The 68,011-nt window shown below is 42.8% G+C and overlaps 1 protein-coding gene across 1 annotated transcript; it reads right to left on the bottom strand.

Annotated features, from left to right (window-relative positions):
• Window positions 1-7,975: 7,975 nt before the first annotated feature.
• sema3d (sema domain, immunoglobulin domain (Ig), short basic domain, secreted, (semaphorin) 3D) lies at window positions 7,976-37,232 on the bottom strand. The gene is made up of 18 exons (XM_053426497.1): window positions 36,914-37,232; window positions 29,701-29,960; window positions 25,732-25,892; window positions 23,372-23,434; window positions 23,151-23,270; window positions 22,948-23,041; window positions 22,197-22,325; window positions 20,293-20,429; window positions 18,035-18,149; window positions 17,734-17,803; window positions 17,243-17,387; window positions 16,613-16,835; window positions 16,191-16,279; window positions 15,995-16,036; window positions 15,314-15,471; window positions 14,068-14,132; window positions 13,796-13,935; window positions 7,976-8,939 (listed from the first exon to the last, which is right to left on the bottom strand). The coding sequence occupies exons 2-18, from the start codon at window positions 29,906-29,908 to the stop codon at window positions 8,505-8,507; spliced, it is 2,394 nt and encodes a 797-aa protein (XP_053282472.1). The 5' UTR covers window positions 29,909-29,960; window positions 36,914-37,232; the 3' UTR covers window positions 7,976-8,504.
• Window positions 37,233-68,011: the final 30,779 nt, after the last annotated feature.

Below are 68,011 nucleotides of genomic sequence, written 5' to 3'. Positions count from 1 at the left end.
TGGTAGGATGGGATGTAGTGTTATGACTGAAGAAGGAGGAGATGCCACAGCGGGCCATCAGGCTGGAGATGGATACTAATCCCATTCAAGTGTATAGTAACCTCTCTCTGCTGCTCTTCCGTCTGCTTCCTCACCCGCTCATCTGATAGCCCGATCGCTTGCCAAGTATCTAATTCCAGTGTCTAAGCTGAATATGATGAAAACCTTTCACTCTTTATCTGCTTGCTCTGTTAGTGGCCCTTGCCTTTGACAGCGGCCCCCAAAAATGACTTTAACACTGAAAATCACTGTTAATGTAGCTGGTGAAGGGGCTGAGAGATGAGTAGATGGATTAATGCCATGCTGGGTTCATCTCCTGACTCCCACAGGTCCATTAGTGTTAAATTAAAAGTAAAAATGAAAATCAGATCATGATAACAGGATGCTGCTCACTTTAGACATCACAGTCTATAAATAGACTGAAACACTATGAGCACCAGCCTGTGCCTCCTTCGCTTACACCTGATATCCATCGCATAAATCAGGGGAATATTTTCCAAATGACATTAGCCAATATAGTCCATGTGTCCACAGAGCAAGGCAAGGATAAAGTAAAGATATGTGACCAATTGGAAAAACCGATTGGAAGGCTAAAGGTCAATGAGGTGTGGCATCAAACTGTACTGAAAGACGTATCCATTTCATGGATATATGCACCGTGTGCAACCCCCGGGCTGTGGGGACGCTGGCAGCAATATGAGACGCACACAGGCACGCAAATACACACATACATGCATGCACACATAGGAATGTGGTTCTGTTCTGGTGCCGCATATACACACAGACACCCAGCTTTACCAACACAATGCCATCACTAATGCAATAATATAAATGCTGATGCACACGTTCAACTTGATATGCCTATTCATTTAGTGTATTAAATTAACTGTAAATATGAAAGTGGCAGCTGCAGATCTACAGGAGGTCTGTATAGTACATTTCTTATTCATATATTGTTGGACAAATTTAAAAATATTACTTAACACAGTAATTATTTACCCAGATCAAAGTTAACACGTAATAGTTATTCCAGTGATAACTTTATTAAAACTTTAAAACTTTAAGTGGCTCCAACAATTGTTTTTATTATGTATCTAAAATGTGAGACCACATCAGACTCTTTCAAAGTTTCTCAGACATCTCCCGACTGGATCCTTTGATATCGTATAACTTAATTTCTGCAAAGTGTTGTATAGAAATTGTATAGTTGCGTAATAAGCTGCAGATGATAACTGAGCTGTCATCAGGTAAATCACAACAGTCTACAAAAGCTATTATTACTGCAAGTGCTGCGTCATTACTGTAATTAAAGGGTGCGTCTATTGTGGTTGTGTGACTGTGTGATGCAGGAGAAGATATGGTGTTAATTTGTTGAGGTAAATATAATCCTGCATGTGTGCTTGTGGCTGTATAGATAAAGTTTAGTTAGCCTAATCAGTCAAGATAATTAGCTGCCTTTGAAATCAAGTTATAAATCTGTGAATAGAAAATTATAACCTTTCATCCTCACTATTATAACCTTTCATCCTCACTTTTACTTTGCATATCCCAACATAGTAAGGTTCTGTTTTTTGCTTTATTTGTTTGTATTGTTTTATCATTTGTTATTGCATTTTCAGGCCCCAAGCACTGACAGGCACTGACAGACAGTGAGGCCCTATTGAAATTGTAAGGATTATTATTATAGTTATATATTATAAATTATTCTTAACCAAATTTGCAGAAAATTTGTTGTATTTCTTTTCTATTTCCTTTTCTCTTAAATGTAATTTAAACATATTCTTATGTTACTTCAAATGTGTTCTCTTATATTAATATTTTTTTTTAGTAGTAATAGTATCACTGCTTTTATTATTATTATTATGCAGAGCATGTGAGTTACCAAAAGATAACATGTGGAGGTGAACATAACATAGCTGTGTGGGCTAATCACGACACAAAGGTAAACTGTGTGCTGCAGTTGACCGATCTGGATGATTGTATCACCTCCTCTCAGGTTGTGGAACTTGTAATAAAATAATATTTTATGAGATCAGATGTTTTTTATGTTGAGAAAGATGTTTTCTTACTTCTTTTTATTTTATTTTACATTTCTAAACAATACATATTTTACACAAAAATTAAACATATATTGTGTCAGAGTAAGATATATATCAGGAGAAAATTTCACGTGGAAGCATAAATCATTTTGGATTGTAATATTACTATTACATGGTTCATCTGTATGAAATAGTTCAAGTTTAACAGGGGTTTTGTGACTTAGCTTTACCAACATGTACACATATGTGTGAAACTGAAAAGCGATACTTAATAAATAGACAAAGCACCAACTCTGTGGAACGATTCCTCCGTATCCAGCGGATGATTCTCATCCACCTCAAGATCCAGAACTTTCCAACATCAACCAAACCTTCGCTTATTTTCAGACTCGCACATGAAATGACCGTTCGCTTTCATTTAATCCTCCTGTATTTGTACACCTTGAACCCGGTGGGTCAAAGTGAGGCCAACGCTGCATCAAGATACGCTTAAACATTATGCAGGAATGTGTTGTATGTATATACATGTAAATACGGGGAAATTGCCAAGAATCGAGATCAGTATATAACGGAGCTGAATGCATTACCACTGACAGCATCCCTGAGAGTCCAGCAAACCCAAGGCGGTTTGAATGGGATGTTTTGAAAAAAATAACACATGTATGTTAATCTATAAAATTGAGCTTGAAATTTGATTGCTTTCCTCACACGAGGCCTGGCAAATAACTGAAATTCATCGCCGTCCCACAATGTTCTGGAAGATTTCCATGTTTACTCAGCTCATTAACCTTCATGGCTGAAGGTACTCCCTTGTGGGTTTGGATTTCCACCCTGCGGGGCAGACAGGGGACAGGCCCAGGGGTTGTTGTTACAATTCATGAACTGCACGTTATCCACTGTGTCTCTTTCTTCTTTTTCTGTTTCACTATTTCTCTCCTCTAGCTTTGCCTTTTCGACCCTCCTCCCCCCAAAAATCTAAGCATTTATGACACTCCCAGGCCAAGATGCATGGAGTCAAGATAAATAAGAGAGGTGGTGGAGAGGAAAAGGCCAAAGGGCTCGTTGAGGAAAGGTCAAAGTTCATCTGTGGAACATTAGTGGTCAAGCAGACCTTCCATAAACTACCAGGGAGTCGAAGATGAAAAGGTGTGAGAGGGAAACTTGCTCCTTCTTGCATGACAGTGCACTGCACCTTCACCCATTAGTCAAACCTTCGTTATGCCTCATATCTCCCCATCGCAGTACATCGTTGTGGAGGGGCAGCAGCTCCTGCAGCACAAAGCCCAGTGCAGGGGGGGGGGGATCACTGCACATTAAGATTTGTAGATTAACTATTAAAGACTGTTTGTTCAGCGTTGAATAAAGCTGAGCATGAGCAGAAACAAATAAGGCAACCATGTTCTCAGATCCTGTAATGTGAGACTTGACTCTCCTCATAGGAGCCCATTTTAATGAACTCTTTTGAAAAAGCATAATATTTATTTATTTATTCTCTGACATATACAGTACCACAACCTCTGGATCTTCATACTGCAATCACAAAGCTATTATGATTAATTAACAGGACGGGAAACTTGATCACTGCATGTGGAATCATTTTCATTTTTAATTTATTTTCAAAATATGGGGCCAAATTATCAATACTTGTCAATAAAAGGAAACCACATTATTTTCACTCTTAAGTCACAACGCTGTGTTAAAGAGTATCCGTCTGAAACTAGTTGATTCCATCAAAGATAATAGAATGATTTAATAAGTGATACCTGATCCCTCAGATAATTAGGACAGGTCTCCCAGGGACAAACATCCCGGCTGTAACCGACTCGCTGACATCAGCAGCAGTTGTGGCCTCGTGGTGGTTAAACAATCACAAAGTTTTCTTGTGTCTCAGAAGGTTTTGTGTGTAGCGTTTCCCTGCCTGCCATGCTAAATAAAATACTTTCCCATGTCCCAGCAGGGAGAAACTGGATTCTATGACCACAGGCCAGACAACAACATTAAACTGCACCACAGACGTTTATTTGCATATCTTCTATACATCTGAATTTACTCAGGACGTTTGTAAGTACAGCCAGGACGCCTGTTGCACAGATTTTCAAACGTGCCAGAACTATTGATTAAATCTTAAAGGTTTACATCAGGAGGGGGTCCTCTCTACGGAGGCTGCCATCTTGTTTACAGCAGCCCTGACTGGACAAACTAAACACCTTTTGAGTTTTTATGACAACTGAAGGCTACCACAGATTCTCTGTCATGTTTGGAAGGGGAGGAGGTGTGGGGTATTCAGCTGCAACAAGCAACTCTACCAGTAGATGTCGCTAAATCGAACGCACTGAACCTTTAAGGAGTATTTCTGTGACTCTGACACTTTGATACCAGACACGTATGAGACTGAGAGGAAACCAACTCTGTTACAGATCTGTCTTGCATCCACATTGCCGCTGAAATGTTTAAGTTTGAAAAGTCCAGAGCTGCATTTTAGTCTGGTAAGGAAACAATGACATAGACGTTCACAGCCACTTGCTGATTGGGTCTTTTTCAGTCACGACGAAGCCTTCCCTGATTTGCAGACTCCTATCACATGACTGGCATTTTAGTATTGGATTTTTTTGAAAACACAATTTTCAAACATAAACATAGCGATATGGATGTCGTCCAAGCCTTTTATCACCTCTTGTGACACTAACAGAAAGAACATAGGCGAGATGAAAACCTCTATCAAAGCAAAAAAGCGTATGGACACAATGCCGAATGACACCAGGTATCCAATCAGCAGGATGATAAGAACCTGCCTCTTCATTCAGACTCCATCCCATTGTCCTCAGAGGTCAGGGTGAACCTTTCTATGTAAACCACATCCCAATCTTTCCCTGTAATAAACTGAGCTGTGTAAGCGCCGAAACAAAGCCGTAACCATAAGTAAACAATGTTTCTGTGTAGCCTGCAGCTAACAGTGACGTATCTGACAAGTCGTGAGTGATAACGTCAGGTCCTTCCTCAACTAACGAGAGATAACGAACTTCCATAAATCGGGCCGAGGCAGAGCGCAGGTAGTCATTACTCCGAGGGCACAACTGTTTCTGGCTCATACACACATACCTCTATCCCTTCCAATACCCCGAGGCGGCCATCAATACCACCCAGCATGACAGCTCCCATACAACACTCGGCCGTGTCCCCACCCAGGCCCAGAAGTTCACTGTCAACACCTGACAAACACACACATCTGCACAGCTGTAAATACCCTGTAATATACAGGCAGACACGCCTCCGTGGTCTGACATCTCATTCTCTCCCTGTACTCTTTCTGTCACCGTGGTTGATATCTTGATTCTAACGTGCCGCTCGTTCTTGGACTGTTTATAAGAAAAACACCTTTGCTTTGAAATTCTTGCACCTGGCAACACCAGCAGACACTGATAGAGCTACATGCTCCGGCATGAAGAGAATGGACGCAGACAGAATGACGGATTCAGGTCAACAGATATAGCACCGTATGGACATTTGTACGTTTCTAACCAACACTGGGTGAGAAACAGAAATATACTTTTCTCTCTGATTCAGTGAAGTAGAAACAAATTCTTCTGTTGTATCCAAAGAGGAAACATCTCAGAAAAACAAAGCAATGATTTGAACGATGTTGTTGTTTAAAAGTTGATGGTTAACTAATAATCTATAACCCTCATCATAATGTTCAATCTGTGAAGAAAATAACCATAATCTCTTGGTTTATGGGACATAAGTATATATATGGTACTATTTATTCATTGCTCTTCTTTTTTATATCTACATTAAAGTCCCGGTTGAAACAGCCAGTTCTTTTTTTATTGGTGCTTCATTCATACAAATAACAACTAAACTCTTTGACTTTATAATAAATTGTTACTGTAATTAACTGATAGATTTCTTTTGTTCAATAAAATAAAATAAACCATAAAATCCAACCTCTGCCAAACAGTGGTTGAACTCCAGTCCCGTGCACTGTACCTGATGGTGGTACGAGTGGTCCATGTGGGGTCACTGGACACAGGGGAAGCCCTTTCTACAAATGTCTGGCTGATGTGCTTCAGTGTGAGAGCGAGGCCACAACAGGAGTCCTCACTCATTACACCGATCACGTCAAGTTAAGCACTTATTCCCCCCCCCCCCCCCCCCCCCCCCCCCCCCCCCCCCCCCCCCCCCCCCCCACCCCCCCCCCCCCCCCCCCCCCCCCCCCCCCGCTGCTTCTGTCTGCCTGTCTATCGCAGCAGGTCATCTTCACTCATAGGTTCCTCTTCACCCTGAAGGAGAAGGTCAAGTTAACTGTGTTCACAGGCAGTGTGCTGAGAAACAGCCTGACGCACAACTCTGTGCACGCTGTGCGGAGCTTCCTACGAGGAGAGATAACATCAGACAAGAGATCTTTTATGTGGGAAAGGGCAGTTACATCAGAGCAGACCTGTTAACATGAGATCGCCAGAGGCAAAATCACTTGTAATATTCTAACGTCACTGACTTGCTGTTGGCATGGCTCAAATTCAAACAAACAACACTGGAAAGTCAATTGGTCCATGTCTTCCTCTCATAGATTCTTTGCTTTATTGTGCTAACAACACAGTGCTACAATGGGATATACATATATATATATATGTATATATACATATATATATATATGTATATATACATATACATGGATCTCTGCAGGATACACGACAGAGCCGTCTCTGTAATTGTCAACTTTGTGATGTTTTGGCTCTCGATCTCCCTCCAGTTCACTTTTCCCTCACCTTTGTTTTCAGAATCATTATATAGGAATGAGAGGAATAAGCGACCACTCAGGAAGCAGCAGAGAAGTTTATAAAAAAGCAGCTTTGCCTCTAAAAAATATATGAATAATGAAAACAATGTACAAAAGTGTGTTTACGTGCTTGTTTCTTTATTTTTATCACTGAACTCTGTTTTAAAGCCGGCTCTCGTCCCTTCTCCCAGTCCCTCCACTGTTTCCATTTTTGGGGAGATGTTTGTTCTTAGTAGCCGACGGATAAATAAACTATAGACGAGGAGGAAGTGTTTGAAATATTTATTGTCTTTGTTACAAGAAATCACTGAGGAGAAAGAGACATACTGGGAGACTTGACTGTTGTGCGTGTGTACAGTCAGGAAAGTAAAACATGATAAATTCGAACTTCCTCTACCAATCATTTCACCTAAGAAACTATTACACTAATCACGTGTGTTGACACAGACACATGAGACAATAATGGAATCAGAAATATAGAAAGTTATGTAAAGTTTTGAATATCTCATACATCAGCTTGGTGTACAAGTGTCACCTGCAGTATTTGAGCAGCTCGACCAAAATCGAATTAAAGAGGATAGTAACTGTTAAGTCGGTTAAAACAGAAGAACTCCCATGACTTTGATAACATCAGGCACAGAACGATCCCTGTCAGCATCAGATCCCAGCACTGTATGATACCATCTACATGACTGTATAAGTCTAACTATGCAGTATTTTTCAGCTCATGCACATTAGCTTGTATAATGCCTCCCTTTCATGCCACTGATGTCTATGCCTTTATACCTTTCCCAGCTCATTCTAGGAAACCTGTAACTCACGTAGCTGGCTCACATGCTGTCCTATGGCTTCCCCCCGAAAGACGTCCTTCCTCTCTCTTTCCCCCCTGTCTCTCTTTCAGACACTGGCTTCCATTAAGGGAGAGCAGCTGCCCCTGCATCATCAGGACATCTGCACACAGTGTCCTGGTGCCGCTGCATCAGGAGAGGCTCAGCTGAACCGACCCGGAGCCATTCTCAACCTGTCTGCCACACGAGACTGCACCTATAATAGATTCCCTGCACACAGATTTTTGTCTGTTCGCAGAATTGAAGCGAGCAAGAATTCAGAAAAACACAGCCCCCAAACAACAAGTTTATTTAAATACCTGGAAAAAAGAGAACATCTACTGAACCTACAGCACTTATGTTAGAAGTTTGTACAAAAATATGTTATTTGTTTCAGTCAAAACACAAAACAGGATTATTATTAACGTTATACAGACTACACTGAAATGAGCACGCCGTATCTCCTGTACATGCTATACAAATATTTACAGTCATTCAACATGAATGCATTGTCATCGCCATTAACAAACTCTTATTTCTTTTACACTACTAGAGACTTTCCTCTGAAACAACTGAAATGTTCCTACATAGTGAACACCTGAAGAAATGACATACTCTCACAATAACACTACGTTAAATTGCTAGTTAAAATTAATATATTCACTCGGAACTATTTCAGCATTAGTGTTCCGTGCCTCTGAGTAACTCTGGGTTTCGTTTTGGCTTTCCAACAGATTTGTCAATGCAACTTTGCAGTTCTGTCACGTCTGGGGAGCATTACACAACTGATCCTGATTTGTATATGTTTTACCTCATCCCTCATTATTCTGCTGTCCTCACCCTCCGACCTCCTCCACCCCCTTCCTCCCTCTCCCTGTTGTGTCGCCTGTTCCTGCTCTTCTTCATTTCCTGGATGTGCTTCCACTTGGCGGCTCCCGGGCCTCGTCCCCGCGCCCTCGACGGCCTCTTCTCCAGCCACAGCGAGTCGCAGTACTCCTCCAGAGAGCCGAAGGGAGAGCTCATCACCCGCAGGTAGTCTTTGTACCGCTGACGGGGTTCCACCACGGCGTCCTCGCTGGGCTTGGTCTTCCCGTCCAGGTGGCCGTGTGTAATGAGCTGCAGTGTGAGACGGAGGAGTGTGTGGGTGAAGTGCGTGTGCTCCTGAGCGACGCACACGTACACGCCGGCATCAGAGGCGTGGAGGGAGCGAATCAGAAGGCCTCGATCGGTGTGAACGACACGATCATTCAACCTGACCTGGAGAATAGAGAGAGAGCATAGAGTCAGGTCACTTTCCCACGGCTGTCTGCAGGTTTGGCTCACCAGCTAGTGCACAACACAAAAAGGATTTACTACAAACAAGACATGTCTCTGCATCCACATGTTACAAACACTCGCTCGATACCTCCCACCCTGTTTACACACACACACACATCTTCATGCCTGATTTGTGCCCGAGCTGCCATTAACCTGGTAATGACCCTGAAACAGGAAGCACATTGACGTGGGTGTGGTGAGTGTCACCCACAGCTTGTTGGTGAGAGGTCATCATGTGGTGTGGAGAGATCTTTAGATGCATGATGAGTGTCAGCAAAGACAAAGAAGGGTTTTCAGATAATGGTTTGTGTGTGTGTGTGTGTGTGTGTGTTTGTGTGTGTATGTGCGTGTGTGAGGATGAGTTTGAGCTTCAGACCATCGGAGTGAGGATACTTCTATCACTATTTACAATGAATGGAAATCGATGCTATCTCCAAAGAAGAAATCTCTCTGTGCGTGTGTCTTTGTGCACGATGTGCTTATTGTAAAGGTGCAATTTGGCGAGCCATGTGTGTGTTCTGTGGCTTTGTTTTTCCATTTTCTTTTACACAAAAGCATCTGTATATTTGTCTATTTGTGCACGTGTGTGTGTGTGTGTGTGTGTGTGTGTGTGTGTGTGTGTGTGTGTGTGTGCTTTCCAGGTCTGACAGTGATGATGTGTTGTTCAGGCAGAGGACAGGCCTCTTTGCACCGTGACCCTGTCTCACCTTAGACTTAATAATTTGTCTTCTATCACATTCTTGTTAGAAGGACATTGGGAAATATAAAGAAAATGTCAAATCAAATATTTGCGAAGTATCTTTGGAGAAAAAATCTTCTTTTAGTTAGTATCAATGTTTTTGTTTGTGTTCATTGTGTGATGTCATCCCAAAGAGAGGCATCTGTGACTAAACAGCAATGTCAAACATCTTAAATCACCCAGATGGTCTGTCTGTCTGAGTGTCTGTGTGGGCGTGTGTGTCTGTGAACCTGGGCATCTGATGAAGCCATCAATCCCGAACCCTAATCTTGAATAACAGCAATGCAGTGGGCTCTGACTTGCTTTGATGCATTGTTGTACGTATATGAGTGAGCATGCACCTGGAGTAATGTGATCTTAAATGGTTTCTTGAAAAGAATCACAACTGTGAGTAGGCGCTTTCTGTGCCTATGTCACCCCAAGCTTTCCCGGAAGGCCTCGCTTTGTTCTAATGAACCCCTGGCATCATCCATGCTTTTCTTATTACTAATTGTCTAATGGGCCAGGATTCCAGGCTCCAGGAGGTGAAGTCACACACAGGAACAAACAACACACACACACAGACACACACACACACACACACACACACACGCATCTCTTCCAGTTCCAGCTCACATCTTTATTAGCTGATTTTTACAAGGGGATAAGAGGGGGGGAATGTGCTTATGTGGAGATTCGTATTGGAGTAGGCTGCAGGTGCTGTGAGCAGCTGGTCGCCGAGGACTCCTCTTTCAAGACCCATCGGGAGGCGGCGTGCGGCGAGCGAGGGGAGAAACATGGAAGGGAAGAGACTGTGGGAAGTCACGGAGGCGGCGTAGAAAAGTATGAGCAAACAAAGCGGACAGAGTGAGGAGTGTGAGGCCAGGAAGTGAGGAGAGATTAAGGTGGCGCTGGTGAGGAGAGGGGTGAAGGACAGGAGAGGAGATGGGATGACAGACAGGGGGAAGCGGGGGGGAGAAGCACGGGGGAGTGAGAGGCTGAAATGAGCCAGACACTTCCGACATCACCCGCTCCGATATCACCCGCCCAGCTGCGAGAGCAGGTAGATAACACGTGGAATCCCCAAAACCAGTGAAATGAACAGAGGGACCAGTTCATACGATGCAAGTAGTTGGGCGGAAGTGTTTTTTGTGCTGGACGCAGCTGCCGGTAAACACAGCATTAACAGTGGGTGGTGAGGAGAGGGGAGAACAACACACAAAGCCAGAACTGTAACTGAAAAGAAATAAAAGTGACAGTGAAGTCATGTTGGACTTTAGAGGCGAGGAAATTATCAAACAGCCTCGATTACAAGGCAGCGATTGGAGCATTCTTAAAGTAACAAGGACGCAAACACAACTTCCATCCGCCAAAATACACAAAGAAGGAGATGTAGCTCCACACGGCTAAGAGGCAAAAGGAGAACAATTTGACCTACACTACTTCTAGGATCACAAAAGAATCTCAAAATATTACCTGAGTTTAAAAATGACTTAATGGTGTCCTGATATGTTAATTGAATGTTAATTTATGAAAAATTACTGGGAACAATTAATCTTTTATCCACGTACAATAACTTAAAAAATCCCTTTTTGCGGTGCAGCTACTCTTTGTCTTGGGTATTGAAACATCCTTGATGTTCGCTGGCTGCCGAGCTGAATAATTGTGTTCATTTATTTAATTCTTTATGCGTTCATACATTATCATTCAATGCAAAGTCTGTTGTACTATCAAGCTGCATTCTCTCATTCTCTCATTTGAATATATTCACCATGAATCATAATGAGCCATCAGGGTTTTTTCAGGCTTCAGTCATGACATAAGGTCGTTAGATTACACATCATCCTTCGGTCTGACAAACTTTTACAATTTTTACACTTTGCTATAAAGCGTCACCTTTGTCTGAATGAATTCATCAGAAAGAAGATGACTGAAAACACTTATTAGCTTGATGCTGCCAGTAAGTCCGGGTGGGAGCTCTCTCCACTTTTTTCATTGGCAGACAATGAGTCATCTAAAAAAATGACTCCTGGACCTGTTGCTCTTATTAAAATCACTGAACTTTAACCGTTAACATTAATCCTTTATATTGTTTATATTTTTTTATTTTTTTATTAAAGTTTCCCTGCCTATCAGGTGGCGATCCTGTGGGAGGAAGACCTCCTGCAGTCACTCCCTCATCACTTTGTCTAGAGTACAATAGGTCACATTGCATCGCGTGCCTACACACACAAACACAGAAAACACCCCATTGTCTTCATTACCTCGGAACACATGGCCGTCCCTAGGGAGCGCTCTGTTATGATTTCCGCTGTAGGGGATCATAAAGAAACGCACATATACACACACACACACACACACACACACACACACACACACACACACACACACACACACACACACACACATACATCCCCACACCAAACTAAAAAACACGGGGCTTTCTGCTGCGCGGGCCCATAAAGGACCACATGGGTCTTTAGTGGCCGCTGCACCTGTCAATGTGTTTACATTCACCCCTGAGAGCGAGGACAGGCGGCCATTTGTGGGAGTAAATAAGTGCAGTGGGAAGTAGAGAGAGAGAAGGAGGAGTGGTGATCGGGACGCTCACAATGGCGGCAGGAAGCTTTGAGTGTTTGGACAGCGCGGGGAAGGGCACCTGGGCGCTGAGTAAGCAGGTCTCGGTTGTCTTCTCCAGGAGACAAGTGTCATCATCAACGAGTTTCTCTCCACACCTTCAATATAAACACATTAGCTCTTTGCACACTTCTCTCTGCACGCCATCCTCTCTCCCAGGAGCCGCTACTTTCATCCTTTGCAAAACACAATTACTCAAACAAATACTAAGCTTGTACCCGGATGAGATTTGGATTCACTCCCTAGTTGTTCACTAACTCAGGTGTTAGTATCGATAACTTTGTTTTACACGGACAGAAATGATCCAAAAACCTGAATCTGAATCAGACATTACTCCGACTACGTGATGTTTCCAGGTGATGGCGATAGAAGAGACCATGCATTTTACGGGTTTATTCTTACTATGATCAGTGTTAACATTATGTCCACTGCATCATTTGTCCAACGCTACACTCAAACCCAGCGCACGTGTCATCATGCACGAAACTGCTCAGTCCGAGAGAAACTTATCAATTTAATATTTAATGTCCATTCCTGTTTTTCCCCATTGCAGGGACGTGCAGTGTAAAATGTCAAGTGGCCCTAAAATGTGACTGAACCCAATACCTAAAGTTTGTGTAAACATGTGGATTTTCTACCAAATCACCAACTAGTCATTCTTTGACTTTTTAAATTGTTCACTTTATACTCAGCATATTACACAAGCTCTGTGTGTGTAATTAGTTGTTTTCTGTTTTTCACCGCTTAATTTCTCTTACTTTGAATAAATAAGTGGTTTCCGACAAAGACAAGCAGTTGCATTCCAGCACGAATGCTTAGGCCACTCAGTAAGAAACGAGTAAGAAATGAAAAACAGTTTGAATGCAGGGTTATCTTCTTTTTTTTCATTTTTCTATTTGTCACTGGAGACAGATGACGCCCCATCGCCATCTCCTCGGATAGGTCTGGTTTAAGTCATCCCTCACCCTCCTCAGAAACCGAGAATGTGAAGAAAATTTCTAAAAGCCCTCGATGCTCATAAACAACTATAATGACTTTATTCCAGGAATCAGCCAGGCCCTGAGTTGCTCCCTTATTAGCAGTAATTCCACAACGTATGTGACGTTGGGGTATTCAACACTGCATCTGAGCTGTGAGTGGTATCGCCATGATCCATGTGCATTGCTTTTTATCTTCCCCCTAGGTAAGCAGGATCGGTGGCGAAGTGATTTGCGACACAAACAGTGGTGAACGGGTTCGACACTCAGGAGTCACTAAGGGAGCTTTGAAGGGCTTGCGTAAGAATCTCCCCTGCTTTCTGACCTGGTATCACAAAAATGTGACCCCTCAGGTACAATAAAGTGAAGCAAAGCAAAAACAAGAATCAGGAGGGTGACACTGATTTGTGTCGGTGTTTGGGTGACGCGTGTGTACATGCGCGGCCGTGCGTGAACTCACTGACCTCCTCCCTGCGTTCAGATCCAGGTCTCTGGACGTACCACCGGATCTGGGCCTGCTGGGATTTGGGGATACACTCCAGGAATGTGGAGTTGCTTTGCACCCCGAAGAGAAGCTTCTCCTGCACTTGTCCTCCACCAAGACCTAAAGAAAACACCAGTGTTAATGATCCAAGAGTCGTGTGTGCGGTTCTAGTAAAAGGGAGAAGTCATGAAGGTTTCCAAGAAGCGCTTAGGAGCAGTATAGCATGACATTTTAGGAGAACAGTCCACATACTGTCTTCTGTGTCCCAGCACTGACTGGCAGGGTCGCCATGTTTGATGTCCTGTCTCCTGGCTCGCCTGCAGAACAGATACATGAAAAAGAGTTTTTTAAATATGGCTGTATTTTAATCGATAAGCTCAAAGTGGCCAAACACAAAAAACTGGACACATCAGCTTTGTACTGTATAATACTTTCCTCGCAGTATGATAGTTTAAACAAATTAAAAAATCCAAATTTAGATATTAAATGAGTAAAGTAGTTAACAAAGATTTAGGATTACCTCTCTTACGTTTGCATGTAATAGAATCAAACAAGTGAGCAGTTGAAGAATTTGTCTCACTTTTACCTCTGGCAATTTTTTTCACAACCGCTTAAAATGTTATTTATTTGGTGGCCGAGGGAGCTGAACACACTGCAACTTAGGAAAACACAAGCTAAAAGACAAAATACTGGCAAATTAATCAAAGTGACAGCACATGCGCTGCAAATAACAACAACTCAACCTAAAAAACAAAGCCTTTGCAGCTCGTTTGTCTGGATTTAAGATGACCTCCGATTACTGGTGACAATCAGAGTTTTATTTTCAAGGATTTATGTGCAAGGCCTAAAGAGCACGATGCCTTTAGGGTGAGTTCAGATCTACTCCTGCTAGTTTACTGCAGAAAAAGGCAACATCTGGTAAAAAAAAGTGCAGGAGAGGTGAAGAGAAACAAAATATAAAACACCAACAAACTGCAGAAACTGTGAACTCCCTCTGACAGGCCCATAATAAAGAGAGAGCCACGGGAAAACACACACACACAGAGAAGTGGAGCAACAAAGGGTCAGTTGAAAGCACTTTTGTCCAAGTTTATTGTTACAAATAATACGAGAGCATATCAAGATATTTCTATATTGATATGATATTTCTGGTTTATATATATATTTTTTTATTTCTCAAGCAATGTGCTTTGATGTCCTTCGATCTGACTGATGCTATTTGAGTAAAATGTGTGACTTCTCTATATTGGGTGGGCATGGTATTAATATTGAACATTTAAAAAGTTTAATTTATTAACTCAATGATGCATGGTTTTAAATTATTATTAATATTGTATTGGCTAGTATGTCTGACTTAGCCTTTCTGGTTAAAGCATTAAGTATGTGGTAAGCATGTCCATCAAAAGGATTGTTCTATATGGGACCCTAAGAATATCTATATACAGATTGTATATTCTTATATGAAATGAAGGAATATAGTGTTGTGTGTATACAGCACCTCTTAGATGCAGGGATGTATCGAGAGCATGTGCGTCCGTCCCAGGCGCAGTAGGGATCTCGAGCGAGGCAGCATTCAGCGCAGGCTTGACCGTACAGGTGACATCTACTGAGAGAAACCTGAGCGAGCCCCTCGCTGGAGCCCACGTAGAGCTGTTGCTGTAGTAAAGAAAAACACATTGCACTCCTCTTTAGGGACGGTAACGATAGAAGACAGGCAAACATAGAAAAACAAATTCGGCAGCTTTGTTATTAATTTATTTACTTATTTATATGCAAAAGTAATCGAAGAAAGATCAAGCGACGGCTGAAAGTGATCTTGTTTTGCAATTGTGACTCTAGAATCTAGAACCACTGAAAACCCTAACCGGCACACACACAGACACACACACACACACACAGGTCAAACACTGCTGGAGATTAATGGAGGATGTGATTGGGCTTGAAGCGTCTACTGACACCACTGACCCTCAGATAATGAGGGGGGGGGGGGGGGCTAGCAAGAAACAGTGAAGTCTTAAGAGAGAGAGAATGCTAAAGGTGATACAGGACCAATTTGGGGATTAAAAACTGTACGTCATTGGGGCACATCATGCATGTGCACATAAGGGCATAGAGCAGAGGGGACATGCAGAGATAGTAAAGAGCATTGGAGGAACATGGATGAAAAAGGAGGCCGGACCTGTTTAGAAGAGATCTTCATACTCAGGATGGGAGTGGGAACCTGCAAAAAAGTTTAACAAATACACTTTAAAATCACTTTAAAACCTCAATAAGCATACACTGCTGCAGGACTGTACAGGGGAAAAAAATCAATCAGAGAAATCCTTGGAGAGTTTGTGGATTTGTATATGTTACGATGCGTTAGTTCAGCAAACCTGGAAAACTTGAAGTTCTTCAAGCACGACTTCCTCTGTTGACCAGTTGTCTTGAGTGATGCTCACCACCTTCAGAACTGAGCCGGCATCTACGACGCAGAGAGTGAGCCAAGATGTGAATCATGTAAATCAGTGATTAATCACTTTTAATCACTTCCTCTATAAGGCAGCAGGAAAAAATACAAAGTTTTTAAATTTAAGCTTGTTATAGAGAACATGATGAAAAGGTAAAGTGAGTCAGTGCAAAGATTTGACATAAGACACTGGATCCAAGAGCAACTTTACATTTATTCAATAAGAGCAACAGCGAAACCTGCTTCAGGCTGAGGACCAGATTGGCAAGATTGTTATCTAGTGCCCTCTGGTGGTGAGATATATAAATGCAAGAGACAACCTGGAGTTGATTTGTGTGTGTGACTAACCTGTTCCCAGGAACATGACCTCATAATGTCCATCCTCTGCTGAAACTCTGTCCACCACAACCTTGGTCAGGGTGTAGTCCACTCGGACACGTGTGAACACGGGCCGTCCGGTCAGAGGGTGGACGGCCTTGTACATCAGAGGGTGGAACCGGATGAAACTGACAACCTCATCTGGGAAGTCTTTAGTGGTCTTGATCCTTGGATCATATGTTTTGCTCGGACACTGAAGGCAAAAAAAAAAAAAGATTAATCAAAAAAAAAAAATGGCACATGGTTTTTTTTTCAGTTGAGAGGTTCTCTTTACTGATATACAGTAACTTGTCTCCCTCTGGTGGTTGCATAAAATATTGCAGGATGCAAAGATGATATGGAACATCTGTGACACTCCTGCTCCCTCCACTCTTCCAGATACCCGCCCTCACCACCAAGCCCCCCATCCCACACCACCCAGCCCCCTGCCCATTCCCCTTTTAAGCCTCAATGACGCAAGATACGATCATCATTAAGAACTAATTTTTATCATTTTTAGTATTCAGGATTTGAATATATGCGTGAACAGAAATGTACAACTAGTAATGATAAAACATGAGATTCCCGTTTGTCTCTGTGGTCGTGAGTTCGGCAACGCACCGTTCCAGGACGTGGATACGGAATCCTCCCTTCATATTCTATCCATCGGTGGTCGGGCCCCTCCTTGTGGGCGTAAGGTCCATTGAACGCGGCCCTTATGTCCGCCATGCTGTACACACACACTGCTGAGCCACGGAAAATGGAGCTGAGAAAAAAGGGGATAACAAGAGACTTTTTTTTAGAGGGAGAGTTCATAGGTGGATAAAAGTTGCTTTCAGTCACGCACCGAGGGCCAGACCTTTTCCTTAGACATGTGACCGATGCAAAATTGACAAAAACAAACAAAAAATCAAATGGCAGAAGAAGCCGATGAAGATTGTCGACTTGGAAAGACGAGACTCAAGAGCTCTTCACGATAAAGACAAACGCTGGTGTCAATGTGTAGCAACAAAAACAGCTGAATGCCCATCACTCGCCGGAATGTTCCTCACATGTTCCTCCTGTTGTGGACGTGAGTTCATGTCTAAAGAACTGATCAATACTGAACCTACCTGGAGGTGGTGAAGACGGCATACACTATGGGGTTTTTGTCATCTCTGGTCGGGAGCAGAAAGATGTCCTCTAGAAGAAAGAGAGAGGGAAGCAACACAGACTTTATTACTGTTTACTGCACCGAAACGATTTAGCTGCATCTCCATCTCTATTTTTATTCACATGCTCTAACCTGGCCTCTGAAAGGCTCCGCTGCTGGTACATTTAGAATTCCGACATTCACAGTGAACACAGTTCCTTCAGGATAAACCCCAGCTTATTGGGTTAGTTTCCACTTTTTCCATCTCCTGTGTCACTTACGGAGCTCATCGAAGTGTGTGTCCACTCCGTCAGGTCCGGGGATTGAACACACGAGCCTGGCTTTGAGGAAGGTGGTCCATTTATTGGTAAGACTCCTCAGCCCACCCACGTCATTCTGAAACGCAACCATACACCGAGAGTAAGCAAACCGTAGTCAGCGCGGTGCAGCTGTCCAACATGGCCGAAAGACATACCGCAATCAGAAACACACACTGTACTTAACCACAATCAATGAGTGGAATCTATCTATCGGGCTCACACACACGGAGGCTACACACAGAATATCAGCTCGACTCTGATTTCCTGCGCTAATCAGGAAAATAAACATGCTAACATGAGCGTTAGCTTGGATCTGCTCAATCGACCCACACAAAGGAGACCTTCTTGTTAGTGTAATGACAGTCAGGAGTAATTACAAAGAGAAAAGGAAACAAAACGAAAAAGAAGAGAAACAGATCAAAGTGCTTTTCATTTATAGAAAGTAAATCAAGAGGCAGCTGATTAACGATGCAGATTTGAACTTAGCATATGAACTGCGGTTATACGTAGCCATGTCTGACTGAGCTACGATGAGAGCGTTCAAGATCACCTCTTTGCGATGCGTCGGAAACCTAACAGAACCTCCCTATTAAACTTGGTCGGAGCGCTGACTAAGTGCTATAGAAAAGACCGCTATGTTAAAACACACTCAAAAACACTTTTGTTTAGGAGACAAAAAAAAAAAAAAAAAGAAGAAACGTAAGCACTTAATGAGGATTTCACAATGGGGATAATCTTCAAAGAGGATTGGAGTGAAGTGCTCTCATTGCTTTTACATGCAGGGGGAAAAAAACGCACTTAAAGATAATGAAAGAGAGGGACGAGAGAAGACAGAGAGAGAGAGAGAGCGGGATCCCGAGAGGGAAAGCAACAGCGAGAGAGGGCTGTAATCCAGAGGAATCTCCTTCCAGTCTGCCTTACAGCTTACTCTCAAGTCATAAATGCTCTGAGAGCTTTTCTCCGAGAATGTGGCAATAGAGCTCTGAATACAAACAGCAAACTGCTGCGTGGGCTGGACCCGTTTTTAATGACTGCTGGCATCACTGCTGCACAAAATGAGTTTCCCAATCATGAATCCAGTCGGGCCCCGGTCCTCTGTCAGCTGTGCAGTGTCCATCCAAGCTTACAGTTGTTTTGACATGCTGTCAAATACAAGTTAATGGGCACTGGAACATGATACGCCTCTCAAATGTCCCGCGGCATTCTGACAACTGAACACAAAGAAAGATTGTGTTGCTACGTGAGTTCGGTTTAGATATGAATTTGAGGTTTGCATGCAAATTAGATTATCTGCAGATAAATAATGCATCTCGGCCTTTTTTTAAAATACGTATTTAGATTGCCCTTATAAAGGTAGTGGTGGTAAGTCGTTTCTGAAATACATTTGATCATATTTGCTGATACAGGTTTTGATGTTCATTCCGTTTGAAATGATTGGATAGTGTACCTGAGTACAAGCCGGGGAGGTGGAGAGACACATACCTCTGAAGCAGAGACGATAGTCAAAGGTTAGCGAGCAAGTCACGGAAATAACGCCCCCTAGCTGTCAACAGGCAGTGCACGTTCACGTGTTATGTGGATTGTAGCTTTGACGAAAAGGCCAATGGGAGGAGGTGGGATGTATCAATTGTATTTTTTCCAAGTGGAGCCTGTGCTTGCTAGCTTATCCAGGATGACCTACTATTTAGCTCTAATAGGAATACATGCAAATAGTTTTTGGTAGAAAATGAAATATTAAAAAAAATATATTTTAAAATCTCGGGGACGATCTACGTAGCATCATTTTGACGGACGTGTCAGCAGAGCACAGAGGGGTTAACGACATGATTTTCTGCCCCTGACATCAGAGCCCAACGACTCTTCAGACGACTACAAAGGAAGAATTTCTCAGCACGACCTGCTCCTAGGGGACATAAACATGTCTCTTTGTACCAGCTGACACAAAGATCCTTATCCAGTCAGATTAATAGCAGTAAAGACAACCAAAAACACTGTGAGACATCCTGCTTTTTTTATGTGTCCCACTTCGTTGTACCAACTCTTCCAAACACCATTTCTCTTGTTGCAAGATGCACATCTAGTTTCTCATTTGGGAATTTTCCATCTCCCTCCCCTCTCCTCCGCTGCCTTTCCACCCATATGTCACGTCCTCACCTCACCTCACCTCCTCGCCTCCGAATACCTCCCCCTCTCCTCACCTCTCCTGTGCCATATCTCACCTTGCACACACGAGCCACTCGGGTCAGGATGCTCTTGTCGTTGCCCTCCCACGACACCTCGCGGAAGAAAAAATATATCTTGTCATCGTCGGGGTTGTAGGTGTCTGCGATGGGATGAGCAGCTACAAACCTGGCCTCTATAGACACGGAGGGGAAACGAGAGAGAGGGGAGAGTGTTGAATACGTCAGGTAATGGCTTTGCCACGCTACACCGTCATGACAGTGACATTAACGCTACACTTAGAGCATGTTTATTAACGGTCTCGCTCTAACTTCTGCAGAAAGATCTGATTTACTTTGGTTTCTGTTTACTGAGCCGAGGCCGGAGCCGTACATTAATCCAGGTTCAGACATCTTCTCTAATCACACGTCCACAATGGTTTAAACAGTTTTCAGATCCTTATGGAAGTAAGGTAACAATGTAAATATTTAAAGAAAAATCTCCTGCATCCATGAGCTTATTTAAAGAAGTATTAATTGATTATTTGGTAGTGTCAATGTTAGGGGAAGCAGAATAAACTGTAAACACAACATTGACACATTTTCACCTTAATTGTACAGTTGTACAGAAACACTTTGCCTGGACATAGTGCAACATTAACATCCATTTGGAGTTGTGTTAGTGGGAACGTCTTGAATGTAAGAGTTAGTCTCCTTTCTGCTCTATTTTGGTCTCCAACTACTGCTTAAAGACAAATATTGCTCTTTAACCATAAGATGCTCCGAAATGTTCACCAGCTAGTTGCTCATTTCATCTGTCGGTGGCTTTGTGTTGCTAAGGTTTTGAATACTGTACAGTATATATAAAAAAACTAAATATAACACTAACGTATTATATATTATGTGTAATTTGTATTACAATTTCAAATTACAATAAATAATTCAATATAGTGCAGTATATAGAACAATAGTTGGAATGTTATATAGCAGAGGTATAAGATTTAGTGTTATCAAACTTTTAAAGGTGTCTGGACTAATCGCAACATAAAAAACATGTCAAGAAAGCTCAGCGATTAACAATGTATGATTCTGTACTGAAATAAAGTGTCGTAACCAGGGTATTAAAGCTATAAACGAGGTAGGAAATAGTAGAGTGTGTGCGGAGAGGAGACATCATTGTCCTGATTCAGGGGGAACTAGTCCAAAGTGTTGCAGCAACATTACATCAACATTAGCTCAGCCCCTGGAAGCGGAGCCAGCCACCAGAGGGTGATTTCCCCACTGGAGCAGCTTAATGTCCGACTGCTAACACACTCCACAGAAGGGCATTGTTAGTCCAGCCACACTGGAAAGATGTTCCACAGACTCACAAGTGCGGAAACAATGTAAGAAAATGATGTGCTCCCTCTCTCTCTGCGTGTGAGAGAGAGAGAGAGAGAGAGAGGAGAGAGTGAGAGAGAGAGAGAGAGAGAGAGAGAGAGAGAGAGAGAGAGAGAGAGAGAGAGAGGCGTAATTACTCCAAACATCTCTGACTGTGTGGTTGTGAAATGTGGAGACCATGTGTAAGGATTTAGATCCTGGTGATACACAACAGCCCATCAGTTGATGTAACACACATGAGACAGAGAGAGAGGACTCCCTCCTCAGGGATGACTGTGCCTGTGTGTGTGTGTGTGTGTGTTTGTGGTTTTGCGGCAGTGTGACTAAGGCCGTGAACTTTGTGGCACACTGTAAATTCCCCTGTAGGTGTGGTCCCTGTCCAGCTATGGTATTCATATAAAGGTCCCAGCTTAATGAATAAGTGTGTTGTTTCCTCCGTGCTGGAATGCCAATAACCGTCCTGAAGGCACAGAGAGGCTCTTTGTGTCAGTGGAGAGGCTGGAAGTTTGGAAAAAAAAGCAATAAAAAGTTTGGAGTGCGAACGGCTCTGTAACTTGGATCCGTGCACATGCGCGCGTGTGTACCATTGATCCAGTAGTCCTCGGCGATGTCTGTGCGTATGTAGTGCTGGTCAGGTGGAGGGCCAAGGGAGCGCGTGAACGTCGTGTCTTTGCCCAGGAAGTCTGAAGATGTGCCCGCGTACAGGTACTGATCTGCACCGAGGAAACAGACAGGTCAGCCAAAGAAGAAAAAACAATCACAAGCTCATGAAAAACAACTTGAAAGGACATGTTTATTTAGCTTCTATAATTTCAATACCAAAAACTTGAGCCTGACCAATATGGATGTCATGGGGGATATTCTAATACTGCAATAGGGAGTTAATTAAAATCCCACCCCAAGTTTATATATAAATATGTAATGATTCCTTGATAGATATGTAATTGAGGCTTGATTTTTCACAGTTTAATCATTAAAGTTATAATATAAAATGTAAATGTATATCTTGTCTGCATTGCTCATATCAGGGCCAATTTCTGTAATTTCACGATTGAATCAGTGGGGAAAAACACGCAGTATGATGATGAGGTTCAAAAACACACATGATGTTTACAACCCTCTGCCAAGTAAGTTTGTTGCTGCCTGTGAAATGTCTGCTTGCATTTTTCTCGACTAAAATAATCTGGGGGGAAAAAAAACGGTTAAAGGTTAAACGACTGAGTGGAGACGTGAAGGGAACCATCATTTATTCCTGGGTGTACAGGGCTGTGCAGTAGTAAAAGTCCTGGTGCATGAGAGATAAGGCTGCCACAGCTCAGTGTTGTGGGATGTTACCTGTGAGGACGGAGGTGAATGGCTGCAGTGGATCAAAAGGACACTTCAACCTGCCAGACTCCACTGTGCGAGGCAGCAGCTGGAACACACCATCCTGAGACGGGAGGGACGCTAATGTTAAACTTTCACGAAATGTTTCATCCGCAATCCGGAACTCCTGCAAAAACTTCTCGCTCAGCTTCACTCACTTAGATGTACTTTACCTCTCTGCGCCCGGTGACTTCAATGAAAGCACAGTTTGGGTGAAAGGCTCCGGTCCCGCAGGCGTAGACGTGTGTTCGGTTGTAGTTGTGTAGCACCCTGACAAAATTCGCACACTCCAGCTGGATGAGCAGGGAACAGAACAGGAGCGATGATGGACGGAAAGCTTTAATTAAAAGGTATATTCTGCACACACAGTGATGCCCAGACTTTCTGCACTTACATTTGCATTTTTCCCCGCCAGTTTGCACATTTCCACGCTGTCCCGGGAAGCAGGCCAGTGAATCTAATAACGGATAAATAAAAAGGGAAACGTTTGTCACCTCATCTCGTAATGTACAGTGTAACCTCAGATCTCAAATCAGTGGTCATGCAGATACTTTCCATTTATGAGATGCGATAATTCAAGATTTTAATGGTCGAACTTTTAAAACGTATATGAAAAAACTGGGAAAGCAGTGCTCTATATCACTTTGAGCCATTAGAATAAACTTGGTATCATGTTCAGAAACAGTAGCCGGACTGCAGTTGGTTTTTTTATCTGCCGTTTGAAGTTATTACCGATTACAGTTATACAATAAGCGACACCTCTGGGTGCTGGTACGAGGAAGCATTGGACCTATACGATTCGGTGTCCCTTCGCTATACCCCACCGTGTTCACACATGTGTTATAACAGGCTTATGTGCTTTGGGTGTTACCTTCCCTAAATCCTACCAAGGAGCGCTATCGCCGAACTGGTTCATGTGCCGACAGAGCTTTCATATGCATTCAAACACACAGGCACAAATATTAACACATCTCATGATTCCAAGTCGGCGCATGCCGCCAAGGAGTTCTCACATAAAACCAGCGTGACAAGGTGATGTTGTGACTCAGCGCAGAGTGTGGCCAGTATAGGAGCTTAGAGTGGTTTTGAAGTCCCGTATATGAAATGATTAGTGGCCTCGTTTTATCGCGGCTCTAATGGGAACATTTAAAGACTGGTGAAAGGTTTACAACATAACAGCAGGGAAATGAGCAATCGGCCAATTACAGCTGTTGATCTAAAATATTTCAAAAGTTTCTTTGCTCTGACTCGTTGTGGTCAAGCGGCAACCCACCATGACGTCAGCCACTGGTTTGGTATTTGGTCCAGTGCAATCTTTGAATATTTGTGAAACCACGAGTAGATTTAGAGTGAGTGAGTTTGTCAGCCAGACGGACATACATACCATGCTCTATTTCACTCAAAATGGATCCATGATTTACACAATGAGCATCATACCGTATTGATGGAGACTTAAACCTACAGATTAAGACCATTACGGTTCAAAACAACGTTTTAAATCAAGTGAGAACAATATTCTCTTAATTAAGTGACTTTATTTTGCCCTCTGCTGGTCATGTGAGAGAATACAGGTTTCAAGGCACCTCAACATTGGCTTCACTTTCCAGACCCAGAGTTTACAGTCTATGGTTTCAGGTCTGCTTCATAACCACTGAAATTGCCTCCTGGAAATAAAAAATAAACATAGAATTTCCAATCCCATTCAAGAATGCGAATCAGTCTAAAAGCCATCTCCTGAAATTCCAGGTAGAAACAACTGGAATGTTTGCTAGCAAAACATTTTTGCCATGTTTCAGTGCCCAGGGGTGCTTTCCAAGGTATGTTACCTAATGAACTGATAAACAAGCAAGTTTGTGTGTCCAGGTCACATTCGCTGCGAGGGCCTGGTCCCCGAAGGCTCGGAGAATTAGGCTTATCTCCCATCAGTATCAGTTACCAGAGGGGCAACAAAAAAAGGCAACACTCTGAGAGCACGACTAAGAGTTATAACAAATAGATAACCATCAAATAAACACACCGCCGTCCCACTTGTCATCAACCTCAGCTGCATAAACACACACTCACATCCACAAACTTTAACATATGGCATGCGTCCAAATGCATACGTGTGTTTGTATAAATGTCTAAGTGTGAGTGTGCGTGCTCCGTAAACGTGTGCAGTCTGTGTGCCTGTGTGTGTGTGTGTGTGTGTGTGTGCGGGCCCTCCGAAACGATGACCCTGACCTCAGGAGACAGACAGTTTCTGACTGCCACTAACTGAAAGGTGAGCTCTTCTTTAAAACAATATACGTCTGAGAGCATTCCAGCTAAGAAACACAGTAATGGAAAAATAATACCTCACATCGCCCCCACTTAATCGCAAGACAGGTATAAGTGTCATGAGCTTATAGGCCAAATGACTGTCTCCTTAAAAATGAACCGTTCACTGCACATAACAGAGGTTATTAGGGATGTCTCAAGTGACTCCAAGTAGGATTTTGCATGTCTGGGGATTGGGTCAGTGTGCGGAGGCGATACTCCATCTCCTGTTCAAACTTGACTTTCTTCCAGCACTATCCTTCTGTCAGAGGGTGTGGGGACTCTTGAAGCTGCTGTAAACACTTGGAGGTCGACCTAAACAACCGCTCAAGTTTAGCAAATGGCCTAGAAGCCTACAAAAAAACAAAAACTGCTCTTTGTGTGTCGCACTACTTTAATTCTGTACTTTGACTTAAATGATCTGCACATTGCTATTCTCCGCTCTGTGTCGGGTACCTTTCTGGGGGCTCTGGCCAGATTGTCAGGGTCAAGCAGATAGATGTGATCTCTGGCTCCCAGCAGCAGACGACCCCTCTCCTCATCCAGCAGCAGCGAGTGGGAGTGGAGGCCGTCAGATGGGCCCAGAAACAGAGATTCACTGCCAGTGAGCAGCAGCTCTGGGCCGGACAGAGAGAGACAGACAATAATAAATCAGTGTCAAAGTGACGTAAATGCAAACCTGCAATATCTGGCATTGAAAGACAGTACATTGTTAAAAAATAAATAAAAAATAAGTAACAGGATTATGCTGTCAAGCTTAACTTTTCCCCTGCACCGAAATCCCAAAGACAAGCGCTGGATTACCTTTTACAAAATTGTTAAAAACATGTCTTGGCTTGATCTGAAGCTGCGTAATCCTCTATGGTTCAACACCTCAGCTGCACGCGCTGACAGAGAAGACTTCCAGCAAGACAGTATTTCAGTTACGCAAACTTTTATCAGGGTATTTTCATGGCTACGTCATTTATCATGGAGACATCTCTGAAACAAGGGTCAGTGGATGGGATTTTATTTATTTCTAAAGAAAACACCCTATTTGCACATGACTTAGTTTTTTCTATAGCTGCATTTGACAATTATTATTGATGCTATTTGTTGGTTTTACAAAAGAATTGTTCCTAAATGTGATTTTTTTCAACTTTCTTTTATTAATGCCTTGTAGAACTGATTTCTTTGCAAAAGCCTCTAATCTGTATCTTTTTAATAATAATTAACATCATATGTTTTGTCACCGGTAAAGCACTTTGAATTTTAGTTAATTGGTGTAAAAGGTGCTTTATGAATAAAGTTTGATTGATTTATTGGAATATTGAGTTTAAAACCCACACCTTACTTGCTGGTTTATCTTTCGGTGGTCTTATATAAGATTAACTGTGGTAACAATTTAAATATACTGTATATAAAGAGTTAAATATTCTGCATTTAGGCAATGGTTCAGTAACTGTTGGTGGGTCTGTGGGCTTCCAAAGCCCATTAAGAGACTTGGAGCTGAAAACCGTATTCTCGGCTCAGTCCTACGTCCTCGATCTCCTTGATCTGAGGAAATCTTTTCTATCACCAGGCTCTTTGCAGTGCGCCAGTATAGCAACATGCCTTGAATAAACACTGGCTCAAAGCGGTGCAGTCCTGTGGGAGTCACTCTGAATGGATTGACATTGCGATTACCCTCTTGGTGTGAAGGACTGAAGAGGTTACCAACCTCCAATATTTGAACATCTAGGACCCCTCCACACCACGCAGTCCCGCTTAAAGCTCCTAATACCTCCTCCTATACACTGGCTCACACACAGCGCACCCCCACATGCTCATATCTTTCACCCCCACGCACACATCATGCAACTGCAGCAACAGACTAAACCTCACAGAGAGATTAGGCCTGCTAGCCCTTGGCTAATGCTAATCTGTTCTACAAACACACATCACTGGGAGTGCATGGCGGCCGCCTGCTTGGCTGTTGTTGCTCCGTGTGGCGCTCCACACCTTTCTGCCCTCTGTCCTGTCAACAGCTCTTGATTAACTGCCCTGCGGGCGATTTAGGAAGACATCCCCAAACTGGCTGGATGCGAACAGGGTCTTCTCTTCCCAGACTATATACTACTATTATATACATTATACACATAACTCCGGATAAGTTAGACTTCCCTAGAACCACAGCTTTGTGTCTGATCATTCGAGACGAGGGCCTGAAAATGGGAATGGGACACATTGCTGTAATTATGCTATATGAGTCAGCCATATGCGCCAGGACAAGAGTCACATAACTTCAGCATGAAGAAGCACAGTATTAATTAGAAGTAACCTACTGATCATTGTTGCTGCATTTAAGCCAGCTGAAATGAGGCCGCTGTTTTCATGCTGCACGATCACAGCCTCAGCTCGGCCATTAACATGAAGCGTAGGATGATCCGTCCCTGGTTTCAGAATACACCGATTAATGTCTCATCAGCTGTGATAAATGTGAGCGGATGTTCTCATTTGCTGTCATTAAGCAACTTTTTTCTTAATTAGTTATTTAGTTGAAACTGTTGTAAATACAGAAATGTTCTAAAAATGTCGGGTTTGGCTAAACAACTGTAGCACGGTGATGTAACTTCATCCTGTTAGTCACACGTTAGGAACAAAGGCCACACGACCGTGTGAGCGTGCATCAGATTAAAGGCTTTGAAATCAAGACCATATGATTTTACTTTTCATTTGGCTGAAAGCCTTCGAGCTGTTTCCTCTCTGGATGAAACTTGAACTCCACGATGAGTTTTTCAGTGTCGGGGGGGTCAGAGTTGCTCAAGTTTTAGAGACGAAGGCAGTTGTTTGGAGGCATTCACTCAATCAGGGATGATTTCCCTTTGATCGTTTCACCCTTCACTCATTGAAGCTGCGCTTTCACGGGGGGGGGGGGGGGGGGGGGGTGGGGGGGGAGGGGGTCCGACGTGAGGTTTGAAGAGTGATCACCGCTGGGTGGTGTTGCCCTTGAGCAGTGTGCACTGATGATACGATGACAAGCCGCGTGCGTGATGTGGGCGCTGGGTCTGAAGGTGATTTTTACTTTTGATAGATTCTTCTCTGCCTCAGTGATTCTGACTTGGGAGAGCCGTACATGGACATTGTTCTACTTCTCTATCGCTGTTTCCAGAGGTCCAAAGGCAAGAAGGTCTTTCTCTTGAATGAGCAGCGCGGTTCAGTCAGCCGTGCTTGTAGTCAACAGAGAGTCATTAAACACATTCTGACTGCATATATATAAAAGATCAGTTGTCTGAAATATCGGCGCCCAATAAAAACCAATCATAAATGAAAGAATGAGCTCCATTTTATCAAGTGGTGAGTTTGGAACAAACATTAAATAAAACAAACTGCCGTGCTAAATTCGAGACTAACTGCTGAGTAAACACTGTTCATAGCAATCATTATTCCTGCAGCTACTTACATATATTTACTTTGGACATTCGTGTGTATCTATTTCCAGCCATAGGGATTTTGGAAGCCTTTGACCAGAGGAGATGTTGGGAGCTGAAGTCAGAGCCAGTTTACTTTTTGGTCACAGTGGGGTTTAGGTTTTATGGAGCAAGACTGAAGTTCATTTGTGTGCCGCCGGTACGAAGAGCGAGGGACGGAGACTTTGAAGTGAAGTTTGCACTGAAGTTCAGGATGGATTTTTAAGCGGAGCAATAATTTAGCTTTCCCTCGGTGGCACAAAGCAAACAGAGCTGGCTAATATACACAGAGTGGATTGAACGACTTTCTCCCGAGGACCAGGAGCATCAACATGAGATGTATGTTCTCCACGTGACTCGGACTTATAGGACTGCACTGCAATAACAGTGTGTTTCATTAAACACAAACATTGCGTCACCACCGTCACTAATATAAATCAGACTTCAGGATTAATGTATATTAGAGGATTAAGAGACTTTGTAAGTGTTTCGCCAGAAGTGGCCATATAAAGTTTCTGCGCTCACAAAAAAATGACAAGGATTGATGAAGTGGGCTGATGGATCAGTAAGTGGATCCTCAATCTTTCACTATACTTAAACAGTATATGACTTTGTGCGATACTTCGTCAGCTGTGCAAAAAGTCACAAGAGAAATAGAGACGAGTGGAGGGAGACTGTTACGTAAAGAGACAGACAAAGCTACACATGGTCTGGAGGATGTGCACTGAAAGGCTGAAGGGCTGACATTAAAAAAGAGTTTTGAAAAGAAAAAAGAAAATGAATGGAAGCAAAGTTCTGATTCACGGTCATTTGCACTGTTTAAGTTCTGTAAAGTGCGCTGGGGATGAAGGCTGCAAACATCAGACAAAACATACAGAATTACTGCAAATTACCCAAACTTTACTTTGTTCTCAAAAAGAAAAATAACTTAAAAATGTGTATAAATATGTAGTAGCAGTAAAACTTCCAGACGAATCAACAATATCTCAGTTCTTACCTCTGTGGCTGAGTTTGACCCTGGGGACGCTCTGTTTGATGCCTGCTCCAAAAGGAAGGGTGGCCAACAACATCAATCCCACTAATAGGACCCCAGGACAGGATCGCACCTTAATCCTCATCCCTCTGCCGTCATGATTACTGCCAGACACGCAGAACAGGGTCCTCACTTCTTTCAGACTCTGACCGCCTGAGTCCTCTTTCTTCATGGTGTGTGGAATGGTCTTGCTCCGTTGTCAATCTGCCCTTCTCTCTGCAACCCTGGAGGGAGACCGGTGTAAAGAGTCAAGCTAGGGAGGAGCAATCATACGTGCGTGTGTGTGTGAGTGTGTGTGTGTGTGTGTGTGTGTAAGGGTGTGTGTCTGCAGTCTCATCTCAGCTTCATGCAGGAAATATACACATGTTTCTGTTTCACCATGGAGCCCTCCAGGCATGTCCCCTCTCTTTACCCGTCCCCACATCAGCTGTTGCCGGTCCCTGACTTACCTTTTGTGTCTCCTTTAAATCTGTTTGCCCAAAACAAAGGTCAAGATAACAAAGCAGTCCCATTCTGCCATCTTTCACCCGACCATCCCTCTTTCACTTACTCTCTCTCCTCCGACTCATTCATTTCTTCACCTAAATGATACTCCCCCGATTTCTGTAGCGTTGGCTGATGATCCTGTCAGACCCCCCTTTATGTCCAGTAAAAAAATGGTCCATGTCCTATCCGGGACTTCACAGTGCATTAAAGAGGCATGTAGCAAAGACATCCGTACACACTGTGAAAAGTGATCTGTATGATCGATCCGTCATGGGAACACTCACTGGCCTTTCTGCCGCTAAAAGGCAAGGACAGCATGAGTGATGTGCGGCAGCAGAACATGGAACCAAATCCTAACATGGCACCACAAACTGGATTTTTCTGGTTATGTTCAGGAAACATTGAACCAGTGGAAACATGCAAATGTCTCAACGTCTCACCGACACTTATTTAATCTTTAACTAAACTAATATCTAACTGTGACGGAACAGTTGTATAAAAGTTGTAATTTGGAGTAAATATGCAGTTGTTAATCTTTGCATAAAACAACACTCTCTCACAGGAGCTTCACAGGAGACAGGACGGTTTGGAACGACATGTACTATGATTTTTGACAAAACTTTATATTAAGAGACATGTAAGAACAAAATAAAATAATATATGCATTGTTTAGGATTAAATTAGTGTTTTCAAAGAAAGAAACCCTTGACCTGAAGTTTCTGCATTTAGGAAGCTGGACCCAACAATTAATGAAAAATCTATTAATCTGCATATTGATTACTTTCTCAAGGAATCGTTTATCATTTACTGTTAATCATTACAATTACATAAGTACATAAAGTAGTATGTTACATGTAGTATATATATATATAAGTATCTAATATGTGTATGGACATATATCTGGTTAACCTCACAAACAGTGATGCCTTTTATCAAGTTGTTGATTGGCCTGTATTTGTGCACCTTCCCAGCTAATAATTAACTAAACAAAGGGGGGGGACATAACTAATGAGCACATCAGAAGAATGCCTCCCCCCCTCGGACCTTATTGCTACATCTCCCTCTTTACTTTCCTTCCACCCGCATTTCAGATAACACACATCAACCTGACTTGTGACAACATAAACAATGTCTACCTAAATTAATAGATCCTCCTGTGGCAAACACCCTCACATATCACAGACACTGTTGCCAAGCCAGATGCTTCCATTCGGAAGATTTGGACTGGAAGACACGAGAATGCCCCTCAGGGCAGAATATGATCTCTGCAGCGCACTAGTTAATGATAAAAGGTGTCATTCTGAGCACATGCACTCAATCACGCCTGTGCAAGCAGATCTGCATTGCACGATTAAATGTACAATGGCATGTTGGCAGATAGCGTCAAGCCTCGAAAAGCATTTCATTTCATCTATCAGTTCTCTTCATTTATTTGTCCTGTCGAGTTTTGTCGGGAGGTGTTTAAAAGCTTGAGTTCCTTTCGTCGATTCGGGGGCAGAGTGGCAGCCGTCCAAGAGGCCGTGGCTTCGAACTGCAGAGGATCACACCGCGATAAAAAGACTGCTGTTTATCTAAGATGACAAATTGAGGCACCTTCACCTTCAGGGTTAGAAATACAGATACGGAGCTGTGGGTGATGGATGGGCGATCAGCACAGACGGCAGGACTGTGAGAAGGCCTCAACCTGTGCACGTTTTTGTGAGCGACAGCGATAGTGCCGGTGGTGGGGCTCATCCTCCCAACACTAACAGGGGAGCAGTGACACGATTTCACCCACCATTCAAGTAATGTATCTCCATTCACCGCTTGAGTGCCCACATCTGTCAGCGGTACAGGCCTGTTGGCACCTTTCGAGAGGAACGGCCCCCCCCCCAAACAAAGGAGCCAGCTCAGGTGTTGAAAGAGAAGCATAAAACACTGTTTTCTTGAGGAGAGGATGACAACAGGAGATCGACTAGATGCTGTCAGACGGCAGAAAGAGTGAATAGCAGAGATGAAAAGGGGGATAGAGAGAAGGAGTGAGAGAGAGGTGAGGAGGAGGAGGAGAAACCGACAGCCTGTGCCATGTAGGTTAAGCTAACACCTCTGTTTCCTGCCCACAGCTCGAGTCCCTGTTGTCCTTGGCAGCATGGCCGGCACGCGGTGCAGGGGGTTATGGAAAACAATTCTGATGGCGATGGTGACAGATTTAGAGCTGCCACTATAGTGCTACTCCAAAAATATGGCATCCTACAAGTGTCACCTCCTGCTTTTCCTCAACATCAAACAATAACTGTGTGTGGCCTGGATTTGCCATAAAGAGAACAATCACCAGCAGACATCAATCAGTAACTGTCACTCAAAAAGGAAGTTTGAACAAAATGTAAGAAATGTTAGGGAGCCGATCTTTTAAAAGTTTAAATATTCTCAGCCGGAACTGTCAGCGGACAGGAAGAAGGAGCAGATGGTGAAAAAGCACTCTGGCCACGGGCATTTTCACACTGAGACCACCCCCAGTGAGGCATTTAGCAACACCCAGGTGCCCTGCAGAGTACACTATTATCAAAGCGCTCCATCTCCACGGGACAGAGTGCATTAGCACAGCTATTTGTCTTTATTCCCAGACCACAGGCACTGACCTGGCACAACAATATAGGTAATTGTTTCGAGCTCTCAAGACATTTGTTGTTTTTTTTGGCAACAGTCAATCATCTATTTTTTTTTTTGCATTTTAGCAGGCATGTAACTCCCCTGTGAGTCTGTGCGAGGTCACGTCTCGCAGGGAGAATACCGGACTTCCAGCAGGCCACACTGTTTGTGTTTTCACTGAACACAAACTGTAAAGCAGATATAAGGAGCACTACATTTCAAAGTTGTTCTTTTAGCCATAACTGCGGTTACAGATGAAGCCGTAAAGACATTAACACAACACTGTTCAAATACAGACAAACACCACTTTTCACTCTTTATGTTTGGGCACTTGAACACACTATATATTTAAGGGGTAAGTATGCGTTGTACCACATTCTAAAAACAAGCTAGAGACAAAGTGATGAAGCAGCTTCAGCTGTACGTCCAAAGTCTGCCAATAAAAAGTCATAAATATTGATCTGAAAGGTCTAACATCTACAAACTCCTGTCAAAACCAATTTCGCACACACATATTAAGTGTTTTACAATATGCAAAAAATGAACTGTTGCCAGAAGACAAGTGAATATGAGAAATGTGATCCTCGTGATAAGACAAGATTATTCTGGAATGAGATCAAAAACATCAAACTACATGCTGATAAGCCTCTTTGAAAACTTTTACTGTGTTGGCTAATTCCTCTGTTATTCGTCCTGGCAGAAAGCTGTGTTTCATTTTGGATTTCTTACCAAAAACATTTACCACACATTATCTAAGTGCAACACAGCATGCTCATCTCTTGGGAAATTATAAAAAAGCTCCAAAACAAAAGTGAATGGAAAATAAACAGGCAAAATATCCCCTTACACCTAAAATCCAATCATCCAAACATGGTGACCGGGACAGAGATCAGCTTTGAAGTTTAAAACGCTGTGGTAAATGAATCCCCTAAATAATGAATGCATGCATAGGACAACATGTTGGGTAAGGATATCTAATACCTCTCCGTGGACCAGAGCAGGGACCATTTGATCCCCTTTCCATTAGCAAAGTCTGTATTTCCTGCAGCCGTTTACATTCTAATAAATCTTAGAACAGATATCCACAGGCCGCCTGATTACAGAATGCCTCTCTCACACGGTGCGGTCCTGACACTTAACTCCCCTGCCCTCGCATTAGAGAGTTTACATGAGGATTTCTCAGAGCCAACCACTCGGGCCCTGTTTTGAATCACATAAGTACATTAACAACAGCACATTAAACATAACACGTTTCACATGACAATCACACTTCTTGCTCGAAACATGTGTGCATGAAATCGGCGGGTGGTATAATGCTCGGGCGAGAGGACATTCCAGGAGAATTCCTTCCGTTTCAGACATCTAGAGTTTGACTCGGATAAAGTTCCAGCCCCGAGGTCCTGTCTGTCCACATTTTGTCCCTCCCTAAACTGTTATCTGAAAACACCAGTAAGAGAATACTCATGGGCAACTGCTGGTATACGGTAACCGAATACACCGCAGCGGGATTATTGCGCTTATGCTGCCTTTGTTTAAGACTCGCTTCATGGTAATGTTGCCGTTTAATCTTTGTAGAAAAGAAGGCCGCAGCCCCTCAGATCAGCCGTGTGTACAACAGACCGGTGCCGGCTCACGTCTGTACTGTCACACAGACTGAATGGAAGGGTGGGAGAGCGGGGGGGGGGGGTGAGAAGTGATACTGGATCTGTGGTTTCAGCTCGTCTGTGCCGACAGCATGGAAAAACATCAGGTGGAAACAAAGTCGAGGGGCTGCTAAAAACAAAAGAGCACACCTTGTAACCCAGACAACGCCATCAACATGGACATTATGATCGGTTCGTTGATAAGAGACAACAAGAACGAGTAGTTCTACACGGGCTGAACAGGTCTGCATGTGCATGTGTGTGTGTGTGTGTCAGTGTGTGTGAGTGTGTGTAACCAACCCGATGTGGAAGAGGTGAGAAACAGGCCATGAAAACAGTGACTGACAGTTCATAAGTGCTCACACTTGTCTCAGGGCCCGAGGATACAAGGGTACACCCATGTGTGCTATGCAGCAGCCCTTCTCAAGAGCAACACTGTCTCCTACAAATGTGGGAAGTTGATCTATTGTTCTTGCTCAATCCCGGGAAGGCTTTGCTTATGTGGTTGTCTCCACAACAAGCTCAGTACACTTCATTATGGACGAGGGAAACACAAAGGCCACAGAGCTGCAGGGCAGGCAGACCCCAGCCAGCCTGTCTGTCTGCGAGTCATTGGCACCTAGCTGCTGTAGACTCTTTAAACACACCAACATCCCCGCTGCAGTGAAGGTGCCCTATAGCGGCCGTCTCTGTCTTCACTGAAGAATTCTAGAAACATGACCTTATAAGGCCGCATCAGAGCACAGGCATGTTTTAATAACACTTTCCGCTCAAAATCCGTTGACTTATGAGGAAGCACCTTTTTTAGTTTTGCGTTTTCATCGTCCTCCAGGAAAAATCCTCAGCAGGAAGAGCATAGCGCTGTCACAGAGCGCAGGAATGGTGCCGCGAGCCATTCAAAACACAGCCGCCACTTCTACGCTAACGTCGGATCAATCCATGCACGCCACAGAGAACAGGAGTGGATGAAAGAAAACAGGAGGCTCAGGGTGTATCATTTTGAGAGTGATTGATATAGTACACTTAAGATCCTGCAAACCCAAACAAAATCCTTCATTTAGTCCCACGCGATAACTTATGATCAAATCTGCTTTCCCAATCTCATAAGAGTAGAAACAGTTCTCAGCCACACCGTGTGTTGTCACCTTGCAAAGCTCACAAGCGTCCATTACCCGGCTGTGATCTCAGCAGCAGTCCCCAGCCCGCCCCATGTCGTGTAAACCTGTTGCTGCCTGTGTATACAGCCGTCTGTGTATCCACTGCGCCCGGCAGACAGCGTGTCAATGGCGTAACGACTGGACAGTGTTTAAAAGGAGAGAATCAGACACGATTTTCAGACTTGTCTTTCTGTGTCCCGGAGCAGAAATCATTTATGTACCTCAGTCATGCTGATGGAAAAGGGGCCTGAAACGCTGCCGGGGAAATCAATGTGCACACACAACAGTGACTCCCCCTCTCTGTGCCTTTCTTTGACAGCTCCTGTCGACCCGGGCTCCTCGTGGGGAGATAGATTTAAACCTTTTAGAACTGCAGCGTGGCTGCTTGAGATGGAAAGATATACAGGCAGGAGAAAGATGGCTGACTTTCTGTTATGCATAAAAAAAATCAAACAGAAACACAGTGTATACACATTCAATGAGCTCCATATGTAAAGGAAGTGCGTTACCTACAACATGTTTAATGCAGAGCCGCAAAGTGCACATTTTAAGTGCACCTGGTCACATTCAATTTGTGGGTATTTGGAGCCCCCACACCGACCCCCTGCTCAGACCCTCTCTCAATGCTACCCTCCAAACACAGTCTACATATTCTGACACTTAACAAACTCCAAACACACATACAAATATGTCAAATATGAATATATATACATACATATATAAACTTCTACAGCATAATGATGCATTATTTTAAGGCTGAGTAGACAAACTGCATTAAATGAGCCTCTAACTCCATCTTCTAATGTTCACAGAATGAATCAACTCTTTACTGCTCTCTCGTGAACCACCTTTATTACCAGGGATATGATTCTTGAGAATAAAAAGGATGAGATGGCCCTAATGGGTTGATCACATTATCTCCAGCTAATGGTCTTTAAAAAAAAAAAAGCCATCGTATTATCTGTAAAAGTTTGTGTCACCATGAATGCAAGGATTGTGTTTTTAAAAGTTGACATTTTTGAGATTTAAAGTTAAAATTCCTTTTTTTATGAGTTGAAAGTTGAAACATGTAAATCACTCTGCTTACGTTAAAGTTGACAACAATATCTGTTTAAAACGTAGACTATATATACTTTATACAGAAGAAAAGTGTGTGATCTAGAAAAACATGAAGTTAAACTAAGTTCAAACCTGCACTAATCTGTGGTTAGAAAAGACTCTGAGTCATTTACATGAGAACTCTGGTTATTTTATGCGTCTTACCTGCGCGCTCTGCGTCTCCTGTCACACGCAACACGTGCCCGCGCACTGAACCGAAGCGTCTCTCTCCTCAATAAGAAGCAACAAAAGAAAAGCAACGCACCAAAAGTGAAGTGCGACACGTGCGCAGCGCCGTCCCGACTGAAAACAAAGTGGATGGATGAACTGAAAACTTCCCCCCAGATATTTCCCCTCCCCTTAATTGTTTTTAAGCGCACACTGGTCTCTCTCCAGCTCCTGGCGCAGCGCGCGCGTGTGTGTCTGTGGAGTGAGTGTGTGTGTGTGTGTGTGTGTTTGTGTGTGTGTGTGTGTGTGTGTGTGTGTGTGTGTTATCCTGTGGTCGTTCGCCCAAGGAGAGACAGACAGAACACTCCCAATTATGTTGCTGCTTTTGGAGGGGTGGGGCCCTCAGCGTGCGTGTCGCTGCCAGGACTCAGTTCAGAGCATGTACTGGTCGCTTTGCATCCTCTGGTCTATGGAAAGTTTATAAGAAAGACTGTGTTTAAAGCTCTTTAAAGAGAAAAAGTAGGTGGATGTGCATATTGTAGTAACATGGAGAACAGAAAGGTTTTTGGAACAAAGTCTGCAGACGTAACTGTTATTTAAAAGTTGGGTTCTGTCACATTTGAATTAATGCGATACCAGTGCCGTTGGCTAAAATTTGGTTTAGATTTAAGCTACTTTTTTTCAGGACTTAGCTCCCTCTTGTGATGCCTCTCCAAGTCATACACATGTTGAACAAACGGGTGCAGTAGGTGGTGGTATACGCCCTAAAGCTCTACCACCAAATGGCGATTTTGAGTCCGCCAGTGGCTCCACTCACTAGTAAAACTGTTATCCAGAGTACAAGCTGGATGAAGCTGCTGACGCTTCACATAAAATGTCGTCATCCATGAACATTTCATCATCTTCAGAGCTGGCTGCAGACATGCTGCTGACGGTAGCTGCTGCTGCTGTGGGGGACTTGGCTTGAGGACTATCAAATATGGTTCACTGTTCAGTTAAGATTCTCTGTTTTGTGATTTACCAGACGCCTCATCAGTCTAGATGTGTTTGCAGTTCGCCTTACAGCCAGCCTACTGCAGAGAGATTATCAATTTTTGAGAAGTGTTTTCCGGCTCGCCGTTGTCTCCAATGACCGACACAGTAGCCTGATGCATGCCTTCCCAGAAATGTAGCATCACTAGCTAGCATCCAAGTATAAATGTGTAGGCTACATGCATAGGCTCTTCATTGATCCTACTTGCTCCCTGACCTAGATGATTTAACTTTCTTTCTTACTGATCGAATGTCAATTAGTGATATAACGATATAATTTGTTAAGCACCGTTATGAGTTCTGTGACGACTCTTTCGGGATGATAGGCCATTGACTGGTCCGATGCCGGGGTCCTTCCTGAGGAAACTGGTGCCATGCAAACACAACCTGCCACCTCATCGTCCTTATCATTGGTCCACAACTGTCCAATAAATTATCAGTTGATGATTGACTGAAAATGATTAAAGCCAACAACCGCAGCATGTAAAGCCTAAAGGGAGCATAATGAGAAAAGTGCTACCAAAATGTGATAGATGTCAGGAGATAAAATGAGCTCACTGGATTGATTACGGGCTCGAGCTCATGTGGATGTGATCACGAGAATGTGTGTCATGCCTGGTGTGAGGAATGAACCACCAGCTGTATTTGGGTTCAGGCAGCACAGCCTGCCGCGGGGTGGGTTGTTTGCAGCACGTCTGCTAGACAGGAGCGTGCAGTCTCAATCCCCCTGGCTGGTTTTGAAGTAAACAGAGATTTCTTCGGCTCTCTCCTTCGTGTACACACAGATGCGTGCCAGTTGAAATCCACATCTTTTTTTCTCTTTTTCGCTGAAGTTGTGGAAGGGTCAGAGCCAAGTGCACACAGAGGTCACATTCATTCCGTATGAGAGCTGAGAGGTTGGACCCAGAAAAGAGAGTTGGTGCCGCACTCATAAAACAAGATGGGATAGGCTTATCTTGGCACATTGGTGCTAATCAATCTATTCTAACTCCGACTCTGGGCGTGTATCTGATCAGATATGAAAGGGTCCTGGTTACCCATAAGATTAGGTTATAGGTTAAATAGTTAAAATAGTGTCATCCCTCCCTGCTGTGAGATTCATTGTCAGGGTGGAAACTTCCTCAGGACAACTCCCTCACACACTACGTATAAATCCATTAGTGAAAGCACCACTGATGACATAAATTGTGTTTTGGACTGATCCCTGCCCAATGTCTGTTCCATCCCTGCCCATTCTCCTGAGAGCTCTGCTGTACACTGTGTGGTTCTGTGCTTTTATTACTGTGATTTATACTCATCGAATGCATAAAAGATAGCTTCATTCCACACAACGAGAGCATGTGTCTGCCACATTTAAGGCGGTTATAGTTCCAGATTTTGATTAAGATCATCACCAGATTGCACACACCTAAAAATCTTGTGTAGAAGCTGAAGAAAGTGAAATGAAATCCATGGATTCCCCCCCTTTATCTGGATCTGTTCCAAAAATGATTGGGCATCTTTTTCATGGCCCATGTCCCATCCTTCCACCAGTTTAGTGAAGTAGTTGCTGTGCAATCCCAATCACAAACAAACAAGAAAACATACGAACCAACGGACAGAGGGAAACACATAACTTACTTGGTAGAGGAAACAATTTGTATCGCGGTTCAGTTTTTATCATTTCTCCAAAAACCCCAGATGTCATCTCCTTCTCTTTTTGTCATACAGAGGTGAAACCCAACCGAAGCACTTTGGGACCCGTCAGGCCAGGTTCAAATAAAAATTAGCCTTGGCTACCTACATCATTTGCTGCAATGCTTGTATTCACCAAAAAATGTCAGGCTCAGGTCAGGTTCAAACACACAAAAAAAAAAACATAATGCCTGTCAGGTTCGCTTTGGGCTCTATTTTCTCTCAGGCTCAGTCGTGTTTGGACAGAAAATCACAGCCCTAGCCACACTGGATTAGAAACTGTGGATGTTGCAGTTCACAGTCTGCTACCTTGACCCAGGGGTCACAGCAGCAGCCCAAAATATTCAAATATTATTAAGCAACTATTCGTGGCCCCCTTTGTAGGATCTGAACATTTCTGACCTTGCCAGCTCCCGGTCATGGTATCAAAGAAGAGCGATTCGGACAGCCATGTATGTCGCTGCCACTGGAACATTGTCTTCTTTTTGTTGCAAAAATCGAGGAGCTGTTTATGGTTGATGGTTCAAGAGACTTTTGGCAACGTTCCCAGAACAGCTGCCAAGTTACTTAAAAACCAGGAACAAAGGCCGATGACAGCCCAGCGAGTGGTCCAGTCGTCCAATTACGGGAAGGAGACGTTCATCGACATCTGAGGAAAGACATTTTTGTTATATATAGTCTAGTCAAGAAAATTACAACTTATATATGATTCAAGTGAATTTGTGAGTCTATACATAGTTAGAAAGTGTGTGATAGTAGCCCGCAATATATGTGTTGGTTTGCACAACATACAGACACAAATCCACAAATATGCCTAATGGGTTTTTCCACTTGTAAACCAGTGGCAGCATGTTTTATGTTATTTTGTTCTGTGTCTCCATCCATTGATATATGGAGTGTGAGTGAAATGAGAGGATTTGCCAACACAAGACACGATAAACCAAACCGAAGAATAGCCCCCTAATCCCCAGTCCCTTCTGCAGTGTTGTTATCCAGTTGATCCTCCATTACAGAGGATCCTCCATTAAGGAGGATCAACCGTTCACCCTGGATGAGGTGGGAAGCTGCAGAAAAGTGAGATCAGCAGTTGGTGTTTTTCAGAGGAATACACCAAGTTGGATAGCGCTGACACTCTCTCTCTCTCTCTGACTCTCTCTCTCTCACTCTCTCTCTCCAAAAGTGTGATGGTATCAATGAAATGTAAACAGGAGAAGATCAGAGACATCAGAGGAACAGGAATACGTTATCAGGAGACTTAGGGGGCGCAACTTTCCCTTCAAGGACCTAAACTTTTTTCCCACTCCAGAGGATTAACTCCTAACAAATTGAAAACACTTTAAATGGTACATTATGTGTTTAGGATATATAAGTGGCTGATAGATCATTTCGTAGTGTTTGGTCCATATTCACTGTCTCCTCCTCTTGACGTTTGACCAAAGCATTTTTAGCAGTTGGTAAAAGATTGAAGGTAAGTCATGGTCTGGAGTAGGCTGCAATTTTGATATGCTTTGGCCTTAAACGTTCCATTAGCAAGTTAGTGGTCGTCCCCTGTTTGGAGAGGGAAACTGCTTTTCTTACTTGTTTGTGTTGTTCGTGTGGGAGCGGGGGTGCGTCCACAGTCACACACATGCAGGGGAATCTGTGAGCAATTTTTTAAGGGTAATCGCGAAGATCTCCAGTGAGAGGGCAGTCAGCCAGGCCTGGTCACCCAAGGAGCTAATACTCTCCATGAGACACACACACACACACACACACACACACACACACACACACACACACACACACACACACACACACACACACACACTCACACAGACCCAAGCGGAGGCCTTCGAGCTTTAGTGCCAATAGACTTGAACTGATTAACTAATCTTGATTACTTGAGCTGCCATCGGGCTAGTAGCGCTCTAAAACAACTGGAGCCCAACTAATTATCAATTATTGTTACTTATTGACGATTAGGGATAAAGATCATTGATTAGATCTCAACGAGACTCGAGAACAAGTATGGAGGGACCTCCCCGGAAAAGTCCAACGTGCAATATGCCGTGGGTATGGCGTGCTGGGATGCATCAGTTTTCCTTGTTTATTTAAGACGATTGATTTTAAGAGCAAATATCCACGCTGCGCCCCTCATTGTGTGAAGACACCTGAATGATACACACACATATCCCCTCACATATTGTCTACCTCAGCTTCTTCCCCCATCATTCATAGAGAGGTAACAATAAAACTCTTTGATATACCGTGAAAGTGATGGTCGACGGCGATAAAACTATATGACCAGCGTTCAAACAGTTGTCAGCACACTTCCAGGTTACGGCTGTGTTGGAATGACATTAACGGTACTCTATATATATCACATGGCTGTTTTTCACATTATGGGTGTCACTCTGTAACTTATAGGTGCGGGTGTAATTGCCTCTCTGCAGCAAGAGGCTGGTAAGATAGAAAACTGCACAACAGGGTTTTACAGGTGCTCTGCTGATTCACTCATGTCCTCTGCTTGTGTCCACTGAGTTCACCATTACAGCACATGTTTTAACTTCACCTCAAAACTGTGATCCTTGCATCACAGGAACCATGCACATCACAAACTACATTCATATCCAAATATTTGTATTCTCACACAGCTACACATAACTTTGATATTGACTGCATGGTGGTGGGTTATTACCAGTTTTCATCAGTTAGTGTATTTTCACTAACTGAAAATGTTCAACCACTGTTGTGAATATGCTGCAATATTACACATGGTAAATGGCTTTGTATTTATAAAGCACTTTTCTAGTCTTGATGACCACTCGAAGCACTTTACAGTTCAGTTTTACATTCACACACACACATTCATACAGTGAATCTAGTAGCAGCACTTTTTTGTTCTATGAGTGGCAATTCAGGGTTGAGCATCTTGCCCAAGGACACTTCAGCATGCAGATGGCGAATACTGGGGATTGAACTGCCGACCTTCAGATTGGAGGACGACCGCAGTACCCCTTAACCACAGCCACTTTACTGCTTTATCTTATCTTCCTCCTTTCACTCTTCATTTTATTACATCTGAGTATTTCTGTATTATTAAAACCTCTTCAAATACACACACACACACACACACAAATACCTCAAGAAAACCAGACGTGCGTTTCTCTGACTAAGTGGGAGGAAAACAAATCACACTCACACAGTCCAAACAACAAACCCGCATTGCAATTAAATGCATTCTCCAAGTTTGCACACACTTCAACACATGCATTTCACAATTCACAAAGCCCTACTGTCCAAGGTAAACAGTAAACATGTAGGCTCATTAGACCGCGACTGCAGGAAAAAACAAAACCTGTAGCCACTGTGGTGGACAGGGAGTGTGCTGTTTATTTATGTCCTGAGTTTGTTATTGATTGGCAAGTGTCTGAGCGTGGGATATTTATTTAGTTTCAGCAGGAACGTGCAGCTTGTGGCGGACTGAGCGACAAAGCTCTGCTGCGAGAGCGGGTGACCTGAAAGTGGAAACAGGTGGGATGGCAGCTGGAGGAAGAGAGGGATGGAGAAGGTGTGAGACACCATCAGGTGTGTTACTGTGGGAAAAGAAAGAAGTACAGATACAAAGTAGAAAAAAAAAGAAAAGAAAAGTAAAACATTTAAATCAAAGACTAAAGCCTGACTGATACAGACATTTGGGGGCTGAGATGCTGGTTCCAATATCATAAAATAAAATATTTCTAATGAAGATTTAGTAGAAATGTAATTGATACTATTTTACAGTTAAACAATACACTTTATTATGGGTAGATAAAAACAACTCTAAGACACAAATACAACCTAATGTGTCGGACTTCAACTAAAGTAAATGTTTTTTCTTATAAAATATGAATATAGATTTCATCTTGTCGGCATTGTTTATCATGTAGAAATGAAATGTTCCTAAACATGAATATATCTGTGAAAGTGTCATATCAGCCGTTATTTTAAATCAAAAAGTCTCTATGACCGACAGGAAAATCACTCTTTGTAGAAGTGACGGATGAAGAGTGTCGTGAAAGTTGTAGTAACACACAAAGAAAGAAAAATATGTCTGTGACATTTACAGTGTTTATTTATTTATCGATTGATTAAATTATTTAGTTTTCCTCTTGTTGTGTCTCTTGTCTCTGATAATCTTCCACTTCAGGTCTGTACCAGTAACCAGCAGGTGAACACTGTATTTCTATGTGAACAGTTCAAGAGGCACGTTTAAATTATTCCGTGCAGGACATAACCAAAGGAAACTATAAATGCCAAATATTTCCACATGATATTAATATCAGTACTACTCCCTCTTTAACATTTGTCATTTCTGTGCAGAAGAGAGAAGGAAAATACCGATCACGGAGGAGGGAGTTATCCGTAGGAAATGGACGCCTGTTATCTTGCCATGACTTGTAAAAGTGAATGTTATTCCAAGGAAAATCATCAGCAGGGAATGATGCAACAGGAATTCAACTGAAAGATTACGCATGATAACTTGAGTTTCACAATATACAGAATAGATTTTTGAAACATTACCTCGACCATTCAGTCACTCCATCCTGTCAGAATATGAAATTTCCCAGCAAGTCAAATACAGACAGTATAAAAGAGCATGGCATCCAGAGAAAATAGTTGAGCTGACATCTGTCTGAAAACTTGATAGGCCTTCACATTCCTCTCCAGTGAAATAAACATTGGTGGATCCACCCCGACTCACCATTAGCTCTTCTTAGGAGCAGACAAAAAGAGAGACTGATAGAAGGATAGAGTGCAAATTCAACCTTCGGGGAGGAGGCTGACATGTCGCCTCGGATGGCCCGTGAGTCCTTGAGCAAAACACATTTGACAACATCCTCCCCAGTGTAGTTTGTGAGCGTATACGTGTGTGTCTGTCTGATACAGCACAGCTGTGTACTGTATTGCTTCACCAGGGGAGACCCTCTCCCCCTTGATCAGCTGTTCTCACTCTGAAAAATAAATCCAAATTCTACCATCACGTCTCAGTCACAGGAGGTTTTTAGCTGCTGATCCCATTATCGTTCCCTGTTAAGTGTTCAAGAGGATGCCAATAAATGTAATCCATATCTCCTTACTTCTGTCTCCGTCAATGAGGTAGGAGCTGAAAAGAATAACAAACACGTGCAACAGATCTTGGCAGAAGTCAGACAACGCAGACATCACAAAAGAGAACCCACATATCGCTCTCAGCCAAAAGGCCTGACACTGTTATATTATTCGCCGGTCACGGTGGAGTTTGGACTTGGGTTGTCATTATACAGGGTCAGATGTTGGCAGCAATTCACTGGGAGAGGAAGTTGAGACAGGAGGCATGTGCGCTCAACTTCCTACCAGAGGGCTTAATTGTTGTGTGCCAGTGGGGACGATTTTAGATTTCTTTCCCCGAGGTCATTCTCTCTCCTCTCCATCTTCCCACTTTCCATCGCCACGTTGTTTACATGAGATTCAAATCGAGATAGAGAAAGCCCAAGGGGAGCTAGAGGACTGGAGATAGGGACGTAGCAATGCCTGTGGCCCGGCTAGTCCCGAATTCACTGTGTCGTTCTCACAGCTTATCAAGGTTCACTCAGTCAGGGCAGGAGCAGAGGGGGGGTTTCAGGGGTTCTCGTCCCCTGGGGTGGTCCTACATTCACAAACACAGAGACAGGTTGTCTCTAAAGATAGATTTCAGTGAGCAAAAAGGGAAGAAATGGAATATGGGTACCTTAGAAACGTTTTATGATTACTCAGGGGAAAGGACGTGCTTATACCTAATACCATCTTGATGTTTAAATTATTATGTCTAATTTTTGGAGTTGGAGCGGGATGTGGGGCTGCAGTGGGAGTATGGGTTTCAGCGTGTCAGCCCTCTACATTCTCCAAATGAATCATTTTAAATCACTGCCGCATCCTGTGCTGGCTTCGGCTTGTAATTGTGGTCATTGAAGCGTAAAGACCAAGAAAGAACTTAGCGAGGAAGAGAAAGAGGCAGACAGAGGAGGAAAAGCACAAAATGGAACAGGAGATGGATTTTAAGATAACCGAACTCAAGTACGGTAAACTTTCCGGGTTAATTACCAAGGAAAAGAAGCGTAAGCGGCTCCTAGAATTGCTTGTAGTCTTCAGCCATGATCCTGAAACCAAAACTATCCATATCAAATATAAACTTCGATAGGTGAAATCGCACACAGAAGAGACATGGCAGCAAACCACCGTTTAAGCCGGGCGATATGATCAAGTTAGAGATACTCCAGTAACCCCGCTGTTATTTCTAATCTTCTTTACCGCACCACTGACTCCTCCCTTCAGCCAGTTATTATGAGGCATATATTTCTGCACTTATTCATTATAACAATGGAATGCATTTACATGACTTTCAATAGGTCCCCGAGGATCACACTGACGATAATGTGTGTGCCAGCGAAGCGTGACTTTCAATCATAAAAGCCTACGTCAGGTGTGTTTTCAATCTACTGCCTCACTTTGGGGAACACTCAGTGTGGATGTCTGGGGCTGGCTGGCCTGTTGTGGGCTATAAATCACTCTATTACACTGTTTCGAACAATTGAAAACAATTAAAGGCAGTTAAGCACCCAATTACCAACACATCCCGGTTAGTGTGGAGCCCGAGCATCATTACAGAGAAGTTCAATGCTAATATGCATCCCAAATCACGCTGAGATGATTCAGTAAGTCACTTATTTCACTATAAACCTTAAATTCCACCAACCAATTCCGACTAATTGGAAACAATTCGCGGCGGTTAGAAGTTTCAATAAAAAGTGAGGCCACTCGTGGAGCGGTTCTGCAGGGGCCCACGATGGAGGCACGAAACAAAGCGCTAAAAGCACAAGGGTGCAAAACCCCGGAGTCCCTGCTTGATGGGAGTCGTGAGTAATTACAGGTTCGTGTGCTCGTGTGTGTCTGCAAGGTCCTCAGAGAGAGTTTTGTGTGGCACCTGACAGTCTGAATGGGCCAGACTGAGCAATAAAAACACCTTCACCTCCATTAGGCCATAATGAGTGCTGTGTCAGGCTGCTGGATACTGCTCTCTTGCTGCTACCACACAGCTCAATCCTGCGCTGGAGAGGAAATGAGGAGTGATTGGTACAATGACTCACTATGAAGTGGACGTGGCACTTGTACAAGCCAGGTATATATACGCTCGGAGGGGTGGCAAGGTTTCCATCTACTGTGGTGCTTATTAAGATGCAGGGTGTCGGTACTGAAATAGGAGGCAACTTGAAGCCTTGTCTGCATGTGTGTGTGTGTGTGTGTGTGGGGGGGGCTGCGTATGGGGCCGATAAAAGTTACAGACCAATGTTTTATAAGTATGGAATTTCACTCCCTGGCACCATTCTTCCGTGCTTCTCCATGTTCGCACACCACCCTCGTCCACACTGTCACAGGCTGGTAGCACCTAATCGTGTCATGCAACAATTATCTCCAATGGCTGACTGCATGAATACAGATGAAGTACTGTGTGAAGGTCCATGCAAATGCTGTGGTGTGAATGAACCTAAACAGCGAAAACCCCTCGCCACTGCTAACATGCTACCTGAGATATGGAATCACACTGACTTTCAGACCATTTAGTCGTGGTTGTTTTCATGCCAGGGCAAACCCTTATCTACCAGTTTGTGATCATATGATTAGGACCCTACGATGAGTATAAGGGCCACTTAAACTGTCATAATAAGTCATAATAATGAGGAAAAAGTCACAAGATTACATGAATAGTCCTGATATTACAAGAAGAAAGACATAATTTCATCATGTGTCATGTTAGAGGGGTAATATTAGATCGGCCTGTGTTAAAATGAGGAATGGATGAGATGAAGGGGAACAACTAGTTAATGTATGGTTTAGTATCAGTTTAGAAAATAACAAAATACTTCATCAGCACCAAATCATCATAAGTATCAGGACTTATATTATATTATAATTACTTATTATGTGCAAGAAACTGTCTATTCCGAGGAGAGAAGCTCACAGACTTGGAGGAAGTTGTCACTTTTGCGAAGGAGGACGAGTTTTAATCTGTGGGTGCTATTCAAAAGTATGACTGAAGTTCTCTTTCCTTTCTTTCTTTAATCTGGTGATATTATGACTTTTTTTTCTCAATACATTTTAACCTAATACTTTTAAATGGTATTACTTTCGTCTCATTTACAAAAGTATTGTTACTATATCGTAACATTATTCTAGAAATATCCGATTTTTCCCATTATTACTGATCTAATACTCCATCAGAGACCCTGAGGTGTGGACAAGTTTGCTGGGAAAAAAAGTGGTTGTGTGTTGGTAGCACTTCAGGAGACTCTGGCACTATGCTGCCTTTCTTTGACCACTCATAACAAGAGAAATGGTTAATAAATACGGGGAGCGGGGGGGGGGGGGGGGGGAGCAGAGAAAGGGGTGAAGCGGTGATAAAAGTTGCTAAATGAAACCCTTTATCTGCTTTTCATCTGCAGTAATGGTCATTAGCCGAGCACGCAGTAACATTTTTAACCTTTCAAATCACCGGGTCATTCCTTAGAATCACTAGAAGGAGCCGGTTATAAATCTAAAGCGTTGTGTTTTTCCCCACATGGGATAGCTCATTAGATTGGAGCAGTGCAACTGAAACCAATACCATATGGCTGTTAAGGGAAGAAACTCAATTAGCAAGCTTACAGGGTCATGTGAGGGCATTAGGTTTCACCAGAGAGATGGACAGACAAAAAACATGAAGCTACGTATGTGAAGGTGGACCAAAGAAATGAGAAGAGACAGTTTCCATGTGTGTTTATTTGAATGATTTAGAGTTTCTCACTTTCTCTGTTTCATGATAAATGAGATACATCACAGTCCAAGGGGTAACGTGGTTATAGGATCAACAGATTTAGCTTAAAGGAGCAGTTTGACGCTCTGGGAAAACATATCTGCTCTCTGTACAAGAGTTAGATGATAAGATTAATGTCTGTCTGTTAATTATTAGGCTAAAGCCATTTAGTGTTAGCTTAGCACTGGAACCAGGAGAAAAACAGCCAGTTTAAAAACATCTCCTCAGTTCACAATAGCCGTTTTCAGACCTGAACTCTGGAAAATGTCCAGAAAATTTGGTCTGGACATTTTCTAGCGTTTGCCATTCACAGAGGAAGAACAGCAGGAGATTCACAACAATAGGAACATATCCAGAACATTCAGTTGAGGGCTGGTCTTTTATAGGGACTTTTTCTCCAGTATTCTTACATGGGCTAATTTGGACATTCTCCAGAGATTTCATTACAGGGGGCTGGCATGGAAAAACCACGGAGAATGTCTTTCCCTCGACATTTAGGAAATGTCGGGACTTAAGCGCATGTCATTATAATGATTTAATGAAAACACATCATTTAATTGGTGTCATACATATTTCCAGGGAGGAAAATATTTTTACCAGTTTTTTGCTCTTTCACTCGGCTTTCAGACTTTATGGGAACCCACACTAACCATCTCCAGACTGTCGCTTTGTATTTAGCATAAATATATGAGAGTGGTATTGATTTCTTCTTTCTGCAGGAAAGCAATAACTGTTCTATTATATTTCTCCCAGATTGTTTTACAATCTATGGAGGTAAACTTTGTTTACAAAGTTGCTTTATCTCATCTCAACAACAAACGACTAAACATAAGGGCTCTACAGACTTAACTCTTTGCCAACTCAAGGGAAATGATTCCGCTTCAAGAGAACCCATCATTTCTCTGGCCTCAACCCAGATCTTACAACCTTAAACCCCAAGAAACAACTGGTGTTGTTTCCTCCAGGCCCTCCGCCTCTAAGACGGACCACCTGGGAACCTGTCTCTACTCTCTGACCTAACCTCACCTGTTGGAAGACCCCAGCATGAATCATGACCTCATTCCCGTGTGTTAATCACTTAAAAAAAGCAATGATCCTCACAGGAAGCAAGACCCTAACAACCAGGAAGTTCAGACAGAAGGATAGCCCGAGGCTAGTAATCAATCATGAGGTGTCTGGCGAGGGGTCACCTTTTCTTGAGTGTGTTTGTGTTAAGGATTCATTGTTTCCAGCATATTGTCGTATCCACTACCTAAGATATGACCTTGTCCAACCTTTGTTAAAGTACTAGTGCAATGGGATAACACATTTGTGTTGCCACAGTAACTACCAGCGCAGTTTTGGCCTCAGTGAACCTTGGACCCATCCTCACCGGAGACCTCATTATGATTCACATGCACGAACAGAAAAATACTTTTATAAAAGCCATGTTTTTGGTCACTCTTTTTGTTGAAACTAGGATTATTATTGAAACTATGACTATGAGATTATTGTCATTGCTGTCGTTAGTGAATTTAATGTTGACCTTTATATCCGATCATTAACATGGCATAATCCAATGAGTGTTGCTGTTCTGACTGACAATCAGCATGGCTTCCCACTGTTGTCTTTAAAATATTGCTTCTCTATCCCTCAAGTTTTGAATGTGTCACTCATTTTCCTATATACATTTCAATGGTGATTCTTACATCACTGATTTTAGAGTGGATTACATCATGTGGCCTCTTGATTGACATCTGATCTGACTAAGCCTAAAGATGTAAAGCTAGCATCACCTCATTTTTGCTCTGACTTCTTAAACCCTTGCTTACTCTTCAAGATTCTATTTTGTCGAGTAACTGCCCACTCAGGTTTATCACTTGCAGTAAAACGTCTTCTATCCTTCATTCTGTTAGGAAGGAGCAGAACTCAGGCTCGACATCACATCCCGGAGCCATGTGGCAGCTGATGGTAGTTAGGATTGAAATAGATTCATTCCCTCTGCTTATGGTCTGCAAGATCGGGTTTTGACTACGCAACAGCAATAAATCACATTAATATGGAATGTATTTAATTTGATTAGCTTCCTGCAGTCGTTTGTGCACACACACAGAAACATGCAGATGCACACTCACATGCACAGCTCACATGCTTGGGGTTTTCAGGGGACAGCTCTGGAAGTTATTATAATATTCAGGTTAAGTCATATGCAGCTTGATATCCCCCACCTGCTCCACTGGGTCACTGACAGAATGGAAGAACAAGCCAGGTCTGTAAATGTACACTCTCCTGCTGTTTGTAACTCTTCTCTCAAGTAACCAAAGCCCCAGTCTTCCTTTCTCTCTCTCTCTCTCTCTCTCTCTCTCTCTCTCTCTCTCTCTCTCTCTCTCTCTCTCTCTCTTTTTTTAAGCCGTTTTTGGACATCTCCAAAAACGGCTAATGGATATAGCTGGTTGCTGTGGTTAATTTGCTGAATCATTGTGTGTGACACATCCTCCTTTCATCATACCTCTATACGGTACCACAAATGTGTGTACATTAACATGTTTTAGTGTAGTAAAATCCGAGTAACAGGGAAGATTGTTTCCATAGCATCTCTTTTACTGTCAGCTCTTGTACAGGTCTGACGAAGTGTAGAGTCAATACCAGCAAGATAGGGTCTAGTGCCCTAAAATCCATGTTGTCTAAAGTTATGTTCTTTTGTATAATTTTTTCCAAGAGGAATCTTACTCTTACGGGAAAGGTTTGACCAAGTGGGAGTGGCGCAACAAGTTGTTGTAGTTGTGTTTCCAGATCTTGGCCGGCTGTTGTCAACGTCGCGTTTTTCATTTTCCATACGTATCAAACAAACAAGACGTAACATGTTAAACAACAGTGAAGTTGTGTTACTTGGTGCAGAGCCAGCCAGAATGTTTTCCAGTCTTTATGTTAAACTAACCTAATTTGCTGCGATGTCCTCGAGCTGTGTTGGTCTTCTCATACAGCTCCTGGCGAGTAAGATGGAAAGAAAATGAGCAAAATAAAATGACAACATATTTATGTTACGCAGGTTCATATTTCCATGCAAGTCAGACATGGTATTTTTTGACAATTTGTTATTTTCGTCACAAATCTTGTAATGTGAATGAATTTGAAATGAGTTTGCATTTAAATCATGGATTCATCGGTGTGCCGACTTGCATATATAAAAATTGTCAGCATTTGTGAGAGAATAGATGTGGATACAGAGAAGCAGATCAGCAGGGGATCATTTTAGCTTCTATAACTGCATTGTGAAACCAACACTGACTAAAGCCACTCCCTTCTAACTCGTGTCAGCTCCACCTTTGCAGCTGCAGCTCCGCGTATCCTGGACTGATTCCCTCCTTCTTTTTGTCAAAGCTTTGAGGATATCAAAGAGCTCTTTGCTCTTTGTCTCTGCTGTATTAACTTTGAGCCACCTGGCTATCTACAGTAAATGGTCCATGTCTGTACACTATATCTATTCTTCATGCTTAAAATTCAGCCATAAAAGTAAAATATTGCTTTCATCTGAAATATGTTTGGTGATTACCTCCCTGATTGAAGATAATAGCTCAGCCATCAGGTGATGCTGTTGCACAAGCCAAATCTTGATGTTTTACAGTACAAAGACAAATGTGGTGATGATGCATTGCAAACATTTGCTGTTGAGAAAGAGCCGAGAATAGTGAGGAGGCCCAGAGATGGACACGCCAAGGATTACAGATCTCTGAGATTAGAGCTGTCTTTGGGCCGTCTGAGCTGCATCCCTGCTGACTGTAGCAGCAGTGATTCTATAGACTCTGTCAATGAACGTCAGTGTCGTAAACCTAGTTTCATAGTCTCTCTCTCTCTCTCTCTCTCTCTCTCTCTCTCTCTCTCTCTCTCTCTCTCTCTCTCTCTCTCTCATCTTTGATCTGCAGGATTTTATTATTAGCTTTAAAAGGAAATGGTATGTTGACTGCTGAAGAGCTGACATGGTCCCTGTGGGCCCCGGGGAGTCACTGCAAGGAATGAAAGGACAGATGGAGCCGGAGAGGACTGAGAGCTCTGATGTGTGGTTAGTGATGGAGCCTCTGGTTGGATGTGTTTGATGTCTGCGAGCTGTCCTGAGCCTGGCAGGTCAAACAGTGAGACTGGGAGCATACACCTGGAACATTGTTAAAAAATATGTGTTATCAAAAGGCTACTTCAAAGCCATACTCAATAAAGCCCACTTATTATAGTCAGCTTTTACAGGGGGGTTCGTCTCCATACATCATAAAGTGATAGTGTTTCTATTATTCGCAAGATTCGCCTTTTACAAAAACTTGATGAGGTGATGCAATAAATTGGATTACTGATTTTTAGGACATTATAAATGGTGTTTTCAAACAATCATGGCACCTTCACACCTACGTTGTTTGGCCTGGACCTTCAGACTTTTAAGTTTAATGTAATCCAAATATTAGCTGTGAAAGGTGCCTCGGACAATTATCCGGATCAACAAACAAAAATTGAGTCCGACCAAAAAAAGGTTGTTTCCATCGGGATCAAACTGAACCATGGTTTGGTTCATTTGTAGTATAAATAAATTCCTTTGGGTCGTTTGGACTTTTCGAAACGTTGCAGGAAGTTGAGACAACATTAAAGAATAGAAGAAGAAAAAGAGTCAGAAGCAGCTCGAGGGATTGTTGTAGTTTTTGCCTTCGGTGATATAAAGTTTGAACGATGAAGATGTAAATTTTTCTACTGTGGCAATGCAATTAACAAAGTTACTATTGAAAAAACTTTTAAATGCAAACTTTATTCAAGAAAGTTGGTGAAAACAATAGCTGAATTGAAAACATTGCGACATCAGAAAAGGCCTGTGTACAAACTGTACAAATCAGTAGACTGGACAGACAGGATGTACTTACGTCATACAAAAGTCTTTAGTTTGCTCCCAAAATTACAATGTGTGACCAAAACTAACGTGATCAACATGTCACAATGTAACAAATACACAAACCTTCGTTTGGACTTTATCAACACATTCGATGAGGATTCATTTCCCATGTATTTGTATTCCTGGATTATCTGAAGTAAACACGTTAATGGTGAATCAATCACACAAGTACATTCTTGAGAGGAAATACTGTGTTTTGTGTAAACATATGTATGTTATTGTTTGTTGTTTTTGATAATTTGATGGTGATTAAATTAACTTTTATTCTTCATTCTGAGAGCTTGGGTCTGCTCCCGAAAACGCAGTTGGCGTCATGCTGTGATGTTTTTTTATATCTCCAGATGTTTACTTCTTTATAGATGTTTTTTCTGTTTTTAATATTTTCAAAACAAAATCATTGATGTTGTGTTTCGTAGAGAGTTCCAAGTGTGCACACTGTGGCTAAAAGAACTGTAAAAGAATTGCTTTTGTGCCAGTCATAAACAGTGTCACAGCAAAGCTTCTCCGACAGTAAAACAGTGGGACACACACATACACACACACACACACACACACACACACACATGCTCTCTCCTATACATGCATACAAAGACATATAGATCCAAAGACTCCCGTGATGATGCCCTCATTAAGCCACAGCACATGGAAGCTATTGAGTGTGAAATTAAAAGCAGGGACATCATTATATCGTCAGCTCTATCTTTAAAATGGGAGCTGGGCATAAGATCAGATGATCCTCATGCAGGCAGCCAGCTCCGAATCGAGATCTCACACACTCGTGAAGAGATTAATCAGCGTTGTCTTTGACTGCTGAAAGATGCGGCTTTAAGAAACGCCATCATGTGGTTCATGATACAGCAGGAATAGAGATGCTTAGGACAGTTAATGTTGCTGTTAGAGAACTCATTTTTTTGGCAATTCACTATGGGATGCTTGAACAAAGAGGCAATTACCCCTGTAATGCTCCAAACAGTCCAGCCTCGAGTTCAAGTGGTTGATATAAATAAGCAAAGGCAGCTGTTGCTGAGTCGGAGCTGCAGTCCCATCTACCACGTATATACACCCAAAAAAGGCAGCCTGAAATTAACAAAGACAAATTACTTAAGTCAAGAAGACGACTGAAGACGTTTTCTTTTTTTAATGAGCTCAGGAGAGGGATTACGAGGCAACGGGCTCTGAGGGCAGGCAGGAAAATAAACAGAGCAGACGAGTGTGTCTCTTGGATTTCAATAGAGCCAGAAGGTCATATCTTAAAATGTAGCAGCGTGTCTGCACCCTGTGGACAACAACACGAACAAAACAATTCATCTTTTCTTCCCCGGCTTAATACTGAAGCTAAGCCCAGGCCTACACGTTTATTGTCTGTGATCGAATAATAATACTGTACTAACATTGATGTATACCAAACATCTACATAATAACTCCGTACAGTATGATGATTCACAGTGACTGAACAATTTAATCCTGTGAATTTCCTTTTTCTGACGTTTGCTGTTGGTGATCCCAGGCTCCTAAGAAATCTCCTATGAAAATAGAGCAATGACAAATCTCTCCATCTTCTCCTCTTACCAGAGTTTACAAGGGGAGGGTTGGAGGAATGGTTAGAGCTCCAGGGGTCAGACCATCTCCTGGGGCCGGGGTCTTCAAAGAATACCCGAGAGAACCACAACTTTCTGCCTCTTTTTAACCCTCCTTCCCCTCGTTTGTCACGATGCCCCTCCGCTGACAGCCGACCTGCTGCACTGCTCTCACTGTCAGCTGCATGTGTGATCCTCCACCCTGTATGTTGTCATCTCTGTGTTTCCCAGATGCTGCCTCTTTTTTTGTGTGTGTCTGACCTGAGTTCACACTGTCATCGTGTCGTCGCGTCGTCACTCAGGTGGCAAAACTCGTACCTCTCCTGTTCACTACCTCGCAGAATCAAACCGGATGGAGGGGCAGAGAGATTCACCAGACCTCAGAGGCCGGGGCTTTGATATACTGATCTGTCATCTCTTTCTGTCTCCTTCTATTCCTTCTGTCTGTCCGCCCGCTGCAGTTGTTGACGTGCCCCTTAATGTGTATTTAACGTCTCGTCTGCCCTGTCACCAGGCAGTTAGGATGATGTCTGCCCTGCCGTTCTGCAGGACGCGCTGGGGTTTTGATGACAGAGGAACCGCTGCTCTACGCTCCGCTGGGGCCCTGCAGAGCTCTGTGTCTGTCTGACTTTTTTATCCCTCCATCCATCCGGTCCGTCCATCCCACCATCCCTCCTCTCCTGGGGTTTATGTCTCCTCATCCACCCTCCCTTCCTTTTGTCACAGCGTGTCCTGTCATTACTCACAGGGGCTATCCGATGACAGCAGCGCGCAGAGGACAGGGGAAAAATGTTTATGTGCATGTGTGCACTCAGCATCTTCTTACATCCTAATCAGTGGTGTAGCTGCCAACAACAGGGAGCAAATCACATTAAGATAATTGGGAAACACTTCATGTTGGACAGCTGGAGCTGCGCAGGATTGATTAAATAAATTTGATGTCACGGCGGAAAATCAGCCCTCGCAGAGCTGTGCAAGCGTGAGTGTGCGATTGTGTGTGTGTGTGTGTGTGTGTGTGTGTGTGTTAGTACTGTTGCAAGAAGCGAGAGAAGACACAAGAGAGACAGATTTAAAGAAACAGGGGTTTAGTGGCTTGAATTATGAACCTGGAATATGACCAAAAGTGCTCTGCAACCTTTGGGAGCAACACTGTAAGCAGAGCCTGTCATGAGCACAGGTTGAACACAGAACACATGGGCCTCACATTTCTCCTGAGTGACCACTAGATGTCATTATTATCTATGCGTTCAATTTCACTTTCAATGCCCTTGCTGTCATGCTTGGGTCATACTGATAACATTTACTCAAGTTGCTGCATATCGTTATCATATCACCCTGTTTCTGTTTCTCGACACCTCCCCCTGAATATTTTGGGGGAAAACTTTGATAAACTGTCAAACGCTCGATTCTTTTAATGTGGTTAGGACGCAGCTGCTGAATTTGGCATGTCTGCAAACGCTCCTCGGAAAAGACGCGAGGAATTCGTCGAAGGGATTAAAAGTTATAAATGTGCAACTCGTGCCTGCGAGGTTCATATTTCATGAGGTCACCTCGGCTCCACTGACACAGGGGGCACTCTGGCTTGAACTAAGAGTATGCAAATGAGCAGCAAGTAATCAAAGTTCCAGCTCAACTGTTTAAGAGTGCATTGAACTGGAATAAAAAGATGTGGAGGAAATGACTTCAGTTTGTCATCGCTGTGGCAAATTAGGCAAGGACTGAATAAATGGATTAGCGCGCAGGGTGGGTGTGTGTTGGAGGGAGAGTAAGCGTATGTGCATGTGTCATGTGTGCGTATGTGAGTGTGTGTGTGTATGTGTGTGTGTGTGTGTGTGTGTGTGGGAGCGCGCTGTATTTTATCTGTAGGCACAAATGTACGTTTTGTGCATCTGCTCGGAGATGAGATACCAGGATACACAACATTGCTTCCATCTTTTTAATGGCATACATCCTACTCCTCCCTGTGTTGTCATGGTGATGTGTCCCTTCCCAACCTTTTTTTAGATAGGTATGCGGGGTTTGTTCCTCCTTTGCAATCTGACACACATACAGCAGAGCTACTGTGAACACATACCCTGTTAGACACTCGCTGGAGAAGCAGACAGCTTGCAGTGTCAAGGACCAACTTACTTATCCTGCTGTTACGAGGACAAGCTAAACTCGGCTCATGATTGACCCGATGTTAAACCGAAACAGGCAGAGTTGGATTGTAAAATAACATTCTCCTTTGAGTTATTTGAGTAATTTTCTCAATCAAATCTCCTTCAATTTTCCCTGTCCCCCCCTTTATAAATCCACCCCGCCCGCTAAAGAGCAGCTTCACTGAGCTAAACTACAGCCAGGCATTAGTAATCGATTAGGAGGCGCAATGAGGGACTTCAAACTGATCTTATTTAGATGCAGTCAAGGGGAGGATAAGGTGTGGATAGACCGGCTTGACTGTCTTATCTGCAGCCTGTGGACACATCCGCTTTTCACACCTTCTGCTCTATCAGCTGCCCACGCAGACAAGTTAACACACACACACACACACGCACACCTCTCTCAGACACACACACGTACATAGAGGCGCACAGGTACACAAGCGCACACCAACACTTGGAAACATGTCGGATAATGGAAACATCGCAGTAAGATTGTTTATCACATGGAGATGATTTTGCGACGTTAACACCTAGCATTGAGTTATCATCCATGTGCAACGTTGCGTACATGACGATACGTTGATTTCTTCATTACAGGTGCACACCAAAGGAAATAATGTCAATGTTAGTATGTGCACAATTTAACACACCTGTAGCAACTCTATTATCACCATCTGTAGCCTCTCTTCTATTCTCCAATTTCTCATTGTCTGCCACGGCACAAAACCCGCGTTCCACACAAATACACACAGACACAACCCTCTAACACATTATTATTAAGCTAGACAAAACAAACCATGTTCCCGTACGAGTGGTTTCCTTTTACAATTGAACAGGAAGCAAATTAGGGTGAGGAGACTGTCGCTGATGAGAAGAGTGTGTCTGGATGCCAGGTGCAGTGGAGAGCTTGTTTTGCATATCAGAGAAGTGCTATTATGAGTAGAGCCATGCGTACACTGCATTAGTGGGTGTAATGACTGAATGAGGGGTCGACTAAATGAGGGGTTACTGTACACATATGCACACGCAAAAGATACTCGCGCAGGTAGACAAACCGGACCGAAACACACTCAGCCGTCTACTGTGTGCACGGAGCGCGGGGTCATCCGTAATGGAGCAGACCGAGGGAGTAAAAGCAGCCACGATGAAACCACATCTCCATAAAACCTGTTCTCTCCTCGCAGCGCCCATACATATTCAGACGTGCCCGACTGAAGCCGTGCCACGTCGTTAGCAAATGAAAAGTAGTTTAGCATGAGAATGAGCCCAGGGGTCACGGGGAAAAAGAGCGGCACAGGGACCGAACAAATGCCTCAAGAGGAAAGAGGAGGTAAGGGACCACGAGGTAAAACAGAAGCATTTATTTCATTTGTTTTACATGTATTACATTTGCAGTGCACCTCGAATTTGGATGGATGTTTTCATGGAACATCTGTTTGCATAATAGAGGTATTGTTAGTCAACCGAGCCATCTGATATTAAAATCACCGTGGCATTGGTGAGCAGGGTTTCATATTCAGGTGGGGCGATACATTTGCATCGGTGAGGGTTAGACGCTCTGATCTGACACAATGCAGCATTGTGTGCAGGTTGCGAGCCAGCTAGTCTTTGCAAACTTTACAGAAAAATATTCTGACAACAGTAACTTGGGGAGCAGCTGGCATCCTGTTGTTGGCAGAGGTTCATTAAGGCTGGTTTGACATCTTTGCCCTGAGTTTTCCAAATGCGCCCCACAACGCAGTGCATCCACAGCATCTCCACATTACAATAAGACACTTGTTGACTGTGACCTGCTTCCTGTCTACAAAGTTTGGTGTAATCTTTTCCTCCGTGGTTTTCAGATCTCATCAGGAGAATCTCAAAGTTTGGTGAAGTTCAGGCAGCTGAGACCCCTTCGATAAGAGTTGGTGAAAGTATAGTGTGATGCATAATAATAATAATAATAAAAAACATACTTTTGGTCCGAAATTGCAATTTAAGGAGATCAAAACTTTATGTCATCATCACCAATGTTGGCTACTTCAATCAATCAATCTAATTTCATTTGTATGGCCCATATTCACAAATCTCATAGAGCTTAACAAGGTCCAACATCTTCTGTCCTTAACTTTCAACAAGAGAAGGAAAAAAACTATCAACAGAAGAAAAGAAAACATTGAAAACTTCAGTTGCCCTCACAATCAGGATCGACCACCACGACCACGATCCTGATCTTCATTTACCTAACATCGACTAGTTTGTAGACGGGTGTGAGTTAACGTCGGCTTGTCGTCAATTCGGCCAGTAGTAGTCTTTCAGTTTGAAAATCAAAGAATCAGTTAGACACTGGTTCCCTCGATTGAACGTCCTCGTCAACCATTATATTGTCAGAGGCAAGCAAGCCTACAAGCCTGGGGTACTTCCGTCTCCTGAGGGACCAGTAAGGCTTTTTGTTTCTCTTCTTCTATTTTAAAAAGTTGTCACATTCAAGTTCCTGTAATTGGTCTGTTTTCCAACAGGAAACAGACTGTGTCATTAGGTTGGGCGAAATTTTGGTCCATTGTTCTGAGGAACCTTCCACATCGGATATTTTGGTTTGAACGAAACAAAAAATTATAAAAGTACCAGACCAAACAAGGTCGATGTGAAAGCGCCCTGAGGCTAAAATCTGTTATTAACTGTTTTCACACCTTGCCCCACATGCAGTCAATATATATTTTAGCAATATTCTTGCTGAAATTACATCATCCGGAGGAACTCCTTTATGCTCCCAGCATCACTGCAAGCGTATTTAGTATCAAACGTTTCTATTGAAAAAATGCTGTGAATCAATAGTTTGAGAGTTTCATGAAATACACTTAATCACTCACTTCCTGAGAGTAAGATGAAACAGTCAAAACCAACATGTCCCTTCAACGTGAGTCTAGAAGCAAGGAGACAGTTTGCTTAGGTAAGCATTAAAGCTGAAAACAGAGAAAACAGCTGGCCTGGCTCTGTCTAAAGTCCAAATAAATCTGCCGACCAGGAACTCTAAAGCTTATTAACACATTACATCTTGTTTATTGAATGCACACAAAAGTCTCCTTAAAGTCTCCTCCTTATTTCTAACACTGCCGGCCGTCGGGGTTGATTTGTGCGTGGTACTTATTTGTGTTGTACCTTGAATTACCGATCCCTGATCTTCGGAGCAGCTCTAGGAGATACTTGGTGAAAGGACATTTATGAGCCAACGCCACCGGAGGCTCAAGCCACTGCTGCCGTCTTTAAAACTCACCAGTGCAAAAATATTGGTATACCGGCCAGATGAAATTAAGCCCAGCTGTTCGTCTTGCTGTCGGCGAAGGTAGCGCGTCGGGCAGAACACGACCACGACTGATCAGCAATAAAGATCAACACCAGTCTGAACCAATTTAAACAACCTTAGAGAACCTGGCATGCTTCACTGGTCACCTCCCATCTCCTTCTCTCACTCACTTCTTTGTCTTTTCTCCTCTCTCTCTCTCTCTCTCTCTCTCTCTCCCTCGCTCTCTCGCTCTCATTCTTTTTTCATATGTAATCTCTCTGGCCCAAGTTGTCCACGGAGCAGAAAGTCATTAAGTGCTGGCGAGGCGACAGAGCGGCGATGGTTCAGCCTGAGAGAACACCGTCTCCCTGAGCAGGCCTGACCACGGCTGCACACGGATTAGCTCATTACAGGTTGTACACTTACCCTCGGCGTGCTGCGGCAGCCAGGGAGTCCAGAGGGCAGCCGCCAGGTGATGTTCCAAAAGAGAACCTTTTTATTTGCAAATCACTTTCATTCGTCCTTCTTTTTTTTCTCAAAAATAATTTTCTTGTCTTTTCTTTTTTGACCGGGCTTCAGTGTTGAGGTATAGACGGAGGTACAATGCCTCGAAGAGTGCGGCTCCATGTCCCCGTCGCTTACAACTCATGTACACACACACACACACATACACACACACACAGAGGATTTATTGACACCTCCCAGACGTGAGTTTACAATCACGTTTCCCCAAATCCCCTCAAACTCCACCCTGTCACTATTTATTGATTATACATAGCAGCACTTTTGCATGCTGAGGGCCACACAGCCATCGCAGTTGATGTGCAAAATGTCATGTTTGTGCGTGTGTGTGTGTGTGTCTGTGTGTGCGTGTGTGTATACCTCATTAGGCACACAGCAGAGGATAGTAGCCTGGCCAATTACACAAAACTCCTTTTCTTCCCTTTCCTTCCAACTCCTCTCTCTCCTGTCCTCTCTCTCCTGTCCTCTCTCTCTCTCTCTCTCTCTCTCTCTCTCTCTCTCTCTCTCTCTCTCTCTCTCTCTCTCTCTCTCTCTCTCCCTCTCTCTCTCTTTCTCTCTCTCTCTCTCCTCTCTCTGTCTCTCCTCTCTCTCTCTACCACCATCCTTTTCCAAAATCTCCAAATAAACACGGTCATTTGCATATTGCTTAATGGATTGCAATTCATCCGACCCCCCAAAATGAGCTTAATTGAGGTAATGCATCGTATTGTCAGCTGATCTAAGCAGGATAATAATTTTTGATGTCATTTTCAAACATTTAGCTTTTCTTTAACCATTTGTTTGCGCTCAGCAAATGTTGTTTGAAGGAGAGGAGTGCCATGTACACGCTGAAATCCCACAGCGCAGTGTCCAATTAGGAAATACAAAATCATCGCGTCAAATCAAAAAGCAAATTATTCTGCTAAACTGAGGGTTTTGTAGAGTCGGAGGAAATGTAGCAGGGAATGATGAGCATTTCTTTGAATTATGTTTATTTCTTTATCAGACTGTGTGATTTTTGCTGCGCTGCATCCGTGGACACAAATATATTTATATATATATAGAAAAAAGGTGTTGAAGACACCAGCATAGCTCAATGTGTGGGGCCGCTGGCCCTCACCGAACACAGGTTAAGACATGTAGAGCTGTAAACTAATTGGCAAAAACAAGTGGTGCCACTCTGCTCTAGAGGATCTAGTGTTGATAGTGGGAAACAGAGCAACTGGGAGAAGCACCAGTGTCACAGCCTCCAATGTGTGTGTGTGTGTGTGTGTGTGTGTGTGTGTGTGTGTGTGTGTGTGTGTGTGTGTGTGTGAGTGTGTGTGTGTGTGTGTGTAGTGGGGGTGTGCAATGAGATGGCCAATGGAGACCCCGAGAGAGCAGGTTCCCATGACCCATGTAGTCCAATAGGAGGTCTCTTCGCACTTGTATAGACACAACTATGCCAATGAATGCACACACAAAATCACGATCTTACACACACACACACCCACACACACACACGGTGTGACCACACACAGACAAGTTTCAGTAGGTCCAATCCGATCTCAGGCTAATTTTGCAAACACCTTCCTCCCACCTCCTGAAGCATTGCTCACATGCATGTGCACACAAACACACACACACGTTCACATAAAAGACACATACACCGGGATTTATCAAGCATCTAACAACTAAAGGTCCACCAGGACTGTGGTAAGAGTCAAAAGTGTCTAACAAAATCTTAATAATCCATAATCCTCATCGCACAACGAAATAAAAGTTCAAAGAAACTTTTTAGGATCCGTTTCACGTCTAGACGAGAGAATCTTTGACAGAGAATTTCTGTCTCGTCTGAAATCTTCTGAGGTTATCATCCGAATTGATGTGAATATTTATGAGCCGAGAGGAATGAGACAGTCATATCTAAAATATGAATTTCCTAATCAGAGCTAATAAATATTTGACTTGTGGAGTCTATCGAGCAGATTAATAGATATTCGGGGCTAAATTGTTAATGTGACGCAGCCCATACAGTATGGTCCCCATTAGGACCATCGTCATCTCTGACACCTACTGATGAAAGCTGTTGTCTCAATGTATACATAAGGGATTTGTATTTATGCATCTCTAAATATGCTCTTTATATTGAAATCCAAGCAAGGTTTTGCTAAATTATATATATATATGTTTTACTTTAGAGTTTTTTGCAAGTTAAGATTATTGGGACAAATTATTTAGCTGCATTCTATCCCTGGGGATATTCACTCACACAACCAATCCTTCTCTGGTCAGCTGACAATTAGATAGAATAGATAAGTTGAAAAAATACAAGATTATATTGCAAAGGAATTTTCAATGGAAGATCCTTAAATAGATAAAGATGGATCCATCCAGTCTAAATGTGACAAACCCCTCTACAATGATCCTCTATCTGCACAGTTACTCTCATTCAGCGCCCTTGAATTGATGGTTTTGGTTTTACAGCCCATAATTTAGCTCTGATACATCCAGCACAAACATGCTGCATCTGAGTGGCCAAGAATCACTCAATGCAAATTTAAGAGATTGTAATTGTAATGCATTTCAAATTCTTGGCAAAATTACCAGGGAGTCTTAAACGTTCTTTACTTTTCGGAAGCTTTACCGGAACATTGTTGATTTTGTTTTCCGGCCAAAACAAGTGCGCTTCGGCTACTTCACACCTATAAGCTGTATATTTTAACAGCTTTTTATGAGCAGCGAGGAGGGGGAGACTTAGAGGGGAGAGAATAGGAAAATGTAGTTTGGAGAACGAAGAATGTGAAAGGAAGGTACCCAATCTCAGCGGGTCTAGCAATAGAAGCGCAGAGTCACAGCCGGAGAAGAGTCTATTTGAATTCCTTCACAGGGTGCCTATAAACAGGACCACATGTTGAGAGTGATAAACCAGTGGGTTTATTCATGCACCTCATCCGCTCCACCGTGGCTGTCCACATCTTTACATGCAGCCAAGTGAATGAGGCTACAAAAACCAGTGAGCCTGTTAAACTAACTCTATTCCTCTGTGTGTGTGTGTGTGTGTGTGTGTGTGTGTGTGTGTGTGTGTGTGTGTGTGTGTGTGTGTGTGTGTGTGTGTTGTGCACATGTCTATCTTTAGTTATGAGGGACAATTTTGGTTTAATACACTCATTGTGAGGACATTTTGAAATTCTGAGGACATTTTGGCTGCTCTACAATTCAAATTGTCTTTTTGAGGGTTAAGATTTGGTTTTAGGGTCAGAATTAGGTTAGGCATTTAGTTGTGATGGTTTAGGGTAAGAGGCTGCACAATGAGTGTCCTCCCCACTATAGAGATACGTGTTGTACACATGGTAGTCACAATAAGGGGGCAGTAATCACAATCAGGATTTTGCAGGTCAAAGTTAATCTGGAAAAAATCTTTTGCTGTTCGGTCACTATTCAACACACAAACAATGGATGGGAAGCTAGCTTAGCACAAAGACTGGAATCATTATTTAAAGACATCTGGGGGTTTAAAAATCTCAAGCGCTAATAATATGATAGTGAAAAGTAGCACAGCTAATCTGTGGAGCAGTAATGCATGACAATCAGGTTAATGTTGCATTAAATGTAGTCTATAGGTTCAACAGTGATTACGTAGAAACATACATCTCTGTGGCCTATATTGTTTGAATGTGATCACGTCAGTCGTGTGTGTCATTTGTCATTAATCTTAATCCAATCCTTCACTACACAAGCTCAGGCTCTAATAAACAAGAACAAAATCGATAATATCAAGCTAATATTACTTAAAATAAGCAACGGAAACTAATTTAAATAGACAAAGTTTGTAAAACATGTAAAAATAAGGATAAAATGCCTTTAATTTAGGATTCCTTCCTTTGCTTTCTGCAGTGTTCCAGCTTTTCTTCACTCATCTCCATCACCTTTCTGTTCCCTTTGTTAATGTTGCATGAGCTTAGATTGATGCACCAACTTCATATTTGTCTGTCAGTGAAGGAAAACAGTGTCAATTGATTATGCAAACGTTACCTCCCCTAAGGATAATCTTGCAATGAAAAAAAAAACCTCTGGGGGCACCTCGGTTTAACAAGCATTTCAACCCTTTGAACAAACTGAATTTGACAAAAACTAATTTAAACTTTTTGAAAGTTTATCAGTGTAGGGTTCATTCCACTGAAACCAATCAGCAGACATCATGTTGGACGGCCACTTTTTTTTCACAATAATGTAACCTGACATGAGCTGATCATTAGAAGTCTTAATTGAACAACAACCAGCCCATGAATAAAACGATCTGATCACCCATGATTCAATTCGATGCAGCCAGCAAAGACAGTCTGGTTTATTGACATGATCAAGGAACCACTATTTTGAGTAAAGATTGGAAATGGAAGACCACCATGTCCATCTGGAAACTAAGCGTTGAGGTTCCATCGATACAGGCGCTAGTCGAATCAAGAGTCAATCACAGCTGTCGTCATCTCAATCACTATCCAAACCAAACTTTCTGAAGGATGAACATGGATCAGTGTGATATGACTGTTTCTTTTGTTCCATGTCCAGCCACTAACATGGAGGAGGCAGGATTTATGACCTATACTGCTGCCAGCCACCAGGTGGGGATTGAGACACTTTGGCTTCACTTCAGGAAAGCAGTCACAACGTCCATCCTTATATACAGTGCAGTCCATGACGCCATAGTGATGAGCGGATCTTGGGACCGTAAAACATGTTTGCAGCACCGAAGTAGTATTTATTTAATATCTCCCAACTTGAACTTTTATGTACAATGCATAAAAGATAAAGAGGTCCGGAACCTATTGACCTCAGAGGAGACCACAATGTTGTCGACCTAGAATCAGAGCTCTGTCACGGTGAACTCAGGTTTACGTCTGACAGCTCGAGTGATAACCAGAAGTTCAGGTCAGTGACAATCAGGAAAGTTAAACTAAAGAGTGAGACACACGGGTTACTTAAGTTCATCTCTGTCTCTCAAATTCTCTTACTCTCCCTGATTCATGTGGCAACAAAGCCATCCAACGGTGTGCAACAATTGGCTTGGTGCTTTTCTACTTCAAACACACATTGCCAATTCCCTATTCACACACACACACACACACACACACACACACACACACACATAGAGACACACATTGCAGCAATACACTAAATCCTGTTAAGAAAAAGCGACACCTGTTTTGGATGTCTGCCTTCCAGCGAGGCAGGAAATACATTGGTTATTTAATCCCCTACCAAACTGTGTGGATGGGAAGGACTTAAGTAAAACGTTGTGTTTGACAGGATGAGATGGTGAGTAGTGGTCAAACGGTCCGGTGATGGTCCCCTGGAAATATTATTTACAGCATATCATGAGCTGGAAAGACACCTTAGGGACATACTGTACTGTGAGGGTTACCATCAGCTCAGTGATGGTATAATTTTGTCACATAGGCCTTAACATAGTGCATCTTTATTTACTTGAGTTTATTTTCGGAGCTGGGTGCACACAATTTGGCTAATGTTCTGTCTTTATCTTTAATTATTCTGTGTTTCACTTTAATTTGCAAACGCACTTAGCGTTTGTTTAAACGGAGCTCCCCCTTCGAAAGGCCTTAATACTGCAGGAAGTGGCCTTTTAAGAGCAGCCTACAGGAAGTGGAGGAGCCCAAAGCATAATTGAAGAGGGGGGATTCGATTTAAAATGGGTTGAAACTCTCCTGTTTGACTTTGTTATCATTTCTTTAGAGTTAATCCTGTTCGTTTGTATATATATTTATTTTTGATAGGTTGTTCATGTTTCTATGTTGATAGTTTATTTAGGCATATGGTTGTATGTTTGATAAGTTGTCCAAAGTGTGCCTGTCTGAATTAGTCTCCTTGTGTCATTAGTCAAGAAAGGTCTGTCATCTTATTATTTATTTGACCTCTTTACGTTTGTGCACTGATTTTGTAGTTTCTTTTTCCAATTTCTGTGAAGCCCTGGCATTCCGGCAGTGTATTCACAGGGAGCAGCAGGATGAGAGCTCTATTATGTGGACAGCAAAATAAACTATTTTCTGACAAGACAAAATCAAGGCCAAACACTGGCTTTGATTTATCATGTCATCCACAGAAAAAGGTGCAGCGACATTTGTAGATCACTTGGATCATTTGATTTATTCATCTTTCCAGCTCATCAATAGAAGCCAAACATTAAAGGTGTTCATTCCAGAGCAGAAAAACCCAATACTGTTTGACGGCTTGCACCATCCAACGGAAGCCCAGGGAAAATAAGAATAATATCATTCCCTTTACAGGAAGTTGCAATTAAAGACATAATATGTAAAAACCTAACTATAAAAATGTCTAAAAACTTGACCAGTTAGACTAGAACGAATAGTCATACATTTTGTTGTCATGCTTACTTACATCATCCAAAATGTTTCCAACAATGTTCAAATGTTTGTTTTAATTGTGTCACGTCCACTTTACTTAAATTCTTAGGTTAATTACGAATAATGAAGGAAGAACACACTGCTAGCCAGTGAGACCGTTTTATTATACCAGTGTTTGTATCGGTCACTCATAATGGATCATAATTACTCATTGCCGTGTGCTGTGCATGAATAAAACACTAATATATTACCGCATCCTTAAACCAGATTTGCGCCTGAGTTGAGTCGGGTAGATTTTCCTCTGCATTGGAGAAGAAGACAACAACTCCCATGATCCCACGCTGCTTCAGGACTGCATCAAACTCTAATATTCCATTGATTGAGAGACACCTTGCGTTTGAACTCACATGTCGTACATTGGAATTTACAGATTCGCGTTGAGTTCCGTTTCTTTGTCATTTGCAGAATGAACCGCTTCAGTCCATTTTCCAGCAAAGCAAACAGCTTTCATCCCACAAACAAAACAAGGAGAATTACATTCTGTACTCAATAAATGTGTGGTTTGTGTTTGTCCACCTTTCTATTGATAAAAGGATTTAAAAGGTCATCTAGCTCGATGAGGTCCATTGTCTGCTTTCTGTCTTTATCTAACACAATGACAGATAGAGCTCCATGTGTGTGTGTGTGTGTGAGCAGCTGATGACATATCATAAATAGGACATGTGTCTGTATTTTGTGGGAATTCTAAAGGCAAAGATGATGGAGTTCATGCTGCTGGAATTGTGAACAGTTCCTGTTGCTTTACTTAACAGA

Source organism: Pleuronectes platessa, chromosome 7, assembly GCF_947347685.1.
Source record: "Pleuronectes platessa chromosome 7, fPlePla1.1, whole genome shotgun sequence".
Classification (NCBI taxonomy): domain Eukaryota; kingdom Metazoa; phylum Chordata; class Actinopteri; order Pleuronectiformes; family Pleuronectidae; genus Pleuronectes; species Pleuronectes platessa.
The sequence above is the reverse complement of the archived record's forward strand: the minus strand, read 5'-3'. Positions and strand labels throughout refer to the sequence as shown.

Excerpts from the sequence above, each read along its gene's own strand:
- sema3d (XM_053426497.1), bottom strand. The coding sequence starts at position 29,908 with ATGAAGAAAGAGGACTCAGGCGGTCAGAGTCTGAAAGAAGTGAGGACC. Across the intron at positions 25,893-29,700 it reads GGTCAAACTCAGCCACAGAG|AGCTGCTGCTCACTGGCAGT; the intron begins GTAAGAACTGAG and ends TGTCCGGCCCAG. Across the intron at positions 13,936-14,067 it reads GTGCTGGGACACAGAAGACA|GTCTTGGTGGAGGACAAGTG; the intron begins GTATGTGGACTG and ends TGTTTTCTTTAG.